The sequence below is a fragment of the Hyla sarda genome, chromosome 10 (assembly GCF_029499605.1).
Source record: "Hyla sarda isolate aHylSar1 chromosome 10, aHylSar1.hap1, whole genome shotgun sequence".
In the NCBI taxonomy this organism is placed as follows: Eukaryota; Metazoa; Chordata; class Amphibia; order Anura; family Hylidae; genus Hyla; species Hyla sarda.
This window is the reverse complement of record NC_079198.1, coordinates 3,564,275-3,627,936: the sequence shown is the minus strand read 5'-3', so window position 1 is coordinate 3,627,936 and position 63,662 is coordinate 3,564,275. Positions and strand designations below refer to the sequence as shown.

Below are 63,662 nucleotides of genomic sequence, written 5' to 3'. Positions count from 1 at the left end.
AAGTCGAGTTTGGTTTTTATGTAGGCTGACATTCAGGACAGGTGTTCATAGAATTTTGATATCCCGGAGTTCTTTTTTTTTTTTTCCTGAACGCTGGGTGAACGCGGGCTGCGGAGGTTGTGACGCCACGACCCATAGACTTGCATTGAGTGGGTGGGGCTATGACATCACAAGCTGCCGACACCAGGAGCTGGTGATGTCATAGCCCCACCCCCTCATGATGTCACGCCCTGCCCCCTCAATGCAAGTCTATGGGAGGGGGCGTCACGCCCCCTCCCATAGACTTGCATTGAGGGGGGAGGACGTGACATCATGAGGGGGCGGGACTATGATATCACCAGCTCCAGCGTTTGGAATAGTTTGTTCCAAACGCTGGGGCAGTGGAGTACCCCTTTAACTCTCCTGTTCAGGTGACTTAGTCGTAGCCAGACGAAGTTCTCTCCTTTACAGAACGGTCCCATCAGATCTGAATCGCCCCTGTGTTCACTTCTCTGCCGAATATTCAGAATAAGGCCCAGATCTGATCACGAAGGGAGGGCGCCATTATTAATTTTTTCTTACTATCTACTGGGATCAACTTTGATCATGGAAACTAAGGGGGAGATTTATCAAAACCTGTTCAGAGGGGAAAAATGCCCAGTTGCCCAGAGCAACCAATCAGATTCCTTCTTTCACTTTGCAGAGGCCTTGTTAAAACTGAACGAAGCGATCTGATTGGTTGCTATGGGCAACTGGGCAAATTTTCCTCTTCACAGGTTTTGATAAATCTCCCCCTAAGGGTGCGTTCACACGCTAGTAACAAGCAGCCGAAAACCCGCTGTGAGTTCCGCTACCATTCATTTGAATGGGTCCGCGGACAGTCCACAAATCTACTGCGGACCCGTTTAACTCAATGGTAGCGTAACTCACAGCAGGATTCCCGCCGTTAGTAATAGCGTGTGAACGCACCCAAGAGTACGTTCAGACGAGCGGATTTACAGCGTATTTTACGCTGCGGATCCGCCGCTGAAGGACCTCTGTATGCTGCCTTTACATGTGCCTGCTCGGAGCGGCAATACGACTCATGTGAGTCGCTGCGCATGCGCACTGTACTTGCACACATCGCGGCCGCTCCCCCTGCTCTATGACCTAAGCCAAGAGCTGCTGGCATGTGCGAGTATACTGCGCAGGCGCGCGGCGACTTGCACATCGCAGGATGTCTCCTCGTATCGGCGTATTGCCGCTCCGAACAAGCACATGTAAAGGTGGGAAATGTAAATAATCACTAAACCTTTCTGTTACAGAGGAGGCCTATATGGATTTTAGCTATGGCGCCCCTTATCTTTTATGTAAACACCGATCAGCGTGTTCCTCCGTCAAGTGTGTTTGTGATATCCCATCGCACTGTGTGTGGCACGCCGCATCATCTTATGTGCTTGGGTGAAACACGTTGAGGCTTTTCATGGTGTGAATACAGTTCAAAGGAGATTTCACGAGAAGCTGACGTACAGATGCCCCCATGTATGGCGTATACTCTCCGCGGTCTTTATTGGATGCTCTGTCATACTGACGGGAAGAATAGTGCAGGATGCGGCGCTTCTCTGTAAAAACAATGAACACCAAATAAAAGGGGTACTCCACCCCTAGAACATTTGGGTCCGAACACTTGGAGCTGGCAGCGGGGGTCGTGATGTCATGGCCACGCCCCTCATGATGTCACACCACTCCCCCTCAATGCAAGTCTATGGGAGGGGGCGTGGCAGATGCAAGTCTATGGGAGGGGGCGTGGTCATGAGTCACTACCCCAGCTTCAAGTGTTCGGAGCGGGATATGAATCCCTTAACCAAAGGATAGGGGCTAAGATGTCTAATCACGGGGGTCCCGCTCCGAACTCTTGGAGCGGGGGTAGTGACTCATGGCCTCGACCCCTCAATGCAAGTCTAGGGGAGGGGGCGTGGCATCTGCCACGCCCCCTCCCATAGACTTGCATTCAGGGGGAGTGGCGTGACATCATGAGGGGCGTGGTCATGACATCAGGACCCCCGCCGCCAGCTCCAAGTGTTCGGACCCAAATGTTCCGAACACTGGGGCAGCAGAGTACCCTTTTAAGCTAAAAGGTGTGACTGGCCAGTCATGAACATTAGAGAATACCCAAGAAAGCTGGGTAATCCAGAATGCTCTGAGCCAAGTTCTGGTAGCTACCCACCTTTTATACACTGGGCATATACCGAGTGTACGTCGTAGCTTCTACAATTTTACATACATAGTAATTAATCCGAAGACCCCTGCTTACTTTCACAGTCCTTGGCTAAATCTCCCCAAAACTCCTCAGCTCTCTGTTATCCACTTAGTCATTCCTTTCTCAGAATTCATCTATTGGTACCAATTATAACCAACTCCTTGGTCTTCATGAATTTTACTTAATTTTCTAACATATTCTGTCATTCAGATTATTAATTGTTTAAAGGGGTACCCCGTTGGAAAGCAAATTTTTTTTTTTTTTTTTTTAAATCGACTGGTGCCAAAAAGTTAAACAGATTTGTAAATTAGCAAAACAAAAGAACGGAATGGAGAGGGCACTCAACGCACATACGACAGACGTGAAGCATCAATCTAGGTAAAAAGCAACGTATGCGCACTCACCGCTCAGCAGAGATCAATCGGCATGGGGATCCGGTCCACGGAAGGCTGGGTCACAGCATCGGGGCAGTGAGATGGGCGCTCGGAGGCGACGCCGGCTGTTTCACACAAGTCAGTGTGCTCAAAAACCGCCTCCGAGCGCCCATCTCACTGCCCCGATGCTGTGACCCAGCCTTCCGTGGACCGGATCCCCATGCCGATTGATCTCTGCTGAGCGGTGAGTGCGCATACGTTGCTTTTGCTTTTTACCAAGATTTGTAAATTACTTCTATTTAAACATCTTAATCCTTCCAGTACTTATCAGTGGCAGTATGCTCCACAGGAAGTTGTGTAGTTCTTTCCAGTCTGACCACAGTGCTCTCTGCTGACACCTCTGTCCGTATCAGGAACTGTCCAGAGCAGGAGCAAAATCCCCATAGCAAACCTCTCCTGCTCTGGACAGTTCCTGACAGGGACAGAGGTGTCAGAAGAGAGCACTGTGGTCAGACTGAAAAAAAACTACACAACTTCCTGTGGAGCATACTGCAGCTGATAAGTACTGGAAGGATTAAGATGTTTAAATAGAAGTCATTTACAAATCTGTAGAACTTTCTGGCACCAGCTGATTTGAAAAATTTGTATTTCCCCTGGAGTACCCCTTTAAAGTAAATGGTATCCATTAGGTCAGTTGACGTCCAGCTGTTGCAAAACTGCCAACGCCTGTCCGGGCATGCTGGGAGTTGTAGTTTTGCAACAGCTGAAGGTCCGCAGTTTAAGGACCACTGCATTTGTTGATTTTGGTACCGGTCATGTGACCGATCTAGCATTGCTATCATTTTCTATTCCTATGGTGGCGCAGATTCCCACCTAGATGGATGGTGTATGCTAAAAATAGGCCATCGGTGTTTACACGATAGGATCAAATATTATCAGCAGATGCTGGGAGTTGTAGTTCCTTACCACCCAATACTCTACATAAATCCCTAAAAACACAAAAAAAAATAGTGCATTTTTTATTTCACCGATTTTATTATCGTGGTTAGTAATAACACAGGATGGAGGTATAAGGGTCATGAAATCAACTCTATGTAATGATAGCGATGTCTTACAGCAGCGTTTCCCAACCAGGGATCCTCCAGCTGTTGCAAAACTACAACTCCCAGCATGCTCCCAATGCTGGGAGTTGTAGCTTTGCAACAGCTGGAGGCACCCTGGTTGAGAAACACTGTCTTCTAGGTAAAGGCCAAGTAAATGTTTTTGCATAGTTACAAACATTCGTCTTACAAAGTGGCGCTGTGCATCCGTAAATATGGCGCTCCCGTCCTTCTATCCTTACGTGCGTGACACAATGACATGGGAAATAATTACGTATTGATAACTCTAACTAAAGATTCTTGATTTACGGCAAAGCTGGGTGAATGGTCCCGCCCTGGGGGGGTCTGGTGAATGGGAGGTGGCGAGGAGAATCGACAGAAAACACATCAGAAAGTGAAAACTTTATGGAATATTAGTGAAAAAAATAAAAAAAAGATAAAGTGCAACTCCAGTAATGGCGCTGGTGGCGGGATTTGTGGCGCCTCATGAGACTACGGCGTTCTTCAAAATATGGATTTGGCGGAAGTCCCATAGACCTGCAACCCAGTTGGTAGGGAATCCCCCCCTATGAAGATGAAGCCCCCGGTAGGTAGGGAATCCCCCCTATTAGGTAGGGAATTTGCCAGATTAGGTTGAAGCCCCCACTAGGTAGGGAATCCCCCCATAAGGTTGAAGTCCCCAGGGGTTAAAGATGGCAGTAGGTAGGGCATCCTCCCCTTAAAGGATACAGTTGCCAGTAGCGAGGGAATTCCCCCTGTAGCCACCCAGTTGGTAGGGGAATCGCCCATAAGGTTGAAGCCCCTCCCCCTCTCCCCTTCATTAGGTTGAAGCATGAGGCTTCCTCAATATCCGTAGATTGAACGCCATAGTTGCGCACAGCCAGCTCCAGAGTTGCACTTTGATCGTCGCATACCAGTCCAGGCAATGCTGTGAGTCCCAACACCACAGGTAAAAGACACTAAAAAAACTGAAAATCCAGGAGTATATAGGAAAGATCTGTGGTCATCAGTGATAGCTGGGCCCATCACTCCCATCATCCTCGGGTGGTCAGTATTCAGCAATCACCCCTGTCCTTAGACTGTATATGAATTCGGTCAGGAAGGTCATGTGACCTGCACCACGGTCTGTAATAACTTGTAAGAAGTGAGTCGCATTGTATCAGGAGGCGCAGACGCTTAGTTTTCATTTATGATCGGCATCTGGTGTAATGGTTTATACTTCTGTTATGTGACTCTGACCCAACCAAAGAAACGGCAATCACCAAAAGGGAACAGCCTCAATAACGTAAAACTAAGTCGTCCGATGCCGGGAGGATGAGGAGGGTCCAGGCCGGATCCGGTTACTAAGGCTTCTCCATCTGCCACCACTTGAAGGTGAATGGCTTCCGGCGGACGTTGGTGCCGCAGTGCACCTCGCCTAGCTGCTTGTGATAGGACACCACGTCGTCGATGAAGGTGCAGCGCAGATTTAGGGGCCTGAGCTGGTCGATGACGTAATCCTCCAGGCAGCAGGTCTCCTTCAGTACCGGCCCGTAAGGTTTGGGAATTCCCAGATCTTTGCCCAGGACGATCATATTAACCTGGAGGGGAAACAGAGAAGATCAGAACGTTCGCGGAACCAATGGAGAAGTCACTGTGGGCATCATGGATGTCCAGCCCCATTGCTGTACTCACCATGTTGGGGAAGAAGGCCACGGCTTGGTCTTGCCGCAGTTTGAACAAGGCGGGTAGATCAATGATGTCCTCCTCCCTCAGGCCAAGTTCTGCCTTTAAAATATCCCGGTTCCAGTCAATGCAGTGCTGTAAGGAGATCAGCGGCATTACCATCTTCACAGTGATGATCTCACATGACCTACAGTCCAGGTCTCCAAACCGTGACCCCCCAGCTGTGGCACAACTACAACTCCCAGTTGGCCTTTACTTTTTATTATAGTAATCACTGATACCAAATACAGAATCCACCCCATTTTAGGTAAAAGTCCCCAGTAAGTAGGTACAAGTCCCCATTAGGTAAAAGCCCCCATAAGATAGGTAGGGAATCCCCCATATTAGGTAGAAGCCCCCAGAAAGGAGGTAGGGAATCCCCCATATTAGGTAGAAGCCCCCAGAAGAGAGGTAGGGAGTCCCCCATATTAGGTAGAAGCCCCCAGAAGATTGGTAGGGAATCCTCCATATTAGTTAGAAGCCCCCAGAAGAGGTATGGAAACCCCCCTCAATTAGTTTGAAACCCCCAAAAGGTAGGGAATCCCCCCATATGAGGTAGAAGCCCCAGTAGGTAGGAAATACCCCATATTGGGTAGAATCCCACAGTCGGTAAATAGTCCCCCCTATTAGGCTGAAGCCCCCAGTAGGTAGGGAATACTTCCTATTGGGAAAAGGCCCCCAGCAGGTAGGCAGGGAATCCTCCTATTAGGCAGAATCCTACAGTAGTTAGGCCCCCACCCCATTAGGTTGAAGCCCCCAGTAGGTAGAGAATATGTTCTATTAGGTTGAAGCCCCCAGAGTAGGTAGGGAACCCTCCCCATTAGGCTGAAGCTCCTAGTAGGAAGGGACCCCCCCCCCCCCCTCCATTAGGTAGGGAACCTCTTATTAGGTAGATACCCCCATTAAGTAGTTTCCACCTAAAAATAACTCTCTGCATCCTCGGCTCTGTTAGTGGTGCAGGACCTTCTCCTTCTCCTATTGCCCGGCAGGTCCTGCACCACGTCAGATGACGAAGTAAATGAAGAATCCTCAGCGCGGGAGCAGATGGAGGGTGAGAGGGATTTTATAAAACAACATCTCTGCCCACTGATCGCCGGTGTCGGGCACAATGTCCTGTATTGGTTTTGGGGACATCCCTAATGTTTGGTGACCTGTACCGACCATTGTACATGAATAATCCTGATCACTCACATACGCTGCACATTCACACAGTGGCGCTGCGCACGCGTCCATCTGCCTAGAGGTGTACGAGGCCATTATACGCCGATCGCTCTCACCTGCACGTAGTTGTTCTCCTGTATGATGGTGTCCGTGGAGAGGACCTTGTTCACCGTCCATCGCTTGGTTTCAAATCCTGCAGGAGGAATATGAAATAAAAAAGATAAATATTCCTGTAAGAAAATCCCAAGAGCGACGCTCTGCAGGACAGGGGCTCTCACCCTGGAGCATGGCCACGTCTCCATGACCCTCTTGCTTCTTGTCCTGTAGGATTCTGAAGCAGGTGGCCGGACTGGCCAGGAGCAGACGGAAGCCCTGGAAGAAGAGAAGCAGAAATAAATCATTTAAATAGCGCCGTTATATCTGAGGCGCTGTACACCGGGATCCCAAAAAGGTATTTGGCCTAATGCCCCCATTCAAAGAAAAAGTTAGTGAATCAAGATCAGGCAGAAGGCGGTATTATGGCTTTGCCTGATCAGTAAGGAGGCCGTCAGTTTAGAAAAGTGTTCGTCATTTCGGCATTTGCCCTATATTACCCAATAACGACGGCTGATCTGTGCTGGATATAGGACTGGCAATACTCATGACCGCCAGTAGGTGGTAGAAGCGCGCTACTAAACGTCCGTCCCGATGCACAGTGCGGTGTCGGAACACTCAGGACTGGAGATAGAGGAAAACAGGTCAAAAAAACTGCAGACAAATTTTTATGGGTCCCAAATACAGTTATAGGGGTACTCTGCCCCTAGACACCTTAAGAAGTCTGATCACAGGGGGTCTCGCCGCTGGGGACCCCCACAATCTCCCTCCTGCACCTGGTGTTTGTTTAGAGCAGTGGTCTCCAACCTGCGGACCTCCAGATGTTGCAAAACTACAACTCCCAGCATGCCCGGACAGCCAACGGCTGTCCGGGCATGCTGGGAGTTGTAGTTTTGCAACAGCTGGAGGTGCGCCGGTTGGGAAATAATGCCCTATACAATGAAAGATGCTGTCCAGGCATGCTGGGAGTTGTAGTTTTGCAACAGCTGGAGGTGCGCCAGTTGGGAAATAAAGCCCTATACAATGAAAGATGCTGTCCAGGTATGCTGGGAGTTGTAGTTTAGCAACAGCTGGAGGCATGCCGGTTGGGTAATACTGCCCTATACAATGAAAGATGCTGTCCAGGCATGCTGGGAGTTGTAGTTTTGCAACATCTGGAGGGACCGCAGGTTGGAGACCACTGGTTTAGAGCGTCGGTTGCAGCGCCGGAGGCTCATGACGTCATGGCCACACCCCCTCAATGCAAGTCTATGGGAGGGGGCGTGACTGCCTCCGCCCCACATTGCCAGTCATCCGGCATGGAGAGAAGTCACAACCCCTCCATTTATGTCTATGGGAAGGGGCGTGTCAGCCTCCCATAAGACATGAATGGAGGGGGTGTGGTGCGACATCACAAGGGGTGTGGCCGTGACATCATGACCACTGCTGCAGGAACCTGGCATTTGTTTAGAAGGACGGATACTGCGCAAGATCGCGGGGGTCCTGCTGCTCCGAACATAATGGCAGGTGCCCTTTAAGATCGGTTTTGTTTTTAAAGGGGTTGTCCGGTGAAAAATGATCTTATCCCCTATCCACAGAATAAGGGAGAAGAAAAGTGAGTGAGGCAAAAATCTGGCACATCTGCGGAATGCTGAGCCTATATTTAACCAATTATAAACGTCAGCCTACTTTACTGTAGAATCCTGCGCTATTGTTATGGGGCGCCATGTGGCATTAAGACCGGGTTCACATCTGCGTCCGAGCTCTGTCACAGAGTCCGTTTCTGTGAATAGCTACAGACCTGGACGGTCCGACTCACAACAGACACCTCCAGGTCCCACTGACTTTGAATGGGGTCAGTCTTGACACAGATATGAACCCAGACTTAGGAGACACACCCTTTTCACAAACACAAAAAACATGGGGGAGATGTATCAAAACCTGTGTAGAGAAAGAGCGGTGCAGTTGCCCATAGCAACCAATCAGATCGCTGCTTTCATTTTTAAAGAGTCCAAAATACTAGCAGAGGTAGGTGAGTCCAGCACTGCTGCCCAAAAACCAGCTCCCACTGGGATGTTAGATACCAGTCAAATATCCTGGGGGACTTCCCGTGGGGTGCACTCCAAACAAGATAGGCACAAGAAATAAATGGATGCACTCACCCGAAATACTTGATAGCAGGAATCTTTACCCGCTGTACACTTTTAGCGCATGTGAATAGACGCAGAGAAGCAACCTCACAGCGACAGACTGTTTCCTGCGCTCCAAGCGCAGGAAACAGTCTGTCGCTGTGAGGTTGCTCCTCTGCGTCTACCCGCTGTACACTTTTATCGCACGTGAATAAAGATTCCTGCTATCAAGTATTTCGGGTGAGTGCATCCATTTTTTCATAGTACCTATTAATTTTTAAAGAGGCATGTGGAAAATGAAAGAAGCGATCCGATTGGTCGTTATGGGCAACTGGTCAACTTTTTTTGATTAGTTCTTACATACAAATTATGCCAGAATTTAGGTCAATTTGCAATAATAAATCTGCCCTAAAGTATTTGGGCCATGAGATCGGATCTTGGGGCCCGAGGTTTTGGGGATTCCTTCACCTACACAAGACTGAAAGAGGAGACGTTTCTCTAGGATGAGAAATAACGTGAACTGATGAACAATCTGGTGGATTACCCGCACCCCATATATAACAACCAGTCCTAAAAATATAATAATATAAATATAATATAATATAAAAATTATATAAATATAATATAAAAATTATATAAATATTAATATAATACAATATAAAATATAAAAATATAAATATTAAATATAAAAATAATATAAAAATATATAAAATAAATATAAAAATAATATAATATAAAAAAATATATAATATAAATATATAATATATATACACAAACACACACACACATACACAACCTGCGCCCAATATATATCTATCAATGTAAACCGTAGACAGCACCTTCTGATCCGGCGCTGGCACAAAGGTCATGAATTCGTCCACGTGACCCACGTACAGCCAATCAGTGAACAGCTCAATGGGCGCCTGCACCCTCTGGGCATACAGGAAATCCCGCACGACTTTGGTCATTCTTCTGCCAGATGAGCTGTAAAGAGAGGGCACGGTAAGAGGATGCCCACCGGCCAGCGGTTATACAGTACGGGAGTATATAAAGTATAAAGGACTGGCACAGAGTTGTGTTTTGGACCGTGCTGCGGTCTGACTATTGCTGACATCATGTAATTCAGATCTGCAGTCACAGCGCGTTGCGTCATGTCTAATCTGGGGTCGGGCTCACATGACCCGTGTGCGTGGCTCAGCACCGCTGGCAGGGGGCATTCTTGAGCGCTGCAGAGTGCCCCCACAGTTCTGTCAGGTCAGCAGTCAGGTGTTTACTGCCGCTTATGTGACAGCTGAGGGGCTGGAATTACAGGAGGGGACACAGGGGCCGCGGGGCGACAACTAAAGCCTTACGTAGGGAAACTGCTCCCGATCAGGATCCGGCCCAGGGGGTACTTCTTGCCTCCTACAGTCACCGGGGGGCTCACTTCTAGGTTTCCAAAAGAGTCCAGGCTGGTGACCTCCGAGGAGGCCGCATGTTTTGTTACATAGCCAAAATCTGGTCCCTGGGAAGGCAAAGAGACGGTCAGCAACATAGACAGAAGCATAGAATATATATATATACTGTACACACACAGATACACACATATATATACATATATATATATATTACAGACCTACAGACACAGAAATATACACTGGAGAGGCAAAGAGACGGTCAGCAACAGACACAGAAGCATAGAATATATATATATACTGTACACACACAGATACATATATATATATATTTTACAGACCTACACACACAGAAATATACACTGGAGAGGCAAAGAGACGGTCAGCAACATAGACAGAAGCATAGAATATATATATATACTGTACACACACAGATACATACACATATACAGTATATATATATATTACAGACCTACAGACACAGAAATATACATTGGAGAGGCAAAGAGACGGTCAGCAACATAGACACAGAAGCATAGAATATATATATATATATACTGTACACACACAGATACATATATATATATTACAGACCTACACACACAGAAATATACATATATCTATATATATATGTATATATATATATATATATATATATATATATACACACATTATACAGATCTATAGACACAGAAGCACAGAATATATATATATATACACACACACTGTACACACACACACACACACACACACACATATATATATATACTACAGACCTACAGACACAGAAATATATATATATATTACAGATATATAGACACAGAAGCATGAAATACACACACACATACATATATATATATATATATATATATATATACACACACTACAGACCTACAGACACAGAAATACTTATATATTACAGATCTATAGACACAGAAATACTTATATATACACGAGTAACTGAGAAAACCAGAAAAATGGAGGCACCTAACACGCCTGGAGCAAAAGAATGGGCACATGTAGATCCGTGGTATAGATTGGGTCACTGGTAAAGCTGTGTATATATATATATCAGAAGGGAGTCCATAGAATCAAATAATGCAATAAAAAGAGAGGAAAGATAAAGTCCAGCGGTTCTCCGCAGTGCGCGAATCAGCGTCTTGAAGCCTCAATGAGGGCGGAAGAAATGCTATTGCCCGGATCCTACCGGTTTGTAGCCTCTGAGCTTCCCGCACGATCCCGGCGATCCATGGCGGCTTCAAGACGCTGATTCTCACACTGCGGAGATCTGCTGGACTTTATCTTTCCTCTCTTTTTATTTCAATACTTCTATATATTATGATGAGGTGGCAAGGAAAGGGTGTATTTCCTTTGCTCTCCCTGATGATTCTCTCACCCGCTTCTTAAGTAATGAGGCAGCAGGGACGGGAGGTGAATATAAGATGGAGACTCCGTGTAATCTGGGCTCTCCCTGGGTAAGCACACGCTGCTGTAGGGGGGGACATCGGGCCCTGTTGGAGACACAGCCGGAGCTGTGAGGGCCCAAGTGGCAGTGGGTACTGTGGATAAGTCAGGTGGCACGGGTAATACTGGCTGAGGGGAGCTCACCAGGGCATGCTGATATGTGTAGTCACTGACCAGACGCTCTAGGACTGTATTATTGTTCCTTTTTATGTTTTGTTTTACCTGGAACCTGTGGAAATAAAGCTGCGAGGAGCCCGACATGTATGCGGAACGGTTGTCTGCCGTGTTATTGTGAGGAACGTGTCCCGTGGTAAGTGACCAGGACGATCCCAGAGCTAATACCCAAGACGGGTCGTCACAGTACAGTGATCCCTCAAGTTACAATATTAATTGGTTCCAGGACGATCATTGTATGTTGAAACCATTGTATGTTGAGACCAGAACTCTATGGAAACCTGGTAATTGGTTCTGAAGCCACCAAAATGTCATCCAAAAATAGGAAAAAGTGAGGATTAAAGAAAAATATGTAGAAAACTAATATAGATAAAGCAAATCCTTATATATAAAAGTAATAAAGATCTGCTGGAGCTGTAATCACTGTCTATGTTACTGTTTCCCATCCAGGGTGCCTCCAGCTGTTGCAAAACTACAACTCACAGCATGTCCGGACAGCCGTTGGCTGTCCAGGCATGCTTGGAGTTGTAGTTTTGCAACAGCTGGAGGCACCCTTGTTGGGAAATAATTGAGCTTCTTTAGGGTCCTATACAGTACACAGTGTCCCAAATGGAGCCGCCCTCACCTGGTGTCCAAAGGAGCAGCTAACCCTGGTACAGGTAAGGATTAGTACAGAACATATAATTCCTCCCTGTACTGTAGGGGGCGCTACAAGACACCAGTCAGTGCATACACTTCAGTAATACAGGTAAAGAGTACAGAACATGTAATACCTCCCTGTACTGTAGGGGGCGCTACCAGACACCAGTCAGTGCATACACTTCAGTAATACAGGTAAAGAGTACAGAACATGTAATACCTCCCTGTACTGTAGGGGGCGCTACCAGACCCAGTCAGTGCATGCACCTCAGTAATACAGGTAAAGAGTACAGAACATGTAATACCTCCCTGTACTGTAGGGGGCGCTACCAGACACCAGTCAGTGCATACACTTCAGTAATACAGGTAAAGAGTACAGAACATGTAATACCTCCCTGTACTGTAGGGGGCGCTACCAGACACCAGTCAGTGCATACACTTCAGTAATACAGGTAAAGAGTACAGAACATGTAATACCTCCCTGTACTGTAGGGGGCGCTACCAGACACCAGTCAGTGCATGCACTTCAGTAATACAGGTGATTTACCAGTAAATGCCCATTCTGATTGGTCAGTTCCTCCAGTTGTGACACGTCTCACAGATCTGAACTGTCCGTACATTGTATGTTGAGTCTGGTTTCAAGTTACAATGGTCCAGAAAAAAACATTGTATGTTGAAACTATTGTATGTTGAGGCCATTGTAAGTTGAGGGATCACTGTATACATTATATATTTTACAGATCTATAGACACAGAAATTATGCTAAACCACTGTCTGACTACAACTACTACTCCCATCAGCTGCCCTTGGGACCAGAAGGTGCCCAGTATACTGAGCTGTCACAAGGGGCGGTAAGACGAGCCCCAGCCCGGGCATAACTCATAACTATCCATCACCCTCAATATGGCAGCTGCTAAGCCCAAGGTTCTGCTGCAGGAGGGAGAGGTGTCAGGTCCTGGCCCCGGACCCAGTAAACTGATCCGACCCTCCATTACAGCTTAATGGACTAACGTCTGCCATTAGACCTATAAAATGTCTGGGACAGGAGCCCAAAACCCCGGCTACCAGAGCCACCACAGGAGGGCGATACCGTGTCTGCGCAAAATAATGAATATGTGGGCAGAGCCCGTCCTGCACTAACTAAGAGGTAACAAATGGCTGGAAAAGGGTTAATTAAAAAAAAAATTATACTGCTGCACTTTTACATAGATAAGCGGCACTTTCAGTGATGTCACCGCTGATCTCTAGTGATGGATAGGCTGTATTCTCAGTGATGTCACTGCTGATCTCTAGTGATGGATAGGCTGTATTCTCAGTGATGTCACCGCTGATCTCTAGTGATGGATAAGCTGTATTCTTAGTGATGTCACTGCTGATCTCTAGTGATGGATAGGCTGTATTCTCAGTGATGTCACCGCTGATCTCTAGTGAATGGATAGGATGTATTCTCAGTGATGTCACTGCTGATCTCTAGTGATGGATAGGCTGTATTCTCAGTGATGTCACCGCTGATCTCTAGTGAATGGATAGGATGTATTCTCAGTGATGTCACCGCTGATCTCTAGTGATGGATAGGCTGTATTCTCAGTGATGTCACCGCTGATCTCTAGTGAATGGATAGGATGTATTCTCAGTGATGTCACCGCTGATCTCTAGTGATGGATAGGCTGTATTCTCAGTGATGTCACCGCTGATCTCTAGTGAATGGATAGGATGTATTCTCAGTGATGTCACCGCTAATCTCTAGTGATGGATAGGCTGTATTCTCAGTGATGTCACCGCTGATCTCTAGTGATGGATAGGCTGTATTCTCAGTGATGTCACCGCTGATCTCTAGTGATGGATAGACTGTATTCTCAGTGATGTCACCGCTGATCTCTAGTGATGGATAGGCTGTATTCTCAGTGATGTCACCGCTGATCTCTAGTGATGGATAGGCTGTATTCTCAGTGATGTCACCGCTGATCTCTAGTGATGGATAGACTGTATTCTCAGTGATGTCACCGCTGATCTCTAGTGATGGATAGGCTGTATTCTCAGTGATGTCACCGCTGATCTCTAGTGATGGATAGGCTGTATTCTCAGTGATGTCACCGCTGATCTCTAGTGATGGATAGGCTGTATTCTCAGTGATGTCACCGCTGATCTCTAGTGATGGATAGGCTGTATTCTCAGTGATGTCACCGCTGATCTCTAGTGATGGATAGGCTGTATTCTCAGTGATGTCACCGCTGATCTCTAGTGATGTCACTGCTGATCTCTAGTGATGGATAGGCTGTATTCTCAGTGATGTCACCACTGATCTCTAGTGATGGATAGGCTGTATTCTCAGTGATGTCACCGCTGATCTCTAGTGAACATTGAACTCACCAGCAATTGCCGCACAGGAAAATCCTTCAGTTCTCCATCTCGGGGTGAATCCAGCACAACAGGGAAGCTTTTATGTGGGGCCTCAATGTATCCGAACTCCATCTCATCCTGAGAATAAATGCAATAAATAAGTGATTGTGGATACTTCCCCATATACACCAGACCCTGTATATACACTGTGGGGTGATCACATACATATTATATATATATATATATATACACTGTGGGGTGATCACATACACACACACATATATATATATATATATATATATATACACTGCTCAAAATAATAAAGGGAACAACACAATGTGACTCCAAGTCACTGACACTTGTGTGAGATCACACTGTCCACTCAGGAAGAACACTGATTGACAATCAATTTCACATGGAAGAGACAACACGTGGAAATTATAGGCAATTAGCAAGACACCCCCAATAAAGGAGTGGTTCTGCAGGTGGTGACCACAGACCACTTCTCAGTTCCTATGCTTCCTGGCTGATGTTTTGGTGACTTTTGAATGCTGGCGGTGCTTTCACTCTAGTGGTAGCATGAGACGGAGTCTACAACCCCCACAAGTGGCTCAGGTAGTGCAGCTCATCCAGGATGGCACATCAATGCGAGCTGTGGTAAGGTTTACTGTGTCTGTCAGCGTAGTGTCCAGAACATGGAGGCGCTACCAGGAGACAGGACAGTACATCAGGAGATGTGGAGGAGGCCGTAGGAGGACAACAACCCAGCAGTAGGACCGCTACCTCCGCCTTTGTGCAATGAGGAGCAGGAGGAGCACTGCCAGAGCCCTGCAAAATGACCTCCAGCAGGCCAAAAATGTGCATGTGTCCACTCAAACGGTCAGAAACAGACTCCATGAGGGTGGTATGAGGGCCCAACGTCCACAGGTGGGGGTTGTGCTTTCAGCCCAACACCGTGCAGAACACCAAGATTGGCAAATTCACCACCGGCGCCCTGTGCTCTTCACAGATGGAAGCAGGTTCACACCGAGCACATGTGACAGAGTCTGGAGACGCCGCGGAGAACGTTCTGCTGCCTCCAACATCCTGCAGCATGACCTGTTTGGCGGTGGGTCAGTAATGGTGTGGGGTGGCATTTCTTTGGGGGGGCCGCACAGCCCTCCATGTGCTTGCCAGAGGTAGCCTGACTGCCATTAGGTACCGAGACGAGATCCTCAGACCCCTTGTGAGACCATATGCTGGTGCGGTTGGCCCTGGGTTCCTCCTAATACAAGACAATGCTAGACCTCATGTGGCTGGAGTGTGTCAGCAGTTCCTACAAGAGGAAGGCATTGATGCTATGGACTGGCCGCCTGTTCCCCTGAATCTGATTGAGCACATCTGGGACGTCTCGCTCCATCCACCACAGACTGTCCAGGAGTTGGCAGATTCTTTAGTCCAGGTCTGGGAGGACAACCCTCAGGAGACCATCCTCCACCTCATCAGGATCATGCCCAGGCGTTGTAGGGAGGTCATACGGGCACGTGGAGGCCACACACACTACTGAGCCTCATTGGGACTTGTATTAAGGACATTACATAAAGTTGGATCAGCCTGTAGTGGGGTTTTCCACTGTGATTTTGAGGGTGAGTCCATATCCAGACCTCCATGGGTTAATGATTTCCATTGATAATTTTTGGTGATTTTGTTGTCAGCGAATTCAACAATGTAAAGAGGAAAGTATTTCATACGATTAGTTCATTCAGATCTAGGATGTGTTATCTTAGTGTTCCCTTTATGTTTTTGAGCAGTATACAGTGTTCCCGTTGTGTTTTTGAGCAGTATATAGTATTCCTGTTATGTTTTTGAGCAGTGTATAGTGTTCCCGTTGTGTTTTTGAGCAGTGTATAGTGTTCCCGTTGTGTTTTTGAGCAGTATACAGTGTTCCCGTTGTGTTTTTGAGCAGTATATAGTGTTCCTGTTATGTTTTTGAGCAGTGTATAGTGTTCCCGTTGTGTTTTTGAGCAGTGTACAGTGTTCCCGTTGTGTTTTTGAGCAGTATATAATGTTCCTGTTATGTTTTTGAGCAGTGTACATTGTTCCCGTTGTGTTTTTAAGCAGTGTACATTGTTCCCGTTGTGTTTTTGAGCAGTATATAGTGTTCCCGTTGTGTTTTTGAGCAGTGTATAGTGTTCCCGTTGTGTTTTTGAGCAGTATACAGTGTTCCCGTTGTGTTTTTGAGCAGTATATAGTGTTCCCGTTGTGTTTTTGAGCAGTGTAGTATTCCCGTTGTGTTTTTGAGCAGTATACAGTGTTCCCGTTGTGTTTTTGAGCAGTATACAGTGTTCCCGTTGTGTTTTTGAGCAGTATATAGTGTTCCCGTTGTGTTTTTGAGCAGTATATAGTGTTCCCGTTGTGTTTTTGAGCAGTGTATAGTGTTCCCGTTGTGTTTTTGAGCAGTATACAGTGTTCCCGTTGTGTTTTTGAGCAGTATATAGTGTTCCCGTTGTGTTTTTGAGCAGTGTAGTATTCCCGTTGTGTTTTTGAGCAGTATACAGTGTTCCCGTTGTGTTTTTGAGCAGTGTACAGTGTTCCCGTTGTGTTTTTGAGCAGTATATAGTGTTCCCGTTGTGTTTTTGAGCAGTATATAGTGTTCCCGTTGTGTTTTTGAGCAGTGTACATTGTTCCCGTTGTGTTTTTGAGCAGTGTACAGTGTTCCCGTTGTGTTTTTGAGCAGTGTACAGTGTTCCCGTTGTGTTTTTGAGCAGTGTACAGTGTTCCCGTTGTGTTTTTGAGCAGTGTACAGTGTTCCCGATGTGTTTTTGAGCAGTATACAGTGTTCCCGATGTGTTTTTGAGCAGTGTATATTGTTCCCGTTGTGTTTTTGAGCAGTGTACAGTGTTCCCGTTGTGTTTTTGAGCAGTATACAGTGTTCCCGATGTGTTTTTGAGCAGTGTACAGTGTTCCCGTTGTGTTTTTGAGCAGTATATAGTGTTCCTGTTGTGTTTTTGAGCAGTATAGTGTGTTCCCGTTGTGTTTTTGAGCAGTATACAGTGTTCCCGTTGTGGTTTTGAGCAGTATACAGTGTTCCCGTTATGTTTTTGAGAAGTGTACAGTGTTCCCGTTGTGTTTTTGAGCAGTGTATAGTGTTCCCGATGTGTTTTTGAGCAGTATATAGTGTTCCCGATGTGTTTTTGAGCAGTGTACAGTGTTCCCGTTGTGTTTTTGAGCAGTGTACAGTGTTCCCGATGTGTTTTTGAGCAGTGTACAGTGTTCCCGTTGTGTTTTTGAGCAGTGTACAGTGTTCCCGATGTGTTTTTGAGCAGTGTACAGTGTTCCCGTTGTGTTTTTGAGCAGTGTACAGTGTTCCCGTTGTGTTTTTGAGCAGTGTACAGTGTTCCCGTTGTGTTTTTGAGCAGTGTACAGTGTTCCTGTTGTGTTTTTGAGCAGTGTACAGTGTTCCCGTTGTGTTTTTGAGCAGTGTACAGTGTTCCCGTTGTGTTTTTGAGCAGTATATAGTGTTCCCGTTGTGTTTTTGAGCAGTGTACAGTGTTCCCGTTGTGTTTTTGAGCAGTATACATTGTTCCCGTTGTGTTTTTGAGCAGTGTACAGTGTTCCCGTTGTGTTTTTGAGCAGTATACAGTGTTCCCGTTGTGTTTTTGAGCAGTGTATAGTGTTCCCGTTGTGTTTTTGAGCAGTATATAGTGTTCCTGTTGTGTTTTTGAGCAGTATATAGTGTTCCCGATGTGTTTTTGAGCAGTATATAGTGTTCCCGTTGTGTTTTTGAGCAGTATATAGTGTTCCTGTTGTGTTTTTGAGCAGTATATAGTGTTCCCGTTGTGTTTTTGAGCAGTGTATAGTGTTCCCGTTGTGTTTTTGAGCAGTGTACAGTGTTCCCGTTGTGTTTTTGAGCAGTGTATTACCGGCAGTGGATATGCCCCTGTATTGTTGGGATAACCAACCTGCATCCAGCGATCTCCTCTATTCACGTTCTCGAAGCAGATCTGGATCTTGTAATTCGCTTCCTTCACCAGGTTCTGGATCGACCTCAGGAAGAGTAAATTGTCCTTCACACTGCGGGCAGAGAACGGCACAATATGGCGTCTAACCCAAAACCTAAGAGCGGGGCCGTGTAATGGAAAGCATAGTTACCTGCAGACATAGACCTCGATGGGCTCCAGGGTGTTGGGGGTAACAATGAGGGGGGCCACACGGAACGTCACCACGTCTGTGAATATGGGGGTCTCCGGGATTCCCTGCACAACAGAGGAGAAGATCCCCACATTATAATAGTTCTGTATATTACTGGACCCCAGGATATCATCTCTGCTGGAGAACTTACTGTTCATCCTGAGCCTGCTGATACATGATGAATACTAGTACTGAAACTACTCACACAGACTAAGCAGCAGGCCAGGGCCAGCGGGGGTTAAGAATTCCTGCATAAAACATTTGCTTATCAGGTATATATAAAACTAACATACTGTTATCACACATTGTACTGGCTTCAGTACGTTTGTGCGATTCACCCCTGACAGGAAGTTGTGTAGTCCTCTAACTGTCCTTGTGGTGTTGTCTCCACCCCCCCCCCCCACTCCTCCCACTCTCCTAACAGGAGATTGTGTAGTCCTCTGTCAGTTTGGTGTGGTCTCAGAAGCTTCAGACTCCTCCCTCCCTCGCACCTGACAGGAAGTTGTGTAGCCCTCTCATTGTCAGTGTGGTGTTGTCTCCACAGCCTCCCAGCTCTTACCTCTCCTGACAGGAAGTTATGTAGTCCTCTCAGTGTTGTATTGTCTAAGCACCTCCTTAGCTCCTTCCTTTCTCTCTCCTGACAGGAAGTTGTGTAGTCCTCTCATTGTCTGTGTGATGTTGTCTCCACAGCTTCCCAGCTCTTGCCTCTCCTGCCAGGAAGTTATGTAGTCCTCTCAGTGTTGTATTGTCTAAGCACCTCCATAGCTCCTTCCTCTCTCTCTCCTGACAGGAAGTTATGTAGTCCTTTGTGTTGTATTGTATTGTCTAAGCACCTCCATAGCTCCTACCCCCCTCTCTCTCTCTCTCTCTCGGTCCTGACAGGAAGTTGTGTAGTCCTCTCATTGTCAGTGTGCAGATGTCTCAGCAGCTCTCCAGCTCCTTCCTTTCAGAACTTGGGCTGACACAATGCTATGTGCTTCTAGTATTTTTCCATCTAATGTTGGAGTACCCCTTTAAGATCTTGTTAGAGTCCCCCCCCCCCCCCCCCCCCTCCTGGCAGTCGCTCGCACTGATGCTGATTATATTGTTAGCACCATTAGAAATGGGAGCGAAGCCAAGGACAGCGACACGAAACCGAAGATCAGATCCGGTTACTGGTCCTGAGCTGCACCCAACCGGATCTATATATGGAGGTCAGACCGAGACGGGAGAACTCCGACAACCCACCGAGATCAACGCGTCACTGCTAGACAGGTCAAACCATTCAGGAGCTCCGGGCAGCTGGATCAATCCCTACGGAATCGTTACCTCCACTTGCGTCTCCAGCAGACTGGCCTTGATGGTCACCAGTCCGTTAAACCCCTCATCCGGGAAGCGGAGTCCCTCCACATAGAACTCCATCTCACTGCTCCCCCTGTACCGCGTCCGGTAGAAGAGCCGCTCTCTGCCCAGGATGTGCGTGTGCCTCTTCTCTGTCAGAAGAAAACACAGGAGTCAGGCCGGGTCATGTGACCCTCACCGCAGCGCCCCCGACAGGTGGATGCATGCAGAAGGAATCTCTCCCCTGTGCTGAGGGGGTGTTACAATGTGTCAGAATTATCTCCACCGGATAAAGACAGAGCTGCACTCACTATTCTGCTGTTACATCCTGTCTTATCCTCCAGAGCTGCACTCACTATTCTGCAGTTACATCAGGTCTTATCCTTCAGAGCTGCACTCACTATTCTGCAGTTACATCATGTCTTATCCTTCAGAGCTGCACTCACTATTCTGCAGTTACATCATGTCTTATCCTCCAGAGCTGCACTCACTATTCTGCTGTTACATCATGTCTAATCCTCCAGAGCTGCACTCACTATTCTGCTGTTACATCATGTCTTATCCTTCAGAGCTGCACTCACTATTCTGCAGTTACGTCATGTCTTATCCTCCAGAGCTGCACTCACTATTCTGCTGTTACATCATGTCTAATCCTCCAGAGCTGCACTCACTATTCTGCTGTTACATCATGTCTTATCCTCCAGAGCTGCACTCACTATTCTGCTGTTACATCATGTCTTATCCTCCAGAGCTGCACTCACTATTCTGCTGTTACATCATGTCTTATCCTCCAGTCACCATCAAAGCTGCACTCACTATTCTGCAGTTACATTGTGTCTTATCCTCCAGAGCTGCACTCACTATTCTGCTGTTCATGTCTTATCCTCCAGAGGTGGATAAATCAGTGTTTCCCAACTAGTGTGCCCCCTCCAGCTGTTGCAAAACTACAACTCCCAGCATGCCCGGACAGCCGTTGGCTGTCCGGGCATGCTGGGAGTAGTAGTTTTGCAACAGCTGGAGGCGCCCTGGTTGAATAAACAGAGACAAATGATGACAGGTCAGGGGGGAGGGGTCAGGTCTCTAACGCACAATGTGCTAATAGTCCATTACCGCGGCTTTTGTGACAAGTGTGAGGCCCTAATAGACATTCCTGGCCGGCGCGCGGCTCTGGTTTCCCGCCAGGCAGCCTCTTGTTGTACTGGATCGGATGTCCCGGCCCCCGTAATGAATGTTCCGCAGCCTCTCGTGGGGGGATCAGGTTTGAGATCTCGGGATTTGTGGAGATGTCTCTTCAGGAGGGTCAGATTTGTCATCGTCAATTGGGCGATTAACGAGTCAAAACTAGTATTTCCTCATTTATACCGCCATACAGTGACCCCCCCCCGACCTACGATATATATACAGTGACCCCCCCCCCCCGACCTACGATATATATACAGTGACCCCCGACATACCATATATATACAGTGACCCCCCGACCTACCATATATATACAGTGACCCCCGACCTACCATATATACAGTGACCCCCCGACCTACCATATATATACAGTGACCCCCCCCCCCGACCTACGATATATATACAGTGACCCCCGACCTACCATATATATATATATATATATATATATATATATATATATATATATATACATATACATACACACAGTGACCCCCGACATACCATATATATATACAGTGACCCCCGACCTACTATGGCCCCGACATACCATATATATACAGTGACCCCCGACCTACGATGGCCCCGACATACCATATATATACAGTGACCCCCGACCTACGATGGCCCCGACATACCATATATATATATATATATATATATATATATATATATATATATATACATACACAGTGACCCCCGACATACCATATATATATATACAGTGACCCCCGACCTACGATGGCCCCGACATACCATATATATACAGTGACCCCCGACCTACGATGGCCCCGACATACCATATATATATATATATATATATATATACATACACAGTGACCCCCGACATACCATATATATATATACAGTGACCCCCGACCTACGATGGCCCCGACATACCATATATATACAGTGACCCCCGACCTACGATGGCCCCGACATACCATATATATACAGTGACCCCCGACCTACGATGGCCCCGACATACCATATATATGTATATACAGTGACCCCCGACCTACGATGGCCCCGACATACCATATATATACAGTGACCCCCCCCCCGACCTACGATGGCCCCGACATACCATATATATATACAGTGACCCCCCCCGACCTACGATGGCCCCAACATACCATATATATATATATATATATACAGTGACCCCCCCGACCTACGATATATATACAGTGACCCCCGACCTACCATATATATACAGTGACCCCCGACCTACGATGGCCCCGACATACCATATATATACAGTGACCCCCCCCGACCTACGATATATATACAGTGACCCCCGACCTACCATATATATACAGTGACCCCCGACCTACGATGGCCCCGACATACCATATATATACAGTGACCCCCGACCTACCATATATATACAGTGACCCCCCGACCTACGATGGCCCCAACATACCATATATATACAGTGACCCCTGACCTACCATATATATACAGTGACCCCCTGACCTACGATGGCCCCGACATACCATATATATATACAGTGACCCCCCGACCTACGATGGCCCCAACATACCATATATATATACAGTGACCCCTGACCTACGATGGCCCCGACATACCATATATATATATATATACAGTGACCCCCCGACCTACGATGGCCCCGACATACCATATATATATATATACAGTGACCCCCGACCTACGATGGCCCCGACATACCATATATATACAGTGACCCCCGACCTACGATGGCCCCGACATACCATATATATACAGTGACCCCCCGACCTACGATGGCCCCGACATACCATATATATACAGTGACCCCCCGACCTACGATGGCCCCGACATACCATATATATACAGTGACCCCCCGACCTACGATGGCCCCGACATTATATATATATATATATATATATATATATATATACAGTGACCCCCCCGACCTACGATGGCCCTCGACATACCATATATATACAGTGACCCCCCCCCGACCTACGATGGCCCCGACATATCATATATATATATATACAGTGACCCCCCGACCTACGATGGCCCCGACATACCATATATATATATATACAGTGACCCCCCGACCTACGATGGCCCCGACATACCATATATATGTATATACAGTGACCCCCGACCTACGATGGCCCCGACATACCATATATATATACAGTGACCCCCCCCCCGACCTACGATGGCCCCGACATACCATATATATATATACAGTGACCCCCCCCGACCTACGATGGCCCCAACATACCATATATATATACAGTGACCCCCCGACCTACGATGGCCCCGACATACCATATATATACAGTGACCCCCGACCTACGATGGCCCCGACATACCATATATATACAGTGACCCCCCGACCTACGATGGCCCCGACATACCATATATATACAGTGACCCCCCGACCTACGATGGCCCCGACATACCATATATATACAGTGACCCCCGACCTACGATGGCCCCGACATACCATATATATACAGTGACCCCCGACCTACGATGGCCCCGACATACCATATATATACAGTGACCCCCCGACCTACGATGGCCCCGACATACCATATATATACAGTGACCCCCCGACCTACGATGGCCCCGACATTATATATATATATATATACAGTGACCCCCCCGACCTACGATGGCCCTCGACATACCATATATATACAGTGACCCCCCCCCGACCTACGATGGCCCCGACATATCATATATATATATATATACAGTGACCCCCCGACCTACGATGGCCCCGACATACCATATATATATATATATATATATATACATACAGTGACCCCCCCGACCTACGATGGCCCCGACATACCATATATATATACAGTGACCCCCGACCTACGATGGCCCTGACATACCATATATATATATACAGTGACCCCCGACCTACGATGGCCCCGACATATCATATATATATATACAGTGATCCCCGACCTACGATGGCCCCGACATACCATATATATACAGTGACCCCCGACCTACGATGGCCCCGACATACCATATATATATACAGTGACCCCCGACCTACGATGGCCCCGACATACCATATATATACAGTGACCCCCCGACCTACGATGGCCCCAACATACCATATATATACAGTGACCCCCCCGACCTACGATGGCCCCGACATACCATATATATATACAGTGACCCCCCCGACCTACGATGGCCCCGACATACCATATATATATACAGTGACCCCCCCGACCTACAATGGCCCCGACATACCATATATATACAGTGACCCCCCCGACCTACGATGGCCCCGACATACCATATATATACAGTGACCCCCCGACCTACGATGGCCCCGACATACCATATATAAATATATATATACAGTGACCCCCCCGACCTACGATGGCCCCGACATACTATATATATATATATATATATATATATATACACAGTGACCCCCCGACCTACGATGGCCCCGACATACCATATATATACAGTGACCCCCCGACCTACGATGACCCCTGACCTACCATATATATACAGTGACCCCCCGACCTACGATGGCCCCGACATACCATATATATATACAGTGACCCCCCGACCTACGATGGCCCCGACATACCATATATATATATATATATATACAGTGACCCCCGACCTACGATGGCCCCGACATACCATATATATACAGTGACCCCCGACCTACGATGGCCCCGACATACCATATATATACAGTGACCCCCGACCTACGATGGCCCCGACATACCATATATATATACAGTGACCCCCCCGACCTACGATGGCCCCGACATACCATATATATATACAGTGACCCCCCCGACCTACAATGGCCCCGACATACCATATATATACAGTGACCCCCCCGACCTACGATGGCCCCGACATACCATATATATACAGTGACCCCCCGACCTACGATGGCCCCGACATACCATATATATATACAGTGACCCCCGACGTACCATATATATACAGTGACCCCCCGACCTACAATGGCCCCGACATACCATATATATATATACATACTATATATATATATATATATATATACAGTGACCCCCCCGACCTACGATGGCCCCGACATACCATATATAAATATATATATACAGTGACCCCCCCGACCTACGATGGCCCCGACATACTATATATATATATATATATATATATATATACAGTGACCCCCCGACCTACGATGGCCCCGACATACCATATATATACAGTGACCCCCCGACCTACGATGACCCCTGACCTACCATATATATACAGTGACCCCCCGACCTACGATGGCCCCGACATACCATATATATATACAGTGACCCCCCGACCTACGATGGCCCCGACATACCATATATATATATATATATATATATATACAGTGACCCCCGACCTACGATGGCCCCGACATACCATATATATACAGTGACCCCCGACCTACGATGGCCCCGACATACCATATATATACAGTGACCCCCGACCTACGATGGCCCCGACATACCATATATATACAGTGACCCCCCGACCTACGATGGCCCCGACATACCATATATATACAGTGACCCCCCGACCTACGATGGCCCCGACATACCATATATATACAGTGACCCCCCGACCTACGATGGCCCCGACATTATATATATATATATATACAGTGACCCCCCCGACCTACGATGGCCCTCGACATACCATATATATACAGTGACCCCCCCCCGACCTACGATGGCCCCGACATATCATATATATATATATATATATACAGTGACCCCCCGACCTACGATGGCCCCGACATACCATATATATATATATATATATATATATATACACAGTGACCCCCCGACCTACGATGGCCCCGACATACCATATATATGTATATACAGTGACCCCCGACCTACGATGGCCCCGACATACCATATATATACAGTGACCCCCCCCCCCGACCTACGATGGCCCCGACATACCATATATATATATATACAGTGACCCCCCCCGACCTACGATGGCCCCAACATACCATATATATATATATATATATATATATATATATACAGTGACCCCCCCGACCTACGATATATATACAGTGACCCCCGACCTACCATATATATACAGTGACCCCCGACCTACGATGGCCCCGACATACCATATATATATATACAGTGACCCCCCCCCGACCTACGATATATATACAGTGACCCCCGACATACCATATATATACAGTGACCCTCGACCTACGATGGCCCCGACATACCATATATATACAGTGACCCCCCGACCTACGATGGCCCCAACATACCATATATATACAGTGACCCCTGACCTACCATATATATACAGTGACCCCCTGACCTACGATGGCCCCGACATATCATATATATATACAGTGACCCCCCGACCTACGATGGCCCCAACATACCATATATATACAGTGACCCCCGACGTACCATATATATACAGTGACCCCCCCGACCTACAATGGCCCCGACATACCATATATATATACAGTGACCCCCCGACCTACGATGGCCCCGACATACCATATATATAGTGACCCCCCGACCTACGATGGCCCCAACATACCATATATATACAGTGACCCCCGACGTACCATATATATACAGTGACCCCCCGACCTACAATGGCCCCGACATACCATATATATATACAGTGACCCCCCGACCTACCATGGCCCCGACATTATATATATATATATATATATATATACAGTGACCCCCCGACCTACGATGGCCCCGACATACCATATATAAATATATATATATACAGTGACCCCCCCGACCTACGATGGCCCCAACATACTATATATATATATATATATATATACAGTGACCCCCCGACCTACGATGGCCCCGACATACCATATATATACAGTGACCCCCCGACTTACGATGGCCCCGACATACCATATATATATACAGTGACCCCCCGACCTACGATGGCCCCGACATACCATATATATACAGTGACCCCCGACCTACGATGGCCCCGACATACCATATATATACAGTGACCCCCCCCCCCCGACCTACGATGGCCCCGACATACCATATATATATATATATACAGTGACCCCCCCCGACCTACGATGGCCCCAACATACCATATATATATATATATATATATATATATATATATATATATATATATATATATATATATATACAGTGACCCCCCCGACCTACGATATATATACAGTGACCCCCGACCTACCATATATATACAGTGACCCCCGACCTACGATGGCCCCGACATACCATATATATATATACAGTGACCCCCCCCGACCTATGATATATATACAGTGACCCCCGACCTACCATATATATACAGTGACCCCCGACCTACGATGGCCCCGACATACCATATATATACAGTGACCCCCCGACCTACGATGGCCCCAACATACCATATATATACAGTGACCCCTGACCTACCATATATATACAGTGACCCCCTGACCTACGATGGCCCCGACATATCATATATATATACAGTGACCCCCCGACCTACGATGGCCCCAACATACCATATATATACAGTGACCCCCGACGTACCATATATATACAGTGACCCCCCGACCTACAATGGCCCCGACATACCATATATATATACAGTGACCCCCCGACCTACGATGGCCCCGACATACCATATATATAGTGACCCCCCGACCTACGATGGCCCCAACATACCATATATATACAGTGACCCCCGACGTACCATATATATACAGTGACCCCCCGACCTACAATGGCCCCGACATACCATATATATATACAGTGACCCCCCGACCTACCATGGCCCCGACATTATATATATATATATATATATACATACAGTGACCCCCCGACCTACGATGGCCCCGACATACCATATATAAATATATATATATACAGTGACCCCCCCGACCTACGATGGCCCCAACATACTATATATATATATATATATATATACAGTGACCCCCCGACCTACGATGGCCCCGACATACCATATATATACAGTGACCCCCCGACTTACGATGGCCCCGACATACGATCATTTCAGCATACGATCACTCTCAGAGGCAGCATCAACATACGATGCTTTTGTATGTCGGGGCCATCGCATAAACGGCTATCCCTCAGCGCAGACTGCTTCAGCTGCCACCGGATAGCCGTTTACGGTGCCCCGTGTGGTCCGCTGACGATCACTTACCTGTCCTCGGGGCTCCGGAGCTCCTCTTCACGATCCCCTCCATCGTTGTCATCACGTCGCGTGCACGCCGTCCCGTCATCCAATAGGAGCGACGTGCGTAGTGACGTGATGGCGGCGACGGAGAGCGAGGATCCCGGGGAAACAGAGACGTCCGGAGCGTAGGGGACATTGCGGGGACAGTGACATCCAGGGCAGCGGTGACGGGTCCGGAGCGGTGGGGACAGGTGAGTACAACTTCCTATTCTTTCCATTGCACGAATCCCTCAACATACAATGGTCCATTTGGAACGGATTATCATCGTATGCTGAGGGACCACTGTATAATGCTTTATCTTATACTGACCCTCCATTACATCATAGCTCCAGTCACCTCCAAAGCTGCACTCACTATTCTGCTGTTACATCATGTCTTATCCTCCAGAGCTGCACTCACTATTCTGCTGTTACATCATGTCTTATCCTCCTGAGCTGCACTCACTATTCTGCTGTTACATCATGTCTTATCCTCCTGAGCTGCACTCACTATTCTGCTGTTACATCATGTCTTATCCTCCTGAGCTGCACTCACTATTCTGCTGTTACATCATGTCTTATCCTCCTGAGCTGCACTCACTATTCTGCTGTTACATCATGTCTTATCCTCCTGAGCTGCACTCACTATTCTGCTGTTACATCATGTCTTATCCTCCTGAGCTGCACTCACTATTCTGCTGTTACATCATGTCTTATCCTCCTGAGCTGCGCTCTTATTTCACTGTGCTGCTCGAACCCCGTCCAGCTCACCTGGGATGCCATAATACTCACTACAACTCCCACCATCCACCATGCCCGGGCATACAGTGTACAGACACGGAGCAGTCACTTAGGATTAGTAATCGGCCATGTTGTGCCCCTCTGATGTGGGGGCTGGGCGCTCACCGTGCAGATAGAAGACCCCCAGGTTGGGGGAGTCTGTGGCGGAGATGTGCAGCATCAGGTTGTATCCGGCCGGCAGCCTCTCGGGCCCTTTTATCCGGAGAAACATCTTGGACATGTCCAGCAGATCTGAGGGGACACGGGGGTCAGTGCGGGGGTCTCCTCTGTACACGGGGCGGCCATGGAGGTCACTTACCTGCCTTAGACAGAACAATGTTATCTTCTCCATCCACCGTGCGAGAGAACAGACTGTCCTTATCACAGTTCACCAGCAGGACGGCGCCGTGACCCTCCGGGCCCCAGGTCCACGAAGCCTGAGGGACGACACAATCATAAAAATAAAAAAACGGTAACAAGTGATCAAAGGAAAAATGGTACCGAAAAATACTACAGATCACGGCGCAAAAAATGAGCCCTCATACATCCCCGTATATGGAAAAATAAAAAAGTTATAGGAGTCAGAACACGGACATTTCCTTTAGGCCAAATGGGCTTTGTCCTTAAAGGGGTAAAAGGGGTTAAAAAGGGGTTAAAAAGGGGTAAAAGGGGTAAAAGGGTTAAAAGGGTTAAAGGAGTAAAAGGGGTAAAGGGGTAAAGGGGTAAAGGGGGTAAAGGGGGTAAAGGGTTAAAGGGGTTAAAGGGGTTAAAGGGGTTAAAGGGGTTAAAGGGGTTAAAGGGGTACTCCGGTGGAAAACTTATTATTTTTTTTTTTTTAAATCAACTGGTGCCAGAAAATTAAACAGATTTGTAAATTACTTCTATTAAAAAATACTAATCCTTCCAGTACTTATTAGCTGCTGAATACTACAGAGGAAATTCTTTTCTTTTTGGAACACAGTGCTCTCTGCTGACACCTGATGCCCATATCAGGAACTGTCCAGAGCAGGAGAAAATCCCCATAGCAAACCTATGCTACTCTGGACAGTTCCTGATAGGGACAGAGGAGTCAGCAGAGAGCACTGTGGAGAAGACAAAAAAGAAATTAGAAAAGAAAAATAATTTCCTCTGTAGCATACAGCTGCTAAAAAGTACTGGAAGGGTAAAGATTTTTTAATAGAAGTAATTTACAAATCTGTATAACTTTCTGGCACCAGTTGACTTAAAAAGACAAAAAAGGGGTTAATGTTCCTTGTTATATTGTTGCTATATACTGCAGTATATAATATCCAGCACAACTTGAGACATGTGACCATATTCACCAGTCAATAAAACTATAAAATCCCTTTATAATAGATATAAACTGCAATGAAACAAACTATAAAACATTTCCAAACACATCATTTACAGGGTCAGGGGCATCTCCACCATCTATGATCTGCAGGGTGCCTCCAGCTGTTGCAAAACTACAACTCCCAGCATGCCCGGACAGCCAACGGCTGTCCAGGCATGCTGGGAGTTGTAGTTTTGCAACAGCTGGAGGTGCCCTGGTTGGCAAAAAAAACTGCATTGAGAACTGTCATTTCCTGTGGGTCAGAGTGGTGATCACATGACCCACTTACAGTAACTACATTTATTGATGAGATGGTTATCCAGGCATGCTGGGAGTTGTAGTTTTGCAACAGCTGGAGGCTCCCTGGTTGGGAAACACTGCATTGAGCACTGATTTTCTGTGGGTCTAACTGGTGATCGCATGACCCAATTACAGTAGTGAAATGTATTGCTGCAACTGCTGTCTGGGCATTTTGGGAGTTGTAGTTTCGCAACAGCCGGAGGCTCCCTGCATTGAGCACTGTGATTTCCTGTGTATCAGACAGGAGATCACATGACCCAGTTACAGTAATAAAATGCATTGATGCAACTGCTGTCCGGGCAGGTGGTGCTGGGAGTTGTAGTTTTGCAACAGCTGGAGGCGCCCTGGTTGGCAAAAAAAACTGCATTGAGAACTGTCATTTCCTGTGGGTCAGAGTGGTGATCACATGACCCACTTACAATAACTACATTTATTGATGAGATGGTTATCCAGGCATGCTGGGAGTTGTAGTTTTGCAACAGCTGGAGGCACCCTGGTTGGGCAATACTGCATTGAGCACTGATTTTCTGTGGGTCAGACCGTTGATCACATGACCCAGTTACAGTAATGAAATGTATTGATGTGACGGCTGTCCGGGTATGCTGGGTCGTGTCCCGTATGGCGCCGCTTACCTTGTGTGGATTGTTTCTTTCTACTGTTCCGTCCCGATCTGCATCAACATCCAGGGACATCTCTAACAGATGGAAAGGTCAAAGGTTATAGACAGAACTGGCGATCAAACGCAACGCAGACATGATATGTTGCGGTAATATTTTATTGGTACGGGGTTCTCAGTCCTGAATGTATCCGGTCCTATTAATTCTATTTTTACCCGTCTCCCACCCCATGGGAACTATGTGCCCCCTGACAATGGACGCAGCCATAAAATCTGCAGTATGTGCAACCGGACCTCATCCCAAATGTCATACGGCAATAAAAACGTCTGCAGCCCCGTAATGTCCGTGTCCTGATGTAACGCGGCACCTGTGATGATTCGTGAGGTCACATGACTGGTGTCGGCTTCCTTCATCTATTCTCAGGTAACAGAATATAATGGGTCACAAACCTCAGAAACCAGAAACTCAAGGAAATAAGTGGGAGTTCCCCTTTAATTATTTCACAGCCAGTGATTGGCACCAGAGGCCAAAGGTCACTTATATAAAGGAGATAAGGACTCACCGATCCCGGTCAGATAGATCCCAGCTTTATCCACAGGAGCGTCCGACCCCTTCCCAAAGTAAGCGAAAGTGATCTGGATTGGAAACAAACGTATGAATGTTCACAATGACCCCAACAGCAGAATAGTGAGTACAGCTCTGGAGTATAATACAGGATATAACTCAGGATCAGTACAGGATAAGTAATGTAATGTATGTACACAGTGATCTCACCAGCAGAATAGTGAGTACAGCTCTGGAGTATAATACAGGATATAACTCAGGATCAGTACAGGATAAGTAATGTAATGTATATACACAGTGACCGCACCAGCAGAATAGTGAGTACAGCTCTGGGGTATAATACAGGATATAACTCAGGATCAGTACAGGATAAGTAATGTAATGTATATACACAGTGATCTCACCAGCAGAATAGTGAGTACAGCTCTGGGGTATAATACAGGATATAACTCAGGATCAGTAATGTAATGTATGTACACAGTGATCTCACCAGCAGAATAGTGAGTACAGCTCTGGAGTATAATACAGGATATAACTCAGGATCAGTACAGGATAAGTAATGTAATGTATGTACACAGTGACCTCACCAGCAGAATAGTGAGTACAGCTCTGGAGTATAATACAGGATATAACTCAGGATCAGTACAGGATAAGTAATGTAATGTATGTACACAGTGACCTCACCAGCAGAATAGTGAGTACAGCTCTGGAGTATAATACAGGATATAACTCAGGATCAGTACAGGATAAGTAATGTAATGTATGTACACAGTGATCTCACCAGCAGAATAGTGAGTACAGCTCTGGAGTATAATACAGGATATAACTCAGGATCAGTACAGGATAAGTAATGTAATGTATGTACACAGTGACCTCACCAGCAGAATAGTGAGTGCAGCTCTGGAGTATAATACAGGATATAACTCAGGATCAGTACAGGATAAGTAATGTAATGTATGTACACAGTGATCTCACCAGCAGAATAGTTAGTACAGCTCTGGGGTATAATACAGGATATAACTCAGGATCAGTACAGGATAAGTAATGTAATGTATGTACACAGTGATCTCACCAGCAGAATAGTGAGTACAGCTCTGGGGTATAATACAGGATATAACTCAGGATCAGTACAGGATAAGTAATGTAATGTATGTACACAGTGACCTCACCAGCAGAATAGTGAGTACAGCTCTGGGGTATAATACAGGATATAACTCAGGATCAGTACAGGATAAGTAATGTAATGTATGTACACAGTGACCTCACCAGCAGAATAGTGAGTACAGCTCTGGAGTATAATACAGGATATAACTCAGGATCAGTACAGGATAAGTAATGTAATGTATGTACACAGTGACCCCAACAGCAGAATAGTGAGTACAGCTCTGGAGTATAATACAGGATATAACTCAGGATCAGTACAGGATAAGTAATGTAATGTATGTACACAGTGACCTCACCAGCAGAATAGTGAGTACAGCTCTGGGGTATAATACAGGATATAACTCAGGATCAGTACAGGATAAGTAATGTAATGTATGTACACAGTGACCTCACCAGCAGAATAGTGAGTACAGCTCTGGAGTATAATACAGGATATAACTCAGGATCAGTACAGGATAAGTAATGTAATGTATGTACACAGTGATCTCACCAGCAGAATAGTGAGTACAGCTCTGGAGTATAATACAGGATATAACTCAGGATCAGTACAGGATAAGTAATGTAATGTATGTACACAGTGATCTCACCAGCAGAATAGTGAGTACAGCTCTGGAGTATAATACAGGATCAGTACAGGATAAGTAATGTAATGTATATACACAGTGACCTCACCAGCAGAATAGCGAGTACAGCTCTGGAGTATAATACAGGATATAAGTCAGGATCAGTACAGGATAAGTAATGTATGTACATAGTGACCTCACCAGCAGAATAGTGAGTACAGCTCTGGAGTATAATACAGGATATAACTCAGGATCAGTACAGGATAAGTAATGTAATGTATATACACAGTGACCTCACCAGCAGAATAGTGAGTACAGCTCTGGAGTATAATACAGGATATAACTCAGGATCAGTACAGGATAAGTAATGTAATGTATGTACACAGTGATCTCACCAGCAGAATAGTGAGTACAGCTCTGGAGTATAATACAGGATATAACTCAGGATCAGTACAGGATAAGTAATGTAATGTATGTACACAGTGATCTCACCAGCAGAATAGTGAGTACAGCTCTGGAGTATAATACAGGATATAAGTCAGGATCAGTACAGGATAAGTAATGTAATGTATATACACAGTGACCTCACCAGCAGAATAGCGAGTACAGCTCTGGAGTATAATACAGGATATAAGTCAGGATCAGTACAGGATAAGTAATGTATGTACATAGTGATCTCACCAGCAGAATAGTGAGTACAGCTCTGGAGTATAATACAGGATATAACTCAGGATCAGTACAGGATAAGTAATGTAATGTATGTACACAGTGATCTCACCAGCAGAATAGTGAGTACAGCTCTGGAGTATAATACAGGATCAGTACAGGATAAGTAATGTAATGTATATACACAGTGACCTCACCAGCAGAATAGCGAGTACAGCTCTGGAGTATAATACAGGATATAAGTCAGGATCAGTACAGGATAAGTAATGTAATGTATATACACGGTGACCTCACCAGCAGAATAGTGAGTACAGCTCTGGAGTATAATACAGGATATAACTCAGGATCAGTACAGGATAAGTAATGTAATGTATGTACACAGTGACCTCACCAGCAGAATAGTGAGTGCAGCTCTGCAGTATAATACAGGATATAAGACCCACCTTGCCATCGTTGGTATCGGTGCTCGGTACCGTTATCTTGAACTCCACCATTGTCTTCTTGGACAGCGGCCATAGTTTCTCCCCATTGATCACCTTCTGTTGGGAGGCGTCGCTGTTCAAGACTTCGAGCTCTATATTGGGGGAGTGGCGGAGGCTGAACCACTTACACCCCGGTGGAGACCCCCTGTAGAGAGGAGAGAGCAGAGGTGATATATACAGTATACAGGGGCCCCTATTCACATATTTATGCTATAATTCTGGACCAGGAACCTGCAGATGTTCTGCTACAAAGACCTTTTGTTAAAATTAGGTTTGATTAAATGTATATTTTTGAAGAATTTTTTGTGATTTTTCTAATTTACTATCTAGATTATAAAATAATCCTAAATCTTGATGCTTACAGCTCAGCCTCCCCCTCCCAGGTCACAGAGCATGCTCACAAATCTGCCCCATACAAAGAACAGTGTCTGGAGATTTTCATTGTGTGTATGGAACTTTCTGTAAAGCAGTGGTCTCCAAACTGCAGACCTCCAGAGGTTGCAAAACCACAACTCCCAGTATTTAAGAAAAATATTAAATCTGTAATGGTAATCCAGGCATGCTGGGTGTTGTAGTTTTGCACCATTTGGAGGTCCGCAGTTTGGAGAACACAAGAAACATCTCTAGACCTTGTTCTTTGTATGGGGCATATTTGTACATATAAAACACATAATATAATATAAAAAAAGATGTAAAAGAAATCTATAATATAATATAAAAAATGATATTTAATAAAAAAAAATATAAAATATAAAATAAATATTAAAACATATTTAAATATATTAAATACTAAAATTACCTAAAATACCAAAAAATAATTACAAAATATAAATCTAAATTTTTTTTAATTATATAAAAATATATAAATATAAAATATATATAAAAAATATATAAAAAAATAAAACAAATCTAAACTTTAAAAAAAAATTCATATAAAGTAAAATATTAAAAATATATAATCTAAAACTATATCATAATATTAAAAATGATATTTAAATCTATTAAATAATACAATTATGAGGTAAAACAAAATATATACAAAAAATATATATAATAAAAAAAATGTATAATAAAAAATATATATAATATAAAAAAATAATCTATCATATAAAAAACATGTTATGTAACTTTTGCGGCTGATACTGTGCTCCTCCCCCTTGCAGAACAGCTGCAAAGTTCCAGCGTTTCGGAGAAACCCATCTTTGCAGCTTAACAGTGAGACGGGTGATTGACACATTGAGTTCACACCGCGGCGGCGGCCAGCACAAAACCGGATCCCCCTGCGCCTCATCCCGGGCTAAATAAGGAGAGCCCTGATAATGTCGTCTCGTAAATCTGTCACTCAGGCTGCCCCAGGGGAACCCGACCCCAAACAGAGTAATGGATTGACAATATGGCCTCCACTACTACTCCCATCGTTCTGCCATATTCTCTATAGCCATAGTCTGATCCTACAGGGCTCTGGGGAAGTTGGGTGACAACTGCATAGGCCGCCATATTGGTTACACCCTTATAGAGACTCTGAAAATTATATATATCTCACACGAAGATGGGATAACCAGATCCGTATTCGCCGCCGCTATCGCTTCCTCCCTCCCACCCAGGACGTGTTCACTTTACACCCAAGTCTCGCTGTGAGAGCGTCAGTAACCTGTAAGTTTCACCTCGCAACGTCTAAGATGTCTTGGAGTGAGCGGGGAGGAATGCAGCAGCCGGCAGGGTCGGCCGCCTGCGCTCGGGTGACATTGGGAACAGTAAGAAATGACCCCGGGAGCTCGTAAATTCTCCATTCACTAGGACATACGGGTAATATTATCCCGCCACGCCAGACGCTTATGGAAAGTCGAGTTTTGATCCATGTATGGCAACGTTTTCCAAACCGGGAGTCTCCAGCTGCTGCAAAACTACAACTCCCATCATGCTGGGAGCTGTAGTTTTGCAGAAGCTGGAGGCACTTTGGTTGGGAAACACTGCATTTTCTGCGGGTAAGACTGGTGATCACATGGCCCTGTTACAGTAACGAAAATGAAACGGCTGTCGGGGCATGCTGGGGGTTGTAGTTTTGCAACAGCTGGAGACGCATTGCTTGGAAAGCACTGATTAATGGTGCAGAGTTCTAGATCACCATGATGGCGGACGATCAGACGCGGTCAGACGCTTTCCTCTCATTGGGATCATCTTCATGAGGTTGGATCGGTATCTGTCATGGCGGATGATCAGACGCTTTCCTCTCATTGGGATCATCTTCATGAGGTTGGATTGGTATCGGTCATGGCGGACGAGTCAGAATGACATCTAAAGATCGTAAGGCGACTTTTACGAGCTCCACGTGTCCGTCATGGGGCTATACATATACCAGGGACCCCCGCACTCTACTCATCTTTTTATTACATCCGGTCAGGGCAATGGCCTCCAGATGACGCGGCACGGAGAGGGAAGAGTCACCTCCGCGGAGGAGCCATTACCTTAGGAGGTCACTGCTTCAGCCGCAACGACAACCCATCCTGTAGCAGAACTATAACTCCCAGAATAACCCGGCAGCCACACAGTTTTACAACAGCTGCTGAGCCACCGGTTGGGGGATTTCTCATTAACCCTTGATGCTTCAGTTCTAGATCAGTGATTTTCATGCACCCTTGGGAAAACTGATAAGTACCCCAGAATGGGAATCGCTGAACTAGAACAGAAGCATCAAGGGTTAATGAGAGATCGCCCAACCAGTGGATCAGCAGCGGTTGCAAAACCAGACGGGCTTCACACTGGGGCCCATCCTCCTCCAACCAGGCAACATCCCACTGGGGCCCACCCTTCCCCAACCTGGCAACATCCCACTGGGGCCCATCCTCCTCCAACCAGATGGGCATCCAACTGGGGCCCACCCTTCCCCTACCTGGCAACATCTCACTGGGGCCCATCCTCCTCCAACCAGGCAACATCCCACTGGGGCCCACCCTTCCCCAACCTGGCAACATCCCGCTGGGGCCCATCCTCCTCCAACCAGATGGGCATCCAACTGGGGCCCACCCTTCCCCTACCTGGCAACATCTCACTGGGGCCCATCCTCCTCCAACCAGGCAACATCCCACTGGGGCCCACCCTTCCCCAACCTGGCAACATCCCACTGGGGCCCATCTTCCTCCAACCAGGCAACATCCCACTGGGGCCCATACTCCTCCAACCTGGCAAGATCCCACTGGGGCCCACCCTTCCCCAGCCTGGCAAGATCCCACTGGGGCCCACCCTTCCCCAGCCTGGCAACATCTCACTGGGGCCCATCCTTCCCCAACCTGGCAACATCCCACTGGGGCCCATCCTCCTCCAACCAGGCAACATCCCACTGGGGCCCATCCTCCTCCAACCAGGCAACATCCCACTGGTTCCCATCCTTCCCCAACCAGGCAACATCCCACTGATTCCCATCCTTCCCCAACCAGGCAACATCCCACTTGGGCCCATCCTCCTCCAAGCAGGCAACATCCCATTGGGGCCCATCCTTCCCCAACCTGGCAACATCTCACTGGGGCCCATCCTCCTCCAACCAGGCAACATCCCACTGGGGCCCACCCTTCCCCAACCTGGCAACATCCCACTGGGGCCCATCTTCCTCCAACCAGGCAACATCCCACTGGGGCCCATACTCCTCCAACCTGGCAAGATCCCACTGGGGCCCATCCTTCCCCAACCTGGCAACATCCCACTGGGGCCCATCCTCCTCCAACCAGGCAACATCCCACTGGGGCCCATCCTCCTCCAACCAGGCAACATCCCACTGGGGCCCATCCTCCTCCAACCAGGCAACATCCCACTGGTTCCCATCCTTCCCCAACCAGGCAACATCCCACTGGTTCCCATCCTTCCCCAACCAGGCAACATCCCACTTGGGCCCATCCTCCTCCAAGCAGGCAACATCCCATTGGGGCCCATCCTTCCCCAACCTGGCAACATCCCACTTGGGCCCATCCTCCTCCAACCAGGCAACATCCCACTGGTTCCCATCCTTCCCCAACCTGGCAGCATCCCGCTGGGGCCCATCCTTCCCCAACCTGGCAACATCCCACTTGGGCCCATCCTCCTCCAACCTAGCAACATCCCACTGGGCCCATCCTTCCCCAACCTGGCAACATCCCACTTGGGCCCATCCTCCTCCAACCAGGCAACATCCCACTGGGGCCCATCCTTCCCCAACCTGGCAGCATCCCACTGGGGCCCATCCTTCCCCAACCTGGCAGCATCCCATCCTTTCCCAGTCATGCAGCATCCATTTCATCCCTCATCTCTTTCTAGATATTTGTTCTCTTTGTAGACATCACTGACTTCCCCACACATTCCCCAACCTGTGACCACCATGGGAGTTGTAGTTTGCAACACTGGCAAAGCCACAGGTTGGGGCACACAGATCAGTCTTTGGGCAGGTGTTGGCCATTGTTGTGTCCCAGATATCAGAGCCAGTAGCCACGATATCTGGGGGTTCTACAGACCATAGGGGCGACCACTGCTCTGCCAGGAGGATCTTACAGAGGGTTATATGACCGTCCTGTATTTCTCCATCAGACCCGATCCATACAGAGGTGTCACCCCCTCCCACCATGGACACCTCCGCTGATCCTGGGATCTCCAGTCCTTGGACCCTGCACTAGATAAACACTGACGAATTGGCGATTTGGCCACTGTCCGGCGCACAGAACGCACTTAGCTGTAAGCCCCACAAATCCTTAGAAGGCGATTCCAATGGACGGCTCAGCACTTCTCCGAATATCCCTGCCCAGGTGCTGAGAGCCATCGCTCCGCAGAGATTACCCCTTCACAGCTGCTGCCCGGCCGAGACGTGCCAGGAGACGGATTAGTACTGGGGGCGCACGTTAACACTCACTGCACCGGGGGCGCCCCATGTCTGTAGAATACACAGGGGAGGAGGGTAAACTCTGGGGGCGCCACCATCTGTAGAAGACACAGGGGAGGGTAAACTCTGGGGGTGCCACCATCTGTAGAAGACACAGGGGAGGGTAAACTCTGGGGGCGCCACCATCTGTAGAAGACACAGGGGGAGGGTAAACTCTGGGGGCGCCACCATCTGTAGAAGACACAGGGGGAGGGTAAACTCTGGGGGCGCCACCATCTGCAGAAGACACAGGGGAGGAGGGTAAACTCTGGGGGCGCCACCGTCTGTAGAAGACACAGGGGAGGAGGGTAAACTCTGGGGGCGCCACCATCTGTAGAAGACACAGGGGAGGGTAAACTCTGGGGGCGCCACCATCTGTAGAAGACACAGGGGGAGGGTAAACTCTGGGGGCGCCACCATCTGTAGAAGACACAGGGGGAGGGTAAACTCTGGGGGCGCCACCATCTGTAGAAGACACAGGGGGAGGGTAAACTCTGGGGGCGCCACCATCTGCAGAAGACACGGGGGAGGGTAAACTCTGGGGGCGCCACTATCTGCAGAAGACACAGGGGGAGGGTAAACTCTGGGGGCTCCACCATCTGCAGAAGACACAGGGGGAGGGTAAACTCTGGGGGCGCCACCATCTGCAGAAGACACAGGGGGAGGGTAAACTCTGGGGGCGCCACCATCTGCAGAAGACACGGGGGAGGGTAAACTCTGGGGGCGCCACTATCTGCAGAAGACACAGGGGGAGGGTAAACTCTGGGGGCTCCACCATCTGCAGAAGACACAGGGGAGGGTAAACTCTGGGGGCGCCACCGTCTGTAGAAGACACAGGGGAGGAGGGTAAACTCTGGGGGCTCCACCATCTGCAGAAGACACAGGGGAGGGTAAACTCTGGGGGCGCCACCGTCTGTAGAAGACACAGGGGAGGAGGGTAAACTCTGGGGGCGCCACCATCTGTAGAAGACACAGGGGGAGGTAAACTCTGGGGGCGCCACCATCTGTAGAAGACACAGGGGAGGGTAAACTCTGGGGGTGCCACCATCTGTAGAAGACACAGGGGAGGGTAAACTCTGGGGGCGCCACCATCTGCAGAAGACACAGGGGGAGGGTAAACTCTGGGGGCGCCACCATCTGTAGAAGACACAGGGGAGGGTAAACTCTGGGGGCGCCACCATCTGTAGAAGACACAGGGGGAGGGTAAACTCTGGGGGCGCCACCATCTGTAGAAGACACAGGGGGAGGGTAAACTCTGGGGGCGCCACCATCTGTAGAAGACACAGGGGGAGGGTAAACTCTGGGGGCGCCACCATCTGCAGAAGACACGGGGGAGGGTAAACTCTGGGGGCGCCACCATCTGCAGAAGACACGGGGGAGGGTAAACTCTGGGGGCGCCACCATCTGTAGAAGACACAGGGGGAGGGTAAACTCTGGGGGCGCCACCATCTGCAGAAGACACGGGGGAGGGTAAACTCTGGGGGCACCACCATCTGCAGAAGACACAGGGGGAGGGTAAACTCTGGGGGCGCCACCATCTGCAGAAGACACAGGGGAGGGTAAACTCTGGGGGTGCCACCATCTGTAGAAGACACGGGGGAGGGTAAACTCTGGGGGCGCCACCATCTGCAGAAGACAAGGGGGAGGGTAAACTCTGGGGGCGCCACCATCTGTAGAAGACACAGGGGGAGGGTAAACTCTGGGGGCGCCACCATCTGTAGAAGACACAGGGGGAGGGTAAACTCTGGGGGCGCCACCATCTGCAGAAGACACAGGGGGAGGGTAAACTCTGGGGGCGCCACCATCTGTAGAAGACACAGGGGGAGGGTAAACTCTGGGGGCGCCACCATCTGTAGAAGACACAGGGGGAGGGTAAACTCTGGGGGCGCCACCATCTGCAGAAGACACAGGGGGAGGGTAAACTCTGGGGGCGCCACCATCTGTAGAAGACACAGGGGGAGGGTAAACTTTGGGGGCGCCACCATCTGTAGAAGACACAGGGGGAGGGTAAACTCTGGGGGCGCCACCATCTGTAGAAGACACAGGGGGAGGGTAAACTCTGGGGGCGCCACCATCTGTAGAAGACACGGGGGAGGGTAAACTCTGGGGGCGCCACCATCTGTAGAAGACACGGGGGAGGGTAAACTCTGGGGGCGCCACCATCTGCAGAAGACACAGGGGGAGGGTAAACTCTGGGGGCGCCACCATCTGCAGAAGACACAGGGGGAGGGTAAACTCTGGGGGCGCCACCATCTGTAGAAGACACAGGGGAGGGTAAACTCTGGGGGCGCCACCATCTGTAGAAGACACAGGGGGAGGGTAAACTCTGGGGGCGCCACCATCTGTAGAAGACACAGGGGGAGGGTAAACTCTGGGGGCGCCACCATCTGTAGAAGACACAGGGGGAGGGTAAACTCTGGGGGCGCCACCATCTGCAGAAGACACAGGGGGAGGGTAAACTCTGGGGGCGCCACCGTCTGCAGAAGACACAGGGGAGGAGGGTAAACTCTGGGGGCGCCACCATCTGTAGAAGACACAGGGGGAGGGTAAACTCTGGGGGCGCCACCATCTGTAGAAGACACAGGGGGAGGGTAAACTCTGGGGGCGCCACCATCTGCAGAAGACACAGGGGGAGGGTAAACTCTCGGGGCGCCACCATCTGCAGAAGACACAGGGGAGGAGGGTAAACTCTGGGGGCCCCACCGTCTGTAGAAGACACGGGGGAGGGTAAACTCTGGGGGCGCCACCATCTGTAGAAGACACAGGGGAGGGTAAACTCTGGGGGCGCCACCATCTGCAGAAGACACAGGGGGAGGGTAAACTTTTTTGCAACAGCTGGAGGCACCCTGCTTGGGAAACACTGGTCTATGTAGAGGACAGGAGCTTCTTCAGGGTCCTGTACAGTACACAAGGTTCTAAAAAAAGTAACATGGAGTCTCCCTTAAACATTTAATACCTCCCTGTACTGTAGGGGGCGCTACCAGACATCAGTCAGTGCATACGCTTCAGTAATACAGGGGTTTTACCAGTAAATTGCCCATTCTGATTGGTCAGTTCTCTTGGCCATTGACAAGTTTCACAGATCTGGACTGTCTTTGTCCAGATTGTCATTGTATGTTGAGTCTGGTTTCAACTTACAATGGTCCAGAAAAGACCATTGTATGTTGAAACTATTGTATGTTGAGGCCATTGTAAGTTGAGGGATCACTGTATATAGTTTTAATTAATTAACTATTCTATTTTTTATTTTCTCTTTTAGTAAGACGGGTGAAGGAGTCCCCTGTATACAGGTCACTATTACCCTCCTATACAGACACATCATATACACAGATATAAGAACATTTTATTTCACCATAGGAAAAAGTTTGTTTGCACAGAAAAGGGAGAAGTAAGAAAGAAGGACACAGAGCGCCCAATAAATGTCACCCCCGTACGCCCACACCAGGGATTCCAACCAGGGTGCCTCCAGCTGTTGCAAAACTACAACTCCCAGCATTCCCAGACAGCCGGCATGCTGGGAGTTGTACTTTTGCAACAGCTGGAGGCACTCTGGTAGGGAATTTTCAGTGGGTCAGACTGGTGATCACATGACCCAGTTACACTAACAAAATGCATTGAGGCAACATGCTGGGAGTTGTAGTTTTGCAACAGCTGGAGACACCCCAGTTGGAAAACACTGCATTTAAAACTGATTTTCTGTGGGTCAGACTAGTGATCACGTGACCCAGTTACAGGGAAGAAATGCATTGATGCCATGGCTGCCCGAGCATTCTGGGATTAGTAGTTTTGCAACAGCTGGAGGCAACCCGGTCATTAAGCACTGTGAGTCAGACTGGTGATCACGTGACCCAGTAACAGTGATGAAAAGCATTGAGGCGACAGCTGTCCAGGCATGCTGGGAGTTGTAGTTTTGCAATAGCTGGAGGCACCCTGATCTAAAGTATATAGGAGGCACAGCCCAAGGTGTCTCGGGGGCACAGAGGGAACCCTGTAAAGCATTTGTGTTGTGATTTCCTCCATTTTCAATACCTCTGCCTGACAGTGAATGGAAACAATCCACTTTACCTACAGTTTCTAGCAGCCCATCCTGCGTCACAGTGTGTCAGGAACCCAGGACTGGCGAGGACTGTCTGCACTGATACATTGTAACAACCCTCACAACAACCTATATGCTTCCATTCACTGACAGCAAGAAATGTATTTATTTCCTTATTTAAATTACATTTTATTCTAAAATGAGGCTGTGTTTACACGAGACTGCAGCAGCCCTTTATTTTTGGCCACTATTTCTATAAAATTTGCGCTGTGCCTCTTCGGTTACCAGGAGACGCCCCCCCCCCCCCCCACGAGATGACGCAATGTCCGAACCGTTTTCTGTCACTTCTCCTTATGCTGCAATCGCCTGCAGACGTTTCATCACTTGAACGGCAGACAGGGCGACAGATGATCCCCTTAAGGAAGGAAAGTCACCCCCCCCCCCCCCAGACGTCAGCACGCAGTCACCCAACTTTTCCAAACTCCTGAAAGGCAAGGTCTATAGAGGAATTTCCCAACTAGGGTGCCTCCAGCTGTTGCAAAACTACAACTCCAAGCATGCCCAGGCAGACGTTGCATCAATGCATTTCCTTACTGTAACTGGGTCATGTGATCACCAGTCTGACCCTCAGAACATCACAGCACTTAATGCAGGGATTTTCAACCAGGGTGCTTCCAGCTGTTGCAAAACTACAACTCCAAGCATGCTCGGGTAGCTGTTGCATCAATGCATTTCGTTACTGTAACTGGGTCATGTGATCACTAGTTTGACGCACAGAACTTCAGTGTTTAATGCAGTGTTTTCCAACCAGGGTGCCTCCAGCTGTTGCAAAACTACTACTCCCAGCATGCCCGGACAGCCAATGGCTGTCCGGGCATGCTGGGAGTTGTAGTTTTGCAACAGCTGGAGGTACCTCCAGGAGGAGAATCTTCCACCCCCCCCCCCCCACCAGGATACAGCCAGAGTGTAAATAACCACTGCCCCCCCCCCACACTGTGATTAACCCTTTACACTCACCGCGTCTGTGACTAAAAACGGAAGTAAACGCTAAAGGCGAATCCCAGAGGCTGCCGGATCCAGTTAACCCTTCAGGCTCTGTCTTCATTTACTTTTTAATGGCGCAATACCCATCTAATGGCGATCGCTTGGAAAAATATTTACAGCAGAGACGACCGCGCGCACTGTACGGTTTAGAGTCTTCTGCAATTGCTGCGTCACTGCGGCCATTACAGGATCAACAACAACCTCAACACCACTACGCAGCATCATATAGAGATGTAGCAGAGCGGAGCGTGTCATTAACCCACAGTGATAACTGTACAGATAATGTATACATGTGACCTGCAGTCCTATGTAACACCACAGATAACACAGTGATAACTCTCTGAGTACAGATAATGTATACATGTGACCTGCAGTCCTATGTAACACCACAGATAACAGTGATCACTGTACAGATAATGTATACATGTGACCTGCAGTCCTATGTAACACCACAGATAACAGTGATCACTGTACAGCTAATGTATACATGTGACCTGCAGTCCTATGTAACACCACAGATAACAGTGATCACTGTACAGATAATGTATACATGTGACCTGCAGTCCTATGTAACACCACAGATAACAGTGATCACTGTACAGCTAATGTATACATGTGACCTGCAGTCCTATGTAACACCACAGATAACAGTGATCACTGTACAGATAATGTATACATGTGACCTGCAGTCCTATGTAACACCACAGATAACAGTGATAACTGTACAGATAATGTATACATGTGACCTGCAGTCCTATGTAACACCACAGATAACAGTGATAACTGAGTACAGATAATGTATAGATGTGACCTGCAGTCCTATGTAACACCACAGATAACAGTGATAACTCTCTGAGTACAGATAATGTATAGATGTGACCTGCAGTCCTATGTAACACCACAGATAACACAGTGATAACTCCCTGAGTACAGATAATGTATAGATGTGACCTGCAGTCCTATGTAACACCACAGATAACAGTGATAACTCTCTGAGTACAGATAATGTATAGATGTGACCTGCAGTCCTATGTAACACCACAGATAACACAGTGATAACTCTCTGAGTACAGATAATGTATAGATGTGACCTGCAGTCCTATGTAACACCACAGATAACAGTGATAACTCTCTGAGTACAGATAATGTATAGATGTGACCTGCAGTCCTATGTAACACCACAGATAACACAGTGATAACTCTCTGAGTACAGATAATGTATAGATGTGACCTGCAGTCCTATGTAACACCACAGATAACACAGTGATAACTCTCTGAGTACAGATAATGTAGTAGATGTGACCTGCAGTCCTATGTAACACCACAGATAACACAGTGATAACTCTCTGAGTACAGATAATGTATAGATGTGACCTGCAGTCCTATGTAACACCACAGATAACACAGTGATAACTCTCTGGGTACAGATAATGTATAGATGTGACCTGCAGTCCTATGTAACACCACAGATAACACAGTGATAACTCTCTGAGTACAGATAATGTATAGATGTGACCTGCAGTCCTATGTAACACCACAGATAACACAGTGATAACTCTCTGAGTACAGATAATGTATAGATGTGACCTGCAGTCCTATGTAACACCACAGATAACACAGTGATAACTCGGTGAGTACAGATAATGTAGTAGATGTGACCTGCAGTCCTATGTAACACCACAGATAACACAGTGATAACTCGGTGAGTACAGATAATGTATAGATGTGACCTGCAGTCCTATGTAACACCACAGATAACAGTGATAACTCTCTGAGTACAGATAATGTATAGATGTGACCTGCAGTCCTATGTAACACCACAGGTAACACAGTGATAACTCTCTGAGTACAGATAATGTATAGATGTGACCTGCAGTCCTATGTAACACCACAGATTACAGTGATAACTCTCTGAGTACAGATAATGTATAGATGTGACCTGCAGTCCTATGTAACACCACAGGTAACACAGTGATAACTCTCTGAGTACAGATAATGTATAGATGTGACCTGCAGTCCTATGTAACACCACAGATTACAGTGATAACTCTCTGAGTACAGATAATGTATAGATGTGACCTGCAGTCCTATGTAACACCACAGATAACAGTGATAACTCTGAGTATAGATAATGTATAGATGTGACCTGCAGTCCTATGTAACACCACAGATAACAGTGATAACTCTCTGAGTACAGATAATGTATAGATGTGACCTGCAGTCCTATGTAACTCCACAGATAACAGTGATAACTCTGAGTACAGATAATGTATAGATGTGACCTGCAGTCCTATGTAACACCACAGATAACAGTGATATCTCTGAGTACAGATAATGTATAGATGTGACCTGCAGTCCTATGTAACACCACAGATAACAGTGATAACTCCCTGAGTACAGATAATGTATAGATGTGACCTGCAGTCCTATGTAACACCACAGATAACAGTGATAACTCTCTGAGTACAGATAATGTATAGATGTGACCTGCAGTCCTATGTAACACTACAGATAACACAGTGATAACTCTGAGTACAGATAATGTATAGATGTGACCTGCAGTCCTATGTAACACCACAGATAACAGTGATAACTCTCTGAGTACAGATAATGTATAGATGTGACCTGCAGTCCTATGTAACACCACAGATAACACAGTGATAACTCTCTGAGTACAGATAATGTATAGATGTGACCTGCAGTCCTATGTAACACCACAGATAACAGTGATAACTCTCTGAGTACAGATAATGTATAGATGTGACCTGCAGTCCTATGTAACACCACAGATAACAGTGATAACTCTCTGAGTACAGATAATGTATAGATGTCACCTGCAGTCCTATGTAACACCACAGATAACAGTGATAACTCTCTGAGAACAGATAATGTATAGATGTGACCTGCAGTCCTATGTAACACCACAGATAACAGTGATAACTCTCTGAGTACAGATAATGTATAGATGTGACCTGCAGTCCTATGTAACACCACAGATAACAGTGATAACTCTCTGAGTACAGATAATGTATAGATGTGACCTGCAGTCCTATGTAACACCACAGATAACACAGTGATAACTCTCTGAGTACAGATAATGTATAGATGTGACCTGCAGTCCTATGTAACACCACAGATAACAGTGATAACTCTCTGAGTACAGATAATGTATAGATGTCACCTGCAGTCCTATGTAACACCACAGATAACAGTGATAACTCTCTGAGTACAGATAATGTATAGATGTGACCTGCAGTCCTATGTAACACCACAGATAACAGTGATAACGCTCTGAGTACAGATAATGTATAGATGTGACCTGCAGTCCTATGTAACACCACAGATAATATACACTGTACAAAAACATAAAGGGAACACAAACACCACAATGTGACTCCAAGTCACTGACACTTGTGTGAGATCCCACTGTCCACTCAGGAAGAACACTGATTGACAATCAATTTCACATGGAACAGACAACACGTGGAAATTATAGGCAATTAGCAAGACACCCCAATAAATGAGTGGTTCTGCAGGTGGTGACCACAGACCACTTCTCAGTTCCTATGCTTCCTGGCTGATGTTTTGGTCACTTTTGAATGCTGGCGGTGCTTTCACTCTAGTGGTAGCATGAGACGGAGTCTACAACCCCCACAAGTGGCTCAGGTAGAGCAGCTCATCCAGGATGGCACATCAATGTGAGCTGTGGCAAGAAGTTTGCTGTGTCTGTCAGCGTAGTGTCCAGAGCATGGAGGCGCTACCAGGAGACAGGCCATCACATCAGGAGACGTGGAGGAGGCCATAGGAGGGCAACAACCCAGCAGCAGGACCGCTACCTCCGCCTTTGTGCAAGGAGGAGCAGGAGGAGCACTGCCAGAGCCCTGCAAAATGACCTCCAGCAGGACACAAATGTACATGTGTCCACTCAAACGGTCAGAAACAGACTCCATGAGGGTGGTATGAGGGCCCGATGCCCACAGGTGGGGGTTGTGCTTACAGCCCAACACCGTGCAGGACGTTTGGTATTTGCCAGAGAACAACCAAGATTGGCAGCAAATTCACCACTGGCGTCCTGTGCTCTTCACAGATGAAAGCAGGTTCACACTGAGCACATGTGACAGACGTGACAGAGTCTGGAGACGCCGTGGAGAACGTTCTGCTGCCTGCAACATCCTCCAGCATGACCGGTTTGGCGGTGGGTCAGTAATGGTGTGGGGTGGCATTTCTTTGGGGGGCCCTCCATGTGCTTACCAGAGGTAGCCTGACTGCCATTAGGTACGAGATGAGACCCTCAGACCCCCTGTGAGACCATGGCGGAATTTATCATTGTAGGTGTAAGTGAAGCATTTTTTTTTACACCTTTTTTTGTGCGCTGGTGATGTCACAGATAATGTATAGATGTGACCTGCAGTCCTATGTACAGTTATCGGGGGGCACAGTGCTGGAGGGGCAGTTATCGGGGGGCACAGTTCTGGAGGGACAGTTATCGGGGGGGCACAGTTCTGGAGGGACAGTTATCGGGGGGCACAGTTCTGGAGGGGCAGTTATCGGGGGGCACAGTGCTGGAGGGACAGTTATCGGGGGGCACAGTGCTGGAGGGACAGTTATCGGGGGCACAGTGCTGGAGGGACAGTTATCGGGGGCACAGTGCTGGAGGGACAGTTATCGGGGGGCACAGTGCTGGAGGGGCAGTTATCGGGGGGCACAGTTCTGGAGGGACAGTTATCGGGGGGCACAGTTCTGGAGGGGCAGTTATCGGGGGGCACAGTTCTGGAGGGGCAGTTATCGGGGGGCACAGTTCTGGAGGGGCAGTTATCGGGGGGCACAGTTCTGGAGGGACAGTTATCGGGGGGCACAGTTCTGGAGGGACAGTTATCGGGGGGCACAGTTCTGGAGGGACAGTTATCGGGGGGCACAGTTCTGGAGGGACAGTTATCGGGGGGCACAGTTCTGGAGGGACAGTTATCGGGGGGCACAGTTCTGGAGGGACCGTTATCGGGGGGCACAGTTCTGGAGGGGCAGTTATCGGGGGGCACAGTTCTGGAGGGGCAGTTATCGGGGGGCACAGTTCTGGAGGGACAGTTATCGGGGGGCACAGTTCTGGAGGGACAGTTATCGGGGGGCACAGTTCTGGAGGGACAGTTATCGGGGGGCACAGTTCTGGAGGGACAGTTATCGGGGGGCACAGTTCTGGAGGGACAGTTATCGGGGGGCACAGTTCTGGAGGGACAGTTATCGGGGGGCACAGTTCTGGAGGGACCGTTATCGGGGGGCACAGTTCTGGAGGGACAGTTATCGGGGGGCACAGTTCTGGAGGGGCAGTTATCGGGGGGCACAGTTCTGGAGGGGCAGTTATCGGGGGGCACAGTGCTGGAGGGGCAGTTATCGGGGGGGGCACAGTGCTGGAGGGGCAGTTATCGGGGGGCACAGTTCTGGAGGGACAGTTATCGGGGGGCACAGTACTGGAGGGACCGTTATCGGGGGGCACAGTGCTGGAGGGACAGTTATCGGGGGGCACAGTTCTGGAGGGGCAGTTATCGGGGGGCACAGTGCTGGAGGGGCAGTTATCGGGGGGGGGCACAGTGCTGGAGGGGCAGTTATCGGGGGGCACAGTACTGGAGGGACCGTTATCGGGGGGCACAGTGCTGGAGGGACAGTTATCGGGGGGCACAGTTCTGGAGGGACAGTTATCGGGGGGCACAGTACTGGAGGGGCAGTTATCGGGGGACACAGTACTGGAGGGACAGTTATCGGAGTGCACAGTACTGGAGGGACAGTTATCGGAGTGCACAGTACTGGAGGGACAGTTATCGGGGGCACAGTGCTGGAGGGGCAGTTATCGGGGGCACAGTGCTGGAGGGGCAGTTATCGGGGGGCACAGTTCTGGAGGGGCAGTTATCGGGGGGCACAGTACTGGAGGGGCAGTTATCGGGGGGCACAGTGCTGGAGGGGCAGTTATCGGGGTGCACAGTTCTGGAGGGACAGTTATCGGGGTGCACAGTACTGGAGGGACAGTTATCGGGGGGCACAGTTCTGGAGGGACAGTTATCGGGGTCGCACTCACCCGTTGACATCCAGGTACAGGTAGGTCCCCAGCACACACACCTCCTCCCTCCTCTGGCCGCGCTCCACACGCACCGTCCGCCCCGGGCCCCGCATCCTCCGCTCTGCACCTGCTCCAGGTGACACCCGCGGATCTAATCATCCCCGGCCGGCCGGAGCCCCGCCCCCCTCACATCACTGGCCGCCCGCCTGTCAATCATCACCGGGGGTGGGGCCCGTGTCTGGGGGCGGGGAAACTGCGTCCTAATCCCCAGATAAGTATAGAAACTCCCAGTAAGGAGAAAAGTGAGACCGAGGAGCCGGGAACAATGATCACGTGACGTGATATCAGATAATATATCATCCATCATATATCATCCATCATATAATATATCATCCATCATATATAATCCATCATATAATATATAATCCATCATATAATATATAATCCATCATATAATATATAACACATCATATAATATATACCACATCAGATAATATATAACACATCTTATAATATCCATCATATAATATATAACACATCATATAATATATACCACATCAGATAATATATAACACATCTTATAATATCCATCATATAATATATAATCCATCATATATAATCCATCATATAATATCCATCATATAATATATAATCCATCATATAATATATAATCCATCATATATAATCCATCAGATAATATCCATCATATAATATATAACACATCAGATAATATATATCACATCAGATAATATATAACACATCAGATAATATATAACACATCTTATAATATCCATCATATAATATATAACACATCAGATAATATATAACACATCAGATAATATATAACACATCAGATAATATATAACACATCTTATAATATCCATCATATAATATATAATCCATCATATAATATATAATCCATCATATATAATCCATCAGATAATATCCATCATATAATATACAACACATCAGATAATATATAACACATCAGATAATATATATCACATCAGATAATATATAACACATCAGATAATATATAACACATCTTATAATATCCATCATATAATATATAACACATCAGATAATATATAACACATCAGATAATATATAACACATCAGATAATATATAACACATCTTATAATATCCATCATATAATATATAACACATCAGATAATATATAACACATCAGATAATATATAACACATCTTATAATATCCATCATATAATATATAACACCAGATAATATATAACACATCATATATAATCCATCATATCATATATAATCCATCATATAATATATAACACATCATATAATATATAACACATCTTATAATATCCATCATATAATATCCATCATATATAATCCATCATATCATATATAATCCATCATATCATATATAATCCATCATATATAATCCATCATATCATATATAATCCATCATATAATATATAATCCATCATATAATATCCATCATATAATATATAACACATCATATAATATATAACACATCTTATAATATCCATCATGTAATATCCATCATATAATATATAATCCATCATATAATATCCATCATATAATATATAACACATCATATTATATATAACACATCATATAATATATAATCCATCATATAATATATAACACATCATATAATATATAACACATCATATAATATATAACACATCATATAATATATAACACATCTTATAATATATAATCCATCATATATAACCCATCATATATAATCCATCATATAATATATAATCCATCATATAATATTTAACACATCATATAATATATAACACATCATATAATATATAATCCATCATATAATATATACCACATCAGATAATATATAACACATCATATAATATATAACACATCAGATAATATATAACACATCAGATAATATATACCACATCAGATAATATATAATCCATCATATAATATATAACACATCATATAATATATAACCCATAAAATAATATATACCACATCATATAATATATAATCCATCATATAATATCCATCATATAATATATAATCCATCATATAATATCCATCATATAATATATAACACATCATATAATATATAACACATCTTATAATATCCATCATATAATATCCATCATATATAATCCATCATATAATATATAACACATCATATAATATCCATCATATAATATATAACACATCATATAATATATAACACATCTTATAATATCCATCATATAATATCCATAATATATAATCCATCATATGATATATAATCCATCATATATAATCCATCATATCATATATAATCCATCATATAATATCCATCATATAATATCCATCATATAATATATAACACATCATATAATATATAACACATCATATAATATATAATCCATCATATAATATATAACACATCATATAATATATAACACATCATATAATATATAACACATCATATAATATATAATCCATCATATAATATATAACACATCAGATAATATATAACACATCAGATAATATATAACACATCTTATAATATCCATCATATAATATATAACACATCAGATAATATATAACACATCATATAATATATAACACATCATATAATATATACCACATCAGATAATATATAATCCATCATATAATATATAACACATCATATAATATATAACCCATAAGATAATATATACCACATCATATAATATATAACACATCAAATAATATATAATCCATCATATAATATATAACACATCATATAATATATACCACATCATATAATATATAATCCATCATATAATATATACCACATCATATAATACATAATCCATCATATAATATATAACACATCATATAATATATACCACATCATATAATATATAATCCATCATATAATATAGAATCCATCATATAATATATAATCCATCATATATAATCCATCAGATAATATATAACACATCACATAATATATAGTCCATCATATAATATATAACACATCACATAATATACAACACATCATATAACATATAACACATCTTATAATATCCATCATATAATATATACCACATCATATAATATATAATCCATCATATAATATATAACACATCATATAATATATACCACATCATATAATATATAATCCATCATATAATATATAATCCATCATATATAATCCATCAGATAATATATAACACATCATATAATATATAATCCATCATATAATATATAATCCATCACATATAATCCATCATATATAATCCATCAGATAATATATAACACATCATATAATATATAGTCCATCATATAATATATAACACATCACATAATATACAACACATCATATAATATATAACGCTTCTTATAATATCCATCATATAACATATAACACATCATATAATATATAACACATTTTATAATATATAATCCAGCATATAATATATAACACATCATATATAATCCAGCATATAAACTATAACACATCATATATAATCCAGCATATAAACTATAACACATCACATAATATATATTATATGATGGATATTATATGATGGATTATATAACACACATCATATATAATCCAGCATATAATATCCATCATATAATCTATAACACATCATATATAATCCATCATATAATATATACCACATCATATAATATATACCACATCATATAATATATACCACATCATATAATACCCCCTGACATCCAAGTTAGACAGCAACATACATTAGAATTAGGGGGAAAGAAGAAACGCTTCTCTATTGATAATGGATCCAGAAACTAAAAATATTCCAAAATGATTGGCGCTCAGGATTCCACTGGAGATGTGGAGAAAAATGGCAGAAGATAAATAAAGTTATTTTATAAGTCACATATAAAGATACAAAGTGTCTGAGTCACCGCCGGGCGAAGAACAACAATACAATACAAGGAGCTGTAACTATATAATAAGAAAGTGCAACAGATTCCACCTCAAATAAACAGGGAACCTCGTGTCCTTTCTGTGAGCAATAACAAAATAATCTTGGAATGACTAAGGGAGCGCTGTAATACCCGAAACGCGTCACAGAGATAACAGGAGGCCCCGAGAACACTTCTGTCCATACACTCGGCACATAGTGGTGTCTGCCACATACAGGAAAAGAACCAGAGGACGGCGAAGGACACGAGGAGTGGTGAGGGGTCATAGGACCAACGGGTATCGCAGAGGTAACGCTCTTCATCAGGGGCACGGCATCTATTCATCTATGATATCATCACTTCAAAGATATATATATATATATATATATATATATATATATATATATATATATATATATATATATAGAAAGGATGTATAACACACTCATTGGGATTGACTTATTAAATATCTCCCTCCATAGGAGACATGTGAGCAGCACCTTGTATGTCCCTATGGCAGTGTATTCCAACCAGGGCACCTCCAGCTGTTGCAAAACTACAACTCCCCGCATGCCCGGACAGCCTATGGCTGTCCGGGCATGCTGGGAGTTGTAGTTTTGCAATAGCTGGAGGCAGCCTGGTTGGAAAACCCTGCTATAGGGACACAGCTGGAGGCCCCCTGGTTGGGGAACACTGGTCTAGACGTGGGATTCCATGCTTGGAGTTGTAGTTTTGCAACTGCTGGAGGCCCCCTGGTTGGGGAACACTGCCCTATAATGACTGTGTTCTCCAGTACTTCACACTTCTTGTAGCTTCAGGCGCTCAATAATATTTACTTAGTGTTTGTGAGAGGACACGAGGTTCTTTACGACATTTATAGCTCCTTGTATTGTTCTTCGCGGTGACTAATAAATAAGTATAAAGTCATTTATCTCCCGTGTGATCAGGGGGTAGTAGTCCTTGGTGTCACCATCTAGTCAGACTGGTTGGGATAGTGATGATGGGGGTAGTAGTCCTTGGTGTCACCATCTAGTCAGACTGGTTGGGATAGTGATGATGGGGGTAGTAATCCTTGGTGTCACCATCTGGTCAGACTGGTTGGGATAGTGATGATGGGGGTAGTAGTCCTTGGTGTCACCATCTGGTCAGACTGGTTGGGATAGTGATGATGGGGGTAGTAGTCCTTGGTGTCACCATCTGGTCAGACTGGTTGGGATAGTGATGATGGGGGTAGTAATCCTTGGTGTCACCATCTGGTCAGACTGGTTGGGATAGTGATGATGGGGTAGTAGTCCTTGGGTGTCACCATCTGGTCAGACTGGTTGGGATAGTGATGATGGGGGTAGTAGTCCTTGGTGTCACCATCTGGTCAGACTGGTTGGGATAGTGATGATGGGGGTAGTAGTCCGTGGTGTCACCATCTGGTCAGACTGGTTGGGATAGTGATGATGGGGTAGTAGTCCGTGGTGTCACCATCTGGTCAGACTGGTTGGGATAGTGATGATGGGGGTAGTAGTCCTTGGTGTCACCATCTGGTCAGACTGGTTGGGATAGTGATGATGGGGGTAGTAGTCCTTGGTGTCACCATCTGGTCAGACTGGTTGGGATAGTGATGATGGGGGTAGTAGTCCGTGGTGTCACCATCTGGTCCGACTGGTTGGGATAGTGATGATGGGGGTAGTAGTCCATGGTGTCACCATCTGGTCAGACTGGTTGGGATAGTGATGATGGGGGTAGTAGTCCTTGGGTGTCACCGGTTGGGATAGTGATGATTGGGGTAGTTGTCCTCTGGGGGCCCTTGCTGTGGATGTGTTGGGATTAGTGGCCCTATTGTCCAGCGCTGGGTGTAGTGTGGCCCCGGAATGTGTGGCGTCTATTGTTCATGTTCAGTCTCGGGATCTGACAGAATGTGTCGGGGATCAGTCACAGCTCTGACAATTATCAGACACTTGTCATATACAGTGTGATGTCACTATATACAGTGCGATGTCACTATAAACAGTGTGATGTCACTATATACAGTGCGATGTCACTATAAACAGTGTGATGTCATCATATACAGCGTGATGTCATCATATACAGTGTGATGTCATCATATACAGTGTGATGTCACTATATACAGTGTGATGTCACTATAAACAGTGTGATGTCATCATATACAGTGTGATGTCACTATATACAGTGCGATGTCACTATAAACAGTGTGATGTCATCATATACAGCGTGATGTCATCATATACAGTGTGATGTCACTATATACAGTGTGATGTCACTATATACAGTGTGATGTCACTATATACAGTGAGATATCACTATATACAGTGCGATGTCACTATATACAGTGCGATGTCACTATAAACAGTGTGATGTCATCATATACAGCGTGATGTCACTATATACAGTGTGATGTCATCATATACAGTGTGATGTCACTATATACAGTGTGATGTCACTATATACAGTGTGATGTCACTATAAACAGTGTGATGTCATCATATACAGCGTGATGTCATCATATACAGTGTGATGTCACTATATACAGTGTGATGTCACCATATACAGTGTGATGTCATCATATACAGTGTGATGTCACTATATACAGTGTGATGTCACTATATACAGTGTGATGTCACTATAAACAGTGTGATGTCATCTTATACAGCGTGATGTCATCATATACAGTGTGATGTCACTATATACAGTGTGATGTCACCATATACAGTGTGATGTCATCATATACAGTGTGATGTCACTATATACAGTGTAATGTCACCATATACAGCGTGATGTCACTATATACAGTGTGATGTCACCATATACAGTGTGATGTCATCATATACAGTGTGATGTCACCATATACAGTGTGATGTCATCATATACAGTGTGATGTCACTATATACAGTGTGATGTCACCATATACAGTGTGATGTCATCATATACAGTGTGATGTCACTATATACAGTGTGATGTCACTATATACAGTCTGATGTCACCATATACAGTGTGATGTCATCATATACAATGTAATGTCACTATATACAGTGTGATGTCATTATATACAGTGTGATGTCACCATATACAGTGTGATGTCACTATATACAGTGTGATGTCACCATATACAGTGTGATGTCATCATATACAGTGTGATGTCACTATACACAGTGTGATGTCACCATATACAGTGTGATGTCACTATATACAGTGTGATGTCATCATATACAGTGTGATGTCACTATATACAGTGTGATGTCATCATATACAGTGTGATGTCACTATATACAGTGTGATGTCATCATATACAATGTAATGTCACTATATACAGTGTGATGTCATCATATACAGTGTGATGTCACTATATACAGTGTGATGTCACCATATACAGTGTGATGTCATCATATACAATGTAATGTCACTATATACAGTGTGATGTCACTATATACAGTCTGATGTCACCATATACAGTGTGATGTCATCATATACAATGTAATGTCACTATATACAGTGTGATGTCACCATATACAGTGTGATGTCATCATATACAGTGTGATGTCACTATACACAGTGTGATGTCACCATATACAGTGTGATGTCACTATATACAGTGTGATGTCATCATATACAGTGTGATGTCACTATATACAGTGTGATGTCATCATATACAGTGTGATGTCACTATATACAGTGTGATGTCACTATATACAGTGTGATGTCACTATATACAGTGTGATGTCACCATATACAGTGTGATGTCACTATATACAGTGTGATGTCACCATATACAGTGTGATGTCATCATATACAATGTAATGTCACTATATACAGTGTGATGTCACTATATACAGTCTGATGTCACCATATACAGTGTGATGTCATCATATACAGTGTGATGTCACTATATACAGTGTGATGTCATCATATACAGCGTGATGTCACTATATACAGTGTGATGTCACCATATACAGTGTGATGTCATCATATACAGGATATTGTCACCATATACAGTGTGATGTCACTATATACAGTGTGATGTCATCATATACAGTGTGATGTCACCATATACAGTGTAATGTCACTATATAGAGTCTGATGTCACCATATACAGTGTGATGTCATCATATACAGTGTGATGTCATCATATACAGTGTGATGTCACTATATACAGTGTGATGTCACCATATACAGTGTGATGTCACTATATACAGTGTGATGTCACTATATACACAGTGTGATGTCACTATATACAGCGTGATGTCACTATATACAGTGTGATGTCACCATATACAGTGTGATGTCATAATATACAGTGTGATGTCACCATATACAGTGTGATGTCACTATATACAGTGTGATGTCACTATATACAGTGTGATGTCATCATATACAGAATATTGTCACTATATACAGTGTGATGTCAACATATAGAGGATATTGTCACTATATACAGTGTGATGTCACTATATACAGTGTGATGTCACTATATATACAGTGTGATGTCACCATATACAGGATATTGTCACTATATACAGTGTGATGTCACTATATACATGATATTGTCACTATATACAGTGTGATGTCACCATATACAGGATATTGTCACCATATACAGGATATTGTCACTATATACAGGATATTGTCACTATATACAGTGTGATGTCACCATATACAGGATATTGTCACTATATAGAGGATATTGTCACTATATACAGTGTGATGTCACCATATACAGGATATTGTCACTATATAGAGGATATTGTCACTATATACAGTGTGATGTCACCATATACAGGATATTGTCACTATATAGAGGATATTGTCACTATATAGAGGATATTGTCACTATATACAGTGTGATGTCACCATATACAGGATATTGTCACTATATACAGTGTGATGTCACCATATACAGGATATTGTCACTATATACAGTGTGATGTCACCATATACAGGATATTGTCACTATATACAGTGTGATGTCACCATATACAGGATATTGTCACTATATACAGTGTGATGTCACTATATACAGTGTGATGTCACCATATACAGGATATTGTCACTATATACCGTGTGATGTCACTATATACAGTGTGATGTCATCATATACGATGTAATGTCACCCCATATAGCAGCATTATACACCGTCGCACGACATCATGGCGTTCACTGAGGCTTCTGTGTCTGGGGGATATAATTCTAGAATGTTCCGTATATAGATGAAGGCCGCCATTGTTCAGTCCTGGCCGCCTCTCTTGTATTAGAGAACAATGGGCGCTCAGACTCCGGGCAGCGACATCTCCGGGACATGAGGGGGAGGGGGGTCACCGCGACACCGGGCCGTGACTGATGGCGAAACTGTCATGGCGGATGAACACAACGCAGCCAGGCGTCCATCGATCTGAGGGAACATGATCATGTGACACCTCATAATACAGGGACATCTTATTGGCCTCAGTATGGACGTCGTCTTAAAGGGCCGGATGCATTAAAAGCAACAACATGCGCGGACCCTAAGGGCGAATTCACACTACGGAACGTCTGCCCGGAAAAAACGAAGCGCGAGTTTCTGCGGTGGAATGTTCTGCTATAGAAATTCTGCAGTGTATCCATTGGTCAGACCCCGACAATCAGATTCCTATCCCCCTTACCAGTATTTTCCAAACAATGTGCCTCCAGCTGTTGCAAAACTACAACTCCCAGCATGCCCGGACAGCCGTTGGCTGTCCGGGCATGCTGGGAGTTGTAGTTTTGCAACAGCTGGAGGCACAACGTTTGGAAAACACTGGCCTTTAATATAGGGATTTATAACAACTTATCACCAACATGGCAACCACCGCCAAGACACCTGTACTGTAACGGTGGCCATATTGGTTGTCACCCAGCTCTGCCAGACTCCTGAATGGCGGATCTATTGAGAGAGGAGGATACATCACTGCCACTCTGGAGTCAGGAGCTGTAGAAGCGGCCATGTTGGCTCTCACTAAGCTCTCCCAGACTCCTGAATGGTGAATCTACGAAGAGAGAAGTATAGATCACTACTGTTGAGGAGTCAGGAGCTGTAGAGGTGGCCATATTCGTTGTTATCCAGCTCTCCCAGACTCCTGAATGGCAAAACTATGGGGAGAGGAGGATATATCACTGCCACTCAGGAGCTGTAGAAGCGGCCATATTGGTTGTCGCCCAGCTCTCCCAGACTCCTGAATGGCGAATCTATGAGGAGAGAAGGATATATCACTGCCGCTCAAGAGTCAGGAGCTGTAGCAGCGGCCATATTGGTTGTCGCCCAGCTCTCCCAGAATCCTGAATGGCGAATCTATGAGGAGAGAAGGATATATCACTGCCGCTCAAGAGTCAGGAGCTGTAGAAGTAGCCATATTGATTGTCACTATGCTCTCCCAGACTCCTGAATGGTGAATCTATGAAGAGAGAAGTATAATTTACTACCGTTGAGGAGTCGGGAGCTGTACAGGCGGCCATATTCATTGTTACCCAGCTCTCCCAGACTCCTGAATGAGGATACATCACTGCTGCTCAGGAGTGAGGAGCTGTAGAGGCGGCCATATTGGTTGTTACCCAACTCTCCGAGACTCCTGAATGGTGACTGTATGGGAAGAGGAGGATATATCACTACCGCTCAGGAGTCAGGAGCTGTAGAGGCGGCCATATTGTTTCTCACTAAGCTCTCCCAGCCTCCTGAATGGTGAATCTAGGGGAGAGGAGGATATATCACTACCGCTCAGGAGTCAGGAGCTGTGGAGGCGGCCATATTGGTTGTCACCCAACTCTCCCAGACTCCTGAATGGTAAATCTAGCGGAGAGGAGGATATATCACTACCGCTCAGTAGTCAGGAGCTGTAGAGGAGGCCATTTTGGTTGTCACTAAGCTCTCCCGGGCTCCTGAATGGCAAATGTATGAGAAGAGGAGGATATATCACTGCTGCTCAGGAGTCAGGGGCTGTAGAGGCGGCCATATTGGTTGTCACCCAGCTCTCCCAGACTCCTGAATGGCGAATCTATTGAGAGAGGAGGATATATCACTGCTGCTCAGGAGTCAGGGGCTGTAGAGGCGGCCATATTGGTTGTCACTCAGCTCTCCAAGACTCCTGAATGGTGAATCTAGCGGAGAGGAGGATATATCACTGCTGCTCAGGAGTCAGGGGCTGTAGAGGCGGCCATATTGGTTGTCACCCAGCTCTCCAAGACTCCTGAATGGTGAATCTAGCGGAGAGGAGGATATATCACTGCTGCTCAGGAGTCAGGGGCAGTAGAGGCGGCCATATTGGTTGTCACCCAGCTCTCCCAGACTCCTGAATGGTGAATCTAGCGGAGAGGAGGATATATCACTGCTGCTCAGGAGTCAGGGGCAGTAGAGGCAGCCATATTGGTTGTCACCCAGCTCTCCCAGACTCCTGAATGGTGAATCTAGCGGAGAGGAGGATATATCACTGCTGCTCAGGAGTCAGGGGCTGTGGAGGCGGCCATATTGGTTGTCACCCAGCTCTCCCAGTCTCCTGAATGGTGAATCTAGCGGAGAGGAAGATATATCACTGCTGCTCAGGAGTCGGGAGCTGTGGTGGCGGCCATATTGGTTGTCACCCAGCTCTCCCAGACTCCTGAATGGTGAATCTATTGAGAGAGGAGGATATATCAATGCTGCTCAGGAGTCAGGGGCTGTGGAGGCGGCCATATTGGTTGTCACCCAACTCTCCCAGACTCCTGAATGGTGAATCTAGCGGAGAGGAGGATATATCACTGCTGCTCAGGAGTCAGGGGCTGTGGAGGCGGCCATATTGGTTGTCACCCAGCTCTCCCAGACTCCTGAATGGTGAATCTAGCGGAGAGGAGGATATATCAATGCTGCTCAGGAGTCAGGGGCTGTGGAGGCGGCCATATTGGTTGTCACCCAGCTCTCCCAGACTCCTGAATGGTGAATCTAGCGGAGAGGAGGATATATCAATGCTGCTCAGGAGTCAGGAGCTGTAGAGGCGGCCATATTGGTTGTCACCCAGCTCTCCCAGACTCCTAAATGGTGAATCTAGCGGAGAGGAGGATATATCAATGCTGCTCAGGAGTCAGGAGCTGTAGAGGCGGCCATATTGGTTGTCACCCAGCTCTCCCAGACTCCTGAATGGTGAATCTAGCGGAGAGGAGGATATATCAATGCAGCTCAGGAGTCAGGGGCTGTGGAGGCGGCCATGTTGGTTGTCACCCAGCTCTCCCAGACTCCTGAATGGTGAATCTAGCGGAGAGGAGGATATATCACTGCTGCTCAGGAGTCAGGGGCTGTAGAGGCGGCCATATTGGTTGTCACCCAGTGACCACAGACGACCTGATATCGATGAAATGGTCACCTCATACACCATATCAGGTCACATGACCTGTAAATAAAGCTGCGAGCGGCAGGTGGTGGACGGGACTTTCTGCGCCCCCCGGGGGATAGAATTATAATACCCGTCACCTTTGGGTCCCCCATGTCTAATGTATCTGATGGGTGACGGGATCTCAGGTCTCCGCGACCTTGTGCGCACATGAAGGGCGACTGATCCCTCCACCGGGTGACCGCCATGTCTGCGCCAATTACACGCACTGTACCCTATATATAAAATGGAATGGTGGGGGGTGGAGGGCTGGGATGACGGGGATCATGAGCAAAG

The 63,662-nt window shown here is 46.0% G+C and overlaps 1 protein-coding gene across 1 annotated transcript; it reads right to left on the bottom strand.

Annotated features, from left to right (window-relative positions):
• Window positions 1-3,614: 3,614 nt before the first annotated feature.
• On the bottom strand, window positions 3,615-51,290 carry LOC130293364 (protein-arginine deiminase type-2-like). Its single transcript, XM_056541961.1, has 16 exons — window positions 51,134-51,290; window positions 35,072-35,255; window positions 32,234-32,306; window positions 31,687-31,748; window positions 29,741-29,858; window positions 29,548-29,673; window positions 20,248-20,411; window positions 18,901-19,004; window positions 18,711-18,822; window positions 14,800-14,907; window positions 10,111-10,262; window positions 9,598-9,742; window positions 6,836-6,929; window positions 6,674-6,750; window positions 5,367-5,492; window positions 3,615-5,272 (listed from the first exon to the last, which is right to left on the bottom strand). Exons 1-16 carry the CDS (start codon window positions 51,226-51,228, stop codon window positions 5,036-5,038), a joined length of 1,977 nt encoding a protein of 658 aa, XP_056397936.1. The 5' UTR covers window positions 51,229-51,290; the 3' UTR covers window positions 3,615-5,035.
• Between the last annotated feature and the right edge of the window lie 12,372 nt (window positions 51,291-63,662).

Bases quoted from the DNA above. Each gene is read 5' to 3' on its own strand.
- LOC130293364 (XM_056541961.1), bottom strand. From the start codon at position 51,228: ATGCGGGGCCCGGGGCGGACGGTGCGTGTGGAGCGCGGCCAGAGGAGG. The intron at 10,263-14,799 runs GTGAGTTCAATG...TTGCCTTCCCAG, and splicing joins TTCCTGTGCGGCAATTGCTG to GGACCAGATTTTGGCTATGT. The intron at 6,751-6,835 runs GTGAGAGCCCCT...TTCCTCCTGCAG, and splicing joins AGACGTGGCCATGCTCCAGG to GATTTGAAACCAAGCGATGG.